The sequence below is a fragment of the Nothobranchius furzeri genome, chromosome 5 (genome assembly GCF_043380555.1).
Source record: "Nothobranchius furzeri strain GRZ-AD chromosome 5, NfurGRZ-RIMD1, whole genome shotgun sequence".
NCBI lineage: Eukaryota > Metazoa > Chordata > Actinopteri > Cyprinodontiformes > Nothobranchiidae > Nothobranchius > Nothobranchius furzeri.
The window spans coordinates 45,904,804-45,976,892 of NC_091745.1; the positions used below are offsets into that span (position 1 = coordinate 45,904,804).

Consider the following 72,089-nt stretch of genomic DNA (forward strand, 5'->3'; position numbering starts at 1 on the left):
CAGAGCTTTGTTTGATGTACAAGACATTCATTCCTAATGGAGACCATTGAAAATATATTCAAAATATGAGTAAATGATTACTTTTAGAAAATGTCACAGTGACCAAACAGATTTGGATCTTCCCATAGAGGAAGCCCTGGATGACATCAGAGGTCCAGGCTCTAATCAGAGCCTGCAATGTTGCTTTCAAGTCAGGTGACAGTAACCTGCACGCACAGCCAGAACTAGTCAGAGGAGGGGCATTCACCAGGCAAACAGAGTCTACAGGAGGAAAATAGAAGACCTCTTTCACAACTATCCCCAGCAGATGTAGAAGGGGTTCCAGACTCTGATCAACTACAGAGGCCTCACTACATTCAATATTATTCAGATTAATTAAAAAGTTTCAGTTCTATGTACTTAAAACAAGGAAAGTCTTAACTAACTCAACACATTTGAGTTCAAAAACTATTTTAAAATTATGAGTTACCTACTCAAAATATCTGATTATTTTCAACAATTTAGGTTTACAGTGTGTGTCCCCTCCATCAGGTTCCTTGGCACCACCATCTCTGCTGACCTGTCCTGGATTATTGTCAGCACCCTGTCATCCCTTGAGGCCATCTCCAGAACCCTCTGCCTGAAGAGAACCACTGCCATCCTCTGTCACCCCACCCTGCCCACCGCCTGTTTGGCCTGTTGCCTTCAGGGTGCCGCTACAGGTTAATCACATACCACCAGATTTTTCTACAGCTTCTTCCCTTGGGCCATTAGAACATTCAATACAATAGCAACATTCAACCCCCGTCATCCCCATCACTAATGTGTTCTTAGCAGATCTGAATCATTGGTTTGCACTGCACTTTCTTGGTGTTCTGCTAAAATGTTGTCAATTGTTTTTAGCCCTCGATGTTTTTGATATTCGTTGTTAGTCTTGTGCACTGTTGATGGCGGACCATCCGAAATTCAATTGCCATGAGCAATTACAAATAAAGTCTATTCTATTCTATTCTATTCTATTCTACTTTTAGTATAAGTAAATGATTGCACAGGTAAAACTATTATTCTTGCTAGAAACTAGATATTTTGCACGTAACTAAGATCTGTTAAATTAAAAAACACAAAGTTATGCAGTAAATGATCATTTACATTCTTAGAAAAATTGTGACAGAGTTAAAAAAAACTATGATCAACAGAGTTTACTGGAGCATGTAGTGGTTCAAATGTTTGTAAAAGAGGAAAATGTAACAAATGAATCCTAAAACTGTCTTTGTAAATCTTTTAGACATTCAGTGTAAAACCCACAAAGGGTCGGAGTGAAAACAAGATGTTATGCTCCCACAGACACTAAAGAGTAAGCAGGATGTGAAGACAGCATGGAAGCTCGCAGGTCTGAACATTCTCACAAGCTTTCAGACTTCGAGCAGCTATTGAGTAAACAGGCTCAGATCAAAACAGATTCAGGGATGCAGGCGTGCCTCGAGGTAACTTGGGGGTGGAATGCTGTAATGTAAATGCATCTTATGCGATCAGAAGATGTACAAACAAACATTAGGAAATTCCAGCGTATATTCATATTGGTCATTACAGAAATAATCACAACTTTTCAACAAGGTTTCAACAACAAGGTTTTTTTTTAAGATTTTTTCTGAAAGTTTGATTTCCTTCTGTCTTCTGTCTAGAAGCGTCTTGTCTTCATAGCTTTCACCCCACTAAACACTGAGCTTCAAACTATTTATTAAAGTCTTTCCAGGGACAGTGCAGCATCGCAATGCCCAGCTGCAATCAGAGAAACAGAGAACCTAGCCCCAGGGAAAGTTAGTTCACCGTGGAAAATAACATCATATGTGTGTGTGTGCGCGCGTGTGCGCGCGTGCATGCGTGTGTGTGCATGTGCGTGCGTGTGTGTCTGTGTGTACGTGCGTGTGTGTGTGTGTCTGTGTTGTGTGTGTGCATGTGTGTGTCTGTGTGTGTGCGTGCATGCATGCGTGCATGTGTGTAGAGATACAAGCAACAAAGCTGGAGCTGGCCTTGATTATGGTCACAAATAGCAAACATGCTCCAACACTAATGTGCCTGGGGCATGTAGTTAAATAGAATCAGTGTAAATCAGCCTAAATGTCACGTGTAGCCACAGTGGTTTTGGATGCAGTAAGACACGACTGCCATCAATACTTCTTAGCTAATCAAAAGAAAACTGATATGGGGACAAAGAGGACAGAAATCAGACTAAATTACACCATGACGTATAACTCTAGTATTCTTTATTCTGTACTTGCAGTCCAATCTCACAGGTGGCATAAAGGAAGGGTACCAAAAAAAAAAGAAGCACAATGCAGCATGCCAAAAAATTAGAGACGGATTATTAACGAGAAGAAAACCACTAAAAAGGCAGTTCAGATATGTTGCAATACAGTTCTGTTGCAGGGCTAAGCAAACTCACTTCTAGCTTGTGTCTCTCCAGCAGTCATTGAGCAAGAGGCGGGGGGACCCTGGACACGTCCGTCACAGGGACACACTGATTAAAACAATTAGTTACACACTCATTTACACCTAGGAACAATTCAGAGCTGTCGATCAACTTAACATGCATGTCTCTGGCCAGCGTGAGAAAGCCAGAGCACCTGCAGAAAACACACGCATGTGTGGAGAAAACATGCTAAAACAGCCACAGCAGGGTTTTACATCAAGGACCATCTTGCTGTGAGGCAACAGTGCAACAAACTGCCCCACCATGTTGCACTTAATTAAAAAATATATATTAATAATACATTTCATATTGTGCCTGTTTTAGACAGCTGATTTCATTTTGGCCCAGCAAACCGGTCTGATCAGACTGAAGCTAGTAGATTCAAAGCCAAAGTAAACTTTTTTTTCTTTTGTATTTATGTAAAAATGTTGTGTGTGACATGGTTTGTCAGAAAAAGACTGCAGCGTGTAACAGGAGAGTTGCAGATCGCTCCTTATATTGGGCAAAATGTAGCACAAACTCTTTTTTGCACAAGTCACCTGAAAAGTTATACTTTTAGAGTTGTTGTAAAAATGTTGTAAGATAGCAGAAAACTCCTTTTTCATTCTCAGTCTGTTTCATTTAGCTCATCGATTCAGTTAGAGCCCATCTTCTTTATGGGGTCAATCAAACATTTACCTACCGGTAAAGTAGTTCATTTGTCTAAACATTTAAACAACAGTAGCTGAAACTCTGTGAAAATAAAACTTTAATGAAGAAAAAAATTAAAAGCTAGTTATGCAGCAAGTGCTAACTTACACAAACAAATATTACAGGAGCTCCCAAGTGATCAGGAAACCAGGGAGCAAGAAAGAGGAGGGATGATTACTGGTTAGGTAGACCTAGTAAAGCAGCCAGTGGACATATGATCTGTGACATTGAGAGTTTGAAGAGCAGCGGGAGACATATAATGCTGTGTCATTGTGATAATCTTGGATGTGTTGGGAAGCATCAGATGTCCTAACCGGTAATTCCACCAACACAAAACACAAAGGTCAGGGAAATTCCACTGAAATGTCTTCCACACTTATAAAAAACTTTTTAGTTTGTGCTGATGTGACCCTCATGGGTTTCCCCTCCCTGCAGTGATAATGGCCTCTTTTGTTATCAAAGGTTATTTGTGATCAAGTCTGTCAAGGTCACTCGTCTGTTGTCATAATCTTTCTCCACACATCCTTTTATTCTACTGGATCCACAGATCTCACTTTTCCTGTTTTTATCACACAACTGCTTAGATAACATATCAATAAACTACCAATAACACTTCACTTACCCTGGCTGTCTTTAGAAGAAGAAGACGATCTTTAATATAGCGCCTCTCAAGATAAAAATTACGAGGCGCTTCTCAAAAAAAAAATTAAAGAATAAAAAGATTTCAAAAATGATTAAAACCATTTTTAAAGGAGGAAAGTGTAAGGAAAAGGAGAGAGAATGTGAATAGGAAAGAGGGAAATCAATGGATCTCGGGAAAGGCTGAAAAAGAGCAGAATAAGGACAGGGTGTTTACAAGGTCCTGCAAAAGCTTGAACAGGTGAGTCTTCAGCTGCTTTTTAAAGGAGACCACTGAGTCCACTAATCTCAGGATCAGGGGGAGAGAGGTCCAGAGTCTGGGGGCCACAGCAGCAAATAATCTGTCACCTTTGGTCTTTAGCCTGGTGCGCTGCACAACCAGTAGACTTTGATCACTGGACCTCAGGGACCTGCTGGAGGTGTAGGGATTAAGAAGATCACCAATGTAAGATGGTGCTTGTCCATGTAAGGCCCTATAGACCAGAACCAGGATCTTGAAATGAGCCCTGAAGTTGACTGGCAACCAATGAAGCTGGAGGAGAAGCGGGGTGATGTGGGTGTGTTTGGAGGACTTGGTCAGAAGCTGAGCACAGGCATTCTGAACCACCTGTAGATGGTTCAGGGAGGTTCTGCTCAGACACGTGAAAAGAGAGTTACAGTAGTCTAAGCGTGAGGAGATGAAGGTGTGGATAACTGTCTCAAGTTCAGAGCGGGACAGAATGGGACTCAGCTTAGCAATGTTCCTGAGATGGAAGAAGGAAGAGCGAACAAGAGAACTGACATGAGAATCCAGGGTGAGAGCTGGGTCAAAGGTCACGCCAAGATTCCTGACAGAGGGTTTGAATTAATGAATGAATAACTTTTATTTGATGTAGAGGGACAGTGTGCATTAATAAACATTTTACAATTTAAATGTACCCAATTATAGCCAAAAGGCAAATTTCCATTGGTAGTCCCCCTGCCGATTGGCACAAAGTATAAAACAACATTTAAAGTTATAAGCATTTTAAAAGCAATACAAGTAAAACAACATTACATAGCGGGATGCTGAGGGCCGGCTCGGACACAGGAATGAGCTCCTCTGCCCCGGTTTGTGCTCCCCTGTCCCGCTGGGGATCAAAGACGCACAGCCATCCCCTGCTGGAGCTGGGAGCTGGGAGCTGGGTGCTGCGGGCCTGTTCCCACCCAGGTCTCAGCTCCTTCGCCCCGCAGAAAATAAACAACAGACAGCCATCACCTTCTGGAGACTGGTGCGCCCTGCTGCGGCATGGATCCGGCCCAGGTTTTAGCTCCTCCACCCCGCAGGGAATAAAAGACACACAGCCATCACATGCTGGAGCCTGGTGCGCCCTGGTGCGGGCCTGCTCCGACCCAGGTCTCAGCTCCTCTGACCCACAGGGAGTGACAAACACACAGCCAAGTGAGGGGAAAATGGAGCGAGAGATCAATAGGCAGATTGGTGCTGCGTCTGTAGTGATGCAGGTGCTGTATCGATCTGTCGAGTGAAGAGAGAGAGGAGCCTGAAGGCAAAAATCTCGATTTACCGGTCGATCTACATTCCTACCCTCACCTATGGTAGCGAGCTTTGGGTAGTGACCAAAGTAGTAGTTGGAGTAGACCCACTGCTCCTCCACATTGAGAGGAGCCAGTTGAGGTGGCTCGGGCATCTAGCTCGGAAGCCTCCTGGACGCCTTCCTGGTGAAGTTTTCTGGGCACGTCCAACCAGGAGAAGACCTAAACGAAGACCCAGCTGGAGGGATTTTGTCTCTCAGCTGGCCAGGGAACTCCTTAGGACTCCCCTGGAGGCGCTGGCCCAAGTGGCTGGGGAAAGGGAAGTCTGGGCCTCTGCTTAGTCTGCTGCCCCTGCGACTCAACCCCGAATAAGTGGCTGAAGATGGCTGGTTGGAAACAAAAACTGCAGCTATTTTGTAAAATAAGTAAAGTAAAGCAGATGAGTTGAGACTCAGCCAGGAATGAAGAAAACTGATTTGCCTGAGGTATTTGTGTGTGAATTTATAACACAGGACTCTTGGATTGCTGTGAGATTTGTTATTTTTTTCTTGTTGAATGGAAGAAAAGGTAACCAAAGTTGTTTTATCAAAATTTGCAATCACACAGATTTATTTATTGGCAGATTAAATTGATCATTGATCAAATCCGTTGTACACCCGTGCAATGACAATACATTATCCTGACTGTAGAACAATGCATTTTAGGTGGTTTTTACTCTGATACCAACTCTTTCAAAAAGTGATAGTTCAAAGGTTTTTAGGCTGGACTCTGTGGAAGGTTATTAATACATGATATCTTACCTGCTGTTGACAGCTCTTCCCTCAGTTTTGAGGAACAGAACTTCCTTTTGAAATAAATGAATTATCTAATAAATACCCACAAGTGGCTGATTTAAGTTCTGTCCGATTTTTTCCAAAAGAAACAAGATTTTTTAATACACATAAAATGCAAATTAAGTCAAAAATTTTAACAGCAAAGGTCACATTTTAGTAATGAAAAGTGTGTGAAACAAAAAAGCACACAAAATTAAAATCAAGACAAAAAATCTTGAGAAAGCAAAACCATTTTCAGCTGGCTTTTAGAAATGTCTACAGAGTCCAGAAAGCTGCTAGCGTATAGAGAATATTATATAATCCATACTAAACACAACAAATATACTGATAAATGACCAGACTGACACCCACACCTGCACACAGAAATCAGAGGTGGCATGACAGACATCTCACTCCTGCTGACATCACCACACAAGACTGAGGACGTCTCCGCGGCGCTATCACACCGTCAAACTGTCAGGAAGAGACTGAGCAAGACCGACAGGCAGAAGAAGAGAGATCAAGGGTGTTCTTAAGACAGCGAGAGAAAAGCCATGACTTCTTCCTGAGATAAAAATGGCAACAGTGTGTGATCTTCAGAGGGAACTCAAGTTAGGCTCGCTGTTTGATGTTTTTTAATGCTGAACAGGGATGCCCTGACTCGTTAGCTGGCGTCATGTGACCCACAAAAGCTGTAGTGGGTCAAATAGTGAATCCTACAGCTTTGAAACGCATCACCCAGTTAGCCTCCGAAGTCCATAATTCAGTTTGTGTTAGACTTTGTTTGGAGAAAGTTCCCGCTAAGTTTTTATTGACAGCTTCAGCATGGGGGAACAATAAGCGTTACTCATAGCAGCCACAAATAAATTACCCAAAGTCATTTACCATATTAAGTCTTCTGCTCAGTGTTCTGCCTGAGGGTGAAATGTTCATGTACTGGATGGGTGGGATTCGTTTTGCTCTGGTTCTGCACCCTGCTGGAGTATACGTCCTCTAGAGAAGGTAATTTGAGCAGATCTCACCACTTTTGCCCTTGTTGTCAGCCTCCGAGGAGTTTCTATACCAAACCATTAGGAGAAACGTCAGGATGCTCTCCACCACTCATTAGTAAAATAAGTCAACTTAACAGCACTGAGAAAGTCAGAGTGTTCAGAGTTGGTGAGCTTTTTCAATTATGCTGGCTATGATCAAAGGTCACATGCAGGTGCAAGTATTCATTTGTTTCTATGGTTACACTCTTAATAATCAGATGAGAGGTGAGTAAACTCTTCTAAACTCTTCAAATTTGTGCCACCTACAGTGGTGTGAAAAACTATTTGCCCCCTTCCTGATTTCTTATTATTTTGCATGTTTGTCACACAAATTGTTTCTGATCATCAAACACATTTAACCATTAGTCAAAGATCACACAAGTAAACACAAAATGCAGTTTTGAAATGATGGTTTTTATTATTTAGGGAGAGAACACAATCCAAACCTACATTGCCCTGTGTGAAAAAGTAATTGCCCCCTGAACCTAATAACTGGTTGGGCCTCCCTTAGCAGCAACAACTGCAATTAAGCGTTTGCGATAACTTGCTACGAGTCTTTTACAGCGCTCTGGAGGAATTTTGGCCCACTCATCTTTGCAGAATTGTTGTAATTCAGCTTTATTTGAGGGTTTTCTAGCATGAACCGCCTTTTTAAGGTCATGCCATAGCATCTCAATAGGATTCAGGTCAGGACATTGACTAGGCCACTCCAAAGTCTTCATTTTGTTGTTCTTCAGCCATTCAGAGGTGGATTTGCTGGTGTGTTTTGGGTCATTGTCCTGCTGCAGCACCCAAGATCGCTTCAGCTTTAGTTGACGAACAGATAGCCGGACATTCTCCTTCAGGATGTTTTGGTAGACAGTAGAAATCATGGTTCCATTTATCACAGCAAGCCTTCCCGTTCCTGAAGCAGCAAACCAACCCCAGACCATCACACTACCACCACCATATTTTACTGTTGGTATGATGTTCTTTGTCTGAAATGCTGTGTTACTTCTACGCCAGATGTAACGGGACTTTTGCCTTCCAGAAAGTTCAACTTTTGTCTCATCAGTCCACAAGGTATTTTCCCAAAAGTCTTGGCAATCACTGAGATGTTTCTTGGCAAAATTGAGACGAGCCCTAATGTCCTTTTTGCTTAACAATGGTTTGCGTCTTGGAAATCTGCCATGCAGGCCATTTTTGCCCAGTCTCTTTCTTCTGGTGGAGTCGTGAACACTGACCTTAACTGAGGCAAGTGAGGCCTGCAGTTCTTTAGAAGTTGTCCTGGGGTCTTCTGTGACCTCTCGGATGAGTTGTCTCTGCGCTCTTGGGGTAATTTTGGTCGACCGCCAACTCCTGGGAAGGTTCACCATGTTCGATGTTGCCATTTGTGGATAATGGCTCCCACTGTGGTTCGCTGGAGTCCCAAAGCTTTAGAAATGGCTTTATAACCTTTACCAGACTGATAGATCTCAATTACGTTTGTTCTCATTTGTTCTTGAATTTCTTTGGATCTTGGCATGATGTCTAGCTTTTGAGGTGCTTTTGGTCGACTTCTCTGTGTCAGGCAACTCATATTTAAGTGATTTCTTGATTGAAACAGGTGTGGCAGTAATCAGGCTTGGGGGTGGCTACAGAAATTGAACTCAGGTGTGAAACACCACAGTTGGGTTATTTTTTAACAAAGGGGGGCAATTACTTTTTCACACAGGGCAATGTAGGTTTGGATTTTGTTCTCTCCTTAAATAACAAAAACCATCATTTCATAACTGCATTTTGTGTCTACTTGTGTTATCTTTGACTAATGGTTAAATGTGTTTGATGATCAGAAACATTTTGTGTGATAAACATGCAAAAGAATAAGAAATCAGGAAGGGGGCAAATAGTTTTTCACACCACTGTATAGGGATTTACAGAAACCAGATATTTTCAAACCGAGTACAAGCACAAATACTTACTTTAGAGTACTTGCTAATACCCTAAAAGGCACTAAATCCTATAAATTCTATTTACTTTGTAAATGGCGTCACGCGACTCATGTGAACACCTCTTTTACCATGATGAACATTAAAGGAACTGTGTACTTCAATTAAAAGTCCAAAATAAGCTAGTTTGTTGTTTGGTTGGCTTCACTAACAGGCAAGGATGTAAACCCAACTTGTCTTTATATGGAATAACTTTGATGGAGACAGAAGACGGGGGTGGACAGCAGCGGTCAATCAAACAAACAAACAGCCCTCAGAGTATTTGTGGATTTGCAGCAAACACTTCTACTGGGTGAGTTTACTGAGTGAAAATGACAGTAACACTTTAGTTTAGGGAACACAAATTAACCATCAATTAGCTGTCAATTAATATGCATATTAGTGGACTACTAAATCTGAATTAATCATCATTAAGCTATTATTAGGTGCTTATTACCAATGCTGTAATTCTAATATTAGCAGACCATAAATTAAGAGTTTTATCAAAATAAGCCATTCATGATGACTTGTTAACTGAAAGTAAATGGTTTGTTGCTGATCAACACACATACTACTTCGCTCTTATCATTATGTGGTGATCACGTGTTGCACCCCACAACAAAGCAACGATTTGCCATAGTTACCGTAGTAATATCACCAATCAAATGAATAATAGTTTCATTTAAGCCACAAGAACAAGACTGAGTGTGCTGTTGTCACTAGTAACGAGCCACAAATACGGACTCGTAGGCCGCCAACGGGGCGGCCTCGTCGTCACAATCACAAGCCCTATACTCCCGTAATGTCCACCATGGTGGACGCACGTGATCAGTTGTGTAATATCGGGGCCGTTTTTAGTACAGTACAAAGAAACATGCACTGAATCGGGAAACGGATACTGGTTTACTGTTATTGGTATCAAGCGCATCCCTGGTGCCACCATCTCTTGTCTTTGCTGTTCACCAACCAACGACCTCCTTCTTACATTCATTTTTGGTGGAGATCAAACCAGCAGCAGTGGTGTCATCTGCAAATGTCACAACACAATATGGATGTCAGTGAGTTCTGTGCAGGAGGAGACACATGAGATATCCAGAGGTGGAGGATGAAATGGACAATCAGTTGGACATTCCCCTACGCCAATTTTACTTTGTGTTCTGTGAGCCCGTCTTCTTGGTTGAGTCACAGTTTATGAACCTGAGCTGTAAAGAAAGCTGCCTTCACCTCCAGCCCAGAGTTTTTCATCAGAGGCAGCTGTCTAATGGGTCAGTCTAATGTGCTCATCATAAATCCTGGTCTATATCTCTACTCAAGGTCCTTCAATTCCTCTGTGTTTATATTTCATCAGAGGTTCTCCTGTACTGTTCACAGCTTTTGAGACTGCTGTAATAAAATGATTCTGTCGAAGACAACCACTTTAGTGGTTAGAGTGCAAATCCAGACAAAACAGAGTCAGGATCAGCTGGTTGTGTGCATGCACACCACTCCCTACCTCTGTGTGATTAGATCAAATGGGAAAGCATGTATGACTTTTTTCTGATTTTTTTCACACACTATCTAATTTATTCACTTTGTTCATCTCTTCCCTTAAGTCACTGTTGATTAAAGTGTTACTTCATGTGGTATGTTCAACAGGAACATATCTTAAATTACACGTCTAACAAGCATTTGCCTTCCTAAAATGTTTAACAATGTTACAATGACGGAAGACCGGGCGTCTCGGCTTAGGCTGCTACCTTCGCGACCCGACTCTGGATAAGCGGCTGAAATAAGTGGATGGATTTTGTATGACCTATTAATAACTTAATTTCATTTATTAAGAGATGTATTTAGCTTCACCCTGTGACCGCTAGAGGGCGGAAAATCCTTAATATCGAAAACCAAATTGAGTTATGGTGTTTATATCTAGTTGATCTAAATAAAACATATAAATCACTTATAGTTCATAGACCAACAAATACCCAACTGCAAGGTCAAGGCCAACTAGCACCTTTACTGTTGCTCATGCAACTCAAAGTCCTGAACAGAACATTGTCATGAAATCAAACATGCTCCAGTAAAGCACATTAATTATTGTGTTAAAAATAAAGCATATGATAAAAACTATAAATGATAGGATGAGAGTAAACAGTAAGAAACCAGTTTAAAATAAGACAAGATGCAAACAATAAAAATTACAACAAACCAGATTAAAGTTTGGATTTTTATTTTTATTTTTTTAGAAGTATAATACCTTCTTTGTGAAATACACACAAATGTATGCTTTTCCTGATAAAAACAAAATAAGGACATTTTCAAAAAATTCTGTGTCATCCATGTCTGGGTGTGTTTATTATGTGCAGTTGGGTTATTGGTTTATGAACTAACAACTAATCCTTTATTTTGACATGTTTGATCATAAACTATAAACTTACGCTGGTAAAATGTTGTTAAGTAGTATATTTATTTTACATTACCTATTAGTAACTTCATTTATTTATTAAAGATGGATTTAATTTAGCCATGTGGCCGCTAGAGGGCGAGTGATCTGATCGGTTTCTAGTGCTGTCAGCTAGCTGCTAATGCTTCCTGCTTTAGCTCACTGATTTTATCTTGTTCAATACAGATAATGAACATAGATTTGTTGAGTTTTGGTTGTTAAGTAGTTTGTATAAGCGAAGACATTCTTGCTTTTCCGTTTTTAATCTAACTATGCTGTGAACTCTCATGTAAAAGCCGTAGAATTTTTTAACGTGGCGTGTTTTATTTTGAAGGACAATACAGGAAGTGTGTATGAGTTATGTCTTGTTTAGCTTTATAAACTTCGCTTGCATTATCAACTTTTGTCCGCTAGAGGGCGAAAAAATCCTTAATCTCGAAAACCAAGATTTAGTAATGGTGTTTTTATCTAGTTGATCTAAATAAAACATATAAATCACTTATAGACAGAGTTTGTGGGCATCAATCAAATCAAATGTCAGATTACAAGTAAATCAATTAAACATGTATTTAGCCAAAAAAAATGCAACAAAGAATTGCATTTATATTTTGTTACTGGTTATTTTTATGGCGTTTGGTTACGGTTTTTATTTTGTTTATTTTTAGAATTATAATACATTCTTTGTGAAATACACGTAAATGTATGCTTTTCCTGATAAAAACAAAATAAGGACATTTTCAAAAAATTCTGTGTCATCCATGTCTGGGTGTGTTTATTAGGTGCAGTTGGGTTATTGGTCTATGAACTAACAACTAATCCTTTATTTTTGACATGTTTGATCATAAACTATAAACTTACGCTGGTTAAATGTTGTTAAGTAGTATATTTATTTAACATTACCTATTAGTAACTTCATTTATTTATTAAAGATGGGTTTAATTTCGCCATGTGGCCGCTAGAGGGCGTATGATCTGATCAGTTTCCAGTGCTGTTCGCTAGCTGCTAATAATAAAGGTTTTGGGGGAAAAATAGCTAGCTGCTAATACTTCCTGCTTTAGCTCCCTGATTTTATCTTGTTCAACACAGATAATTAACATAGATTTGTTGAATTTTGTTTGTTAAGTAGTTTGTATAAGTGAAGAAGTTCTTGCTTTTCCGTTTTTAATCTAACTATGCTGTTAACTCTCATGTAAAAGCCGTAGTAATTTTTACGTGGCGTGTTTTATTTTGAAGGACAATACAAGAAGTGTCTATGAGTTATGTCTTGTTTAGCTTTATAAACTTCGCTTGTATTATCAGCTTTTGTCCGCTAGAGGGCGGAAAAATCCTCAATCTCGAAAACCAAGATTGAGTGATGGTGTTTTTATCTAGTTGATCTAAATAAAACATAATCACTTATAGACAGAGTTTGTGGGCATCAATCAAATCAAATGTCAGATTTCAAATAAATCAATTAAACATGTATTTAGACAAAGAAAAAATGCAACAAAGAACTGCATTTGTATTCTGTTACTGGTTTATTTTATGGCGTTTGGTTAGGATTTTTATTTTATTTTTATTTTTTTAGAATTATAATACATTCTTTGTGAAATACACGTCAATGTATGCTTTTCCTGACAAAAACAAAATAGGGACATTTTCAAAAAATTCTGTGTCATCCATGCCTGGGTGTGTGTATTAGGTGCAGTTGGGTTATTGGTCTATGAACTAGAACTAATCCTTTATTTTTGACATGTTTGATAATAAACTATAAACTTACGCTGGTAAAATGTTGTTAAGTAGTATATTTATTTTACGTTACCTATTTGTAACTTCATTTATTTATTAAAGATGGATTTAATTTAGCCATGTGGCCGCTAGAGGGCGTATGATCTGTTCAGTTTCTAGTGCTGTCAGCTAGCTGCTAATACTTCCTGCTTTAGCTCACTGATTTTTTCTTGTTCATATAATTAACATAGATTTGTTGAGTTTTGGTCGTTAAGTAGTTTGTATAAGTGAAGACGTTCTTGCTTTTCCGTTTTTAATCTAACTATGCTGTTAACGCTCATGTAAAAGCCGTAGAATTTTTACGTGGCGTGTTTTATTTTGAAGGACAATACAGAAAGTGTGTATGAGTTATGTCTTGTTTAGCTTTATAACCTTTGCTTGCATTATCAGCTTTTGTCCGCTAGAGGGCGAAAAAATCCTCAATCTCGAAAACCAAGATTGAGCAATGGTGTTTTTATCTAGTTGATCTAAATAAAACACACAAATCACTTATAGACAGAGTTTGTGGGCATCAATCAAATCAAATGTCAGATTACAAGTAATTAAATTAAACATGTAATTAGACAAAGAACAAACTGCAAAAAACAATTGCATTTATATTATGTTACTGTAGTGTAGTTTATTTAGTTTGGATCAAATTGTAACTAGTATAATACGTTTATTGTGAAATCCATGCATATCTATGTTTTTCCTGGTAACAATAAAATATGGACCTTTACAAAAAATGCTGCGTCATAAAAATCTGTGTGTGTTTATTAAGCGCAGTTGGGTATTTATTGGTCTATCCTAATTAATCCTTTTATATTTGATATGTTTTATTCAAAACTATAAACTTATGCTGTAAAATGTTAAGTAATATAATTATTTTACATATTAACTTTATTTAATTTATTAAGAGATGGATATAATTTTGCCATCTGGCGGCTAGAGGGCATATGATCTGATCGGTTTCTTGTGCTGTTAGCTTGCTGCTAATACTTCCTGCTTTAGCTCACTGATTTTATCTTGTTCCATACAGATGATTAATAGATGTATTGAGTTTTAGTCATTAAGTAGTTTGTGTAAGTGAAGTCGTTCTTGCTTTTCCGCTATTTAGTTTAACTATGCTGTTAACTCTCATTTAAAAGCCATAGTAACGTTTTACATGGCATGTTTTACTTTGAAGGATTTTACAGGAAGTTTTTATGAGTTATGCCTTCTTTACACTTATAACCTCCGCCTGTTTTAACAGTAAATCAAGTACCGTAAATCCTCTAATACAGGCCCTGGCCTGTATTTGACTCAAGCTCATCAAGCTCCAGGCCTTTATTGGAAGGAGGACCAGATTTAGAGGCAGGCCTCAATTTCTATTTGAGCAAAATGTACTAATGGTTCGCTGGAGTTTTTGACAATTAAAATTGCGCCCACATTTTCAAAGTTAAACACATTTCTTTTAACAACGGTAGTTTCTGCTTCAACCCCCCCCCCCCCCCCCCCCCGCGCAGTGGCCGCAAACTCACTGATGCGCCTGCAGCCTCTCTGAGTTCCTGCTGCTCTAAACATTAAAATAATTATTTCATTTTCTGTTCCTCACTTCTGATTACCTTCAATGGTGTCTGTTTGTTGCAACCACCAGGTACAAAAACTAACTTGTTTTTATTTTACTATTTTTCTGTCCTGTCTGTTTATTATCTTCCTGCATCTCCTCTCACTAAAGAAAAACTGCTACCTGGGTTCATATATATTCAACTTACGAGTTACCTTTGAACTGCAGTTCTAAAAGATCTACCGACCGCAGAAACAGCGGAGTGCTTGCCGGCCACATCAGTTAGGTGCGTCACCGAGGACAAAACAGGTGATGCGCCCCGATCCACAGCAGCGAAACGCATCAGGCACAAATAAAAGAATAAAAAAACAAAAAACATAAAAGGAAATGAGCCGATATGAACGATCGCAAGTTAAATTAGTTTTTGAGGTGGTGACACCTGATTTGATAATGTTACTGTGGCCGTGCTCAGGACGCAGATGTCTGGAGCACGTCAACAATCAGAGCTTTGCATGCGCAAGCTGGTTAAGGTTAGGATGGGGGTGAGGGGAATGTTAAATTGCAAGACGGTAAACGTCACAATTTGGTTAAATGTCCGTTTTATGGCGGGTGTCAGTACAGACGCTCTGGCACAGCTCGTTGCCTCCCGACCTATATTAATGTCGATGCTCCCGACGCGCCGGAGCTTGTCACCTGCTGACAGCAGGCTGCTGTCCTTTCCGAGGACTGCATCTTGCCGGTCATTATCACGTGACAGCGACAAGTCGATGACAGGCATAAACAGTCACTATAGAGCCGTGAAGTTGACTAGTGACTAGTTCATACAACCCCTGCTACTGCTCCCCAGAGTGTTCTGCAGCATAATCAGCACGTTCTCTTTGAACTTGATATCAAATTTTCGCCTTCTCTTCGTCTCCACACGGTTAAAGTTACCCTCGCGGTCTATCACTGGCAAATCAAAAGTGAGACGGATGACACAACTGCCCCCGTACTTGCTTGTTACCACATTCCACCCGACCACAATAAAAAAATGGCCATTATTCACCTCCGCCGACTCCGACACCGGCCAAAATATGATACCCGGCAGTTAATTAAATACAGGCTAATATTAGAGGATTTACGGTAAACATGTATTTAGACAAATGTCAAACGCAACAAGGAACTGCCTTTATATTCTGTTACTGGTTACTTTGATAGTATTTGGTTTGGATTTTATTTTTTGAGTAGTATGAAACAGGGTTGGGGTTAGAAACTATAAGCCGTTGCTGGTAAAATGAACATATTTATTTTATATTACCTATTAATACCATAATTAAAAATTTTAAGAGTAAATTCCATCTAAATTCTGTATCTAGATGTGCAGAATTAATGTACAGTTTCTCCTTAAACTATATTTAAAAAATAAATAATCAATTTTTTATTTTGCCGGGCACAGCACTGGGTTAATGTTTACATCTACCAGCCACTAGAGGACACCATTGCGCTAAAATGTCCGCTCAGCAAGGCCAGGCTGGTTCGGTGTAAAATGGTGGCCTTGAAAAGTCAAGCAGCTGATTCTAAGCTCACAAGATGTTCTAACAATAAAAGCTGTTGTTAAATAAACATTAGTAGAAATGAGTCCTTAACCTGTACGATTTGCCTCTGACCATGGTGCACTTTAAAGATTTTTTACGGGAATGATGGGAGGAAATTCCTCCAATCAAGAACTGAAACCCTCCTGAAAATTACATTATCGCTCTAAATGTTTTATTTACACTTGAAATTACAAAGGGCAGAAATTAAAAAGTACATTATTTGTTTTCTTATACCCGAAACCTCAGTGTTCTAGTTTACTTGCTTTTACCAGCTGAGTGGAAAGAGCATCAACATTTCCTTCTGACATCTAAGATAAAACAATATTGTCTATTATCATATTATCATTTCACACCCAAAACGAAAGTGGACTGCAATAAGTTCTTCAACACTTTCAGAGGAGAGGTTAGGCCCCCCAGCTGCGTCTCTGCAACCTGCAAGGGCAGGCTTAATGAATAGCGAGATACATGATAAATGTGACCATATGGTGAAGCCGGCTGGCCAAGACAGGGGTGCTAGCTAGCTCAGTGAAACACACACACACACACACACACACACACACGCGCACACACACACACACACACACACACACACACACACACACACACCATGCGTTTCACTCCTGTTAGGGAAGCAGAGTCATCAAACTCTGCATAACTCAAGGCAGCAGCAGGTAGGGGTTAATGACCTCCAGGTCCTTTAGATGGAGTGTGATGGCAAACTGGGAAATTGGAAAAACACTTTCTGTCAAAATGTTACCCTGAACTTTAAACAAGGACTGAAACTGATTTTGCAGGAGCCACAGTGTCACTAAAGAGGATTTTTTATTAATGTTTTTATTTCAAGCTCATTTATTGGACTATCTGGATATGTCAAGGTGTGTGCGTGCGTGCGTGTCCTCGTGTGTGCGTTTGTGTGTGTGTGTGTGTGTGTGTGTGTGTGTGTGTGTGAGAGAGAGAGAGAGAGAGAGAGAGAGAGACTTGACTTTATCACAAGAGATGAAGCCATATGTTGTCTGTCATCCCCTCGTCTCCTCTCCTCCCCTGTATCCAACACTCCTAGCTATTATTGCTCTCTCCCTCTCTCTCTCTCTCTCTCTCTCTCTCTCTCTCTCTCTCTCTCTCTCTCTCCACATGCTCACATTCTGCAGTGACAGAGACACACAATATCACTAACTAGCCTAGAATCACACCCACACAAACTTTGTGCATATTTACACCGTTAGATGTGACTAAAGCACACACAGTGAAGAAGTCATTGTTCTCCTTTCACAGCAGATGCTAGCTTTCTCTAATTGGCTCAGCAAAAACAAAGGAGAGGCCTTGGATGCTCTGCTGCATCTGCATTCTTACGGTCTACAGGGAAGCCCTCCGCTGCACGGAGACACATAAAGGGTCCTTGGACATAGCTGACCTTTATGCTGTACACAGACAGCCAATTCCTGATTACATGGCACAGTTTCAGGGTCTGTAAGCAGCAAGCAGACTTATTATATACCTTATGGCCTCCTGAACTCTACACGCAAATATCATTTTGATGCAAGAAGCTAAAATAGGCATAAAAATACTAGAGATGTTCAATATCTGTGTTTTTACTGATATTAAATATACTGAAAGTTGTATAAGTAGTTGTGGAAGGTATTGTGATATTTTTGGTAGCATTTAATCAGGATTATTCCGACAGTTTATGTTAAAGTTTCAAACAAAAATCTGGTGTAATGTATAGCACTTGGGATTATTAGACCAGACTGATCTTAGCTACCACCCCCAAAGTTGATGCCTTGTCTCTAAAACTGAATCAGGTAAACAGGTATTTGGGCTGACTTCGAAGGCTGTGGATGTGACTCCCGTGAACACGCTCTGAGACGTTCATTCAAATCCATCCAATGGCCCGTGGCATGTTTTGCTCACACTAGAGCCGACTAATGAACAAGCAAGCACGTCACATCGTTAGTCAGTTTTTCACTCTTTGTAGGTGGGTAACGATAGAACATAGTGGTTTGCAATGCTTAGTCAATCCATTTGACTCATTAATACATTATTTAATAAAACCCACCACCTGCTCCATTCAACAAAGGTTTGGACACCATTGCTCCTAGTGCACCGTAAGGTCTCACTCCCTGCGACTTACAGCTGTCAAACATCACCGTCGCTTACAAACCCTGAGTGACAAATACAACCGTAGATGCAATTGGTGCTGGTGCAGTTTAGTTCAGCAGTGTGAAACAACTCTGAGACAGCACAATGATATATGATCTCACCACTGGCATCATTGATCTTAACTTTAGCTGCAGCAGTGCAGTGCTACTTGATGGGGTGTTATATTGCAGAAAGAGGTACTACAGAGGGGGTGCTGTGACCTGAGCATCCATACATGTCTGACAGGTGATGAATTACAGGTGAATCTGTTCCACTTTACCCAGAGACGAAGTTGAGTGAATCCCGTTTGTCTGTTTTCAGGTAATTTCATAGTTTTTATGAGCAGTAAGTGTGACCTTTAGTGATATTATCTCAGTGGGAAGAGACTTTTGTCTCTAATGTCTCTTTGTCATCCTTTCTTGGATGCCTCATGTAGTAACACCAAAGAAAGCATGAGATGAAACAAAACAGCACCCTCTTCTGGCAGAAAATGATCAGAACAGGAGGCGTTTGATAGTTTAATCTGAGTTTCATCACCCCTGGTTTATTGGCAGCAGATGCTAATATGAGAACTAAACACAAGCTGATACAAGACCAACAACCTTAAAGGGCTATCATAAAAGAATCTGTGATGTGATGATTTAAAATCAGCAAGCCCAATAACGTGATCCGGTTCATGTGACTGATTCAAGTTTCTCTCATCCAGTATTTTTCCACCACTATGTCATTGCATGGGCTCAAACATAAATAATTCATGTGACTCTTTAGCACAAAAACATGACAATCAACAGTCAATCAGCTACTTCAGTCATCTTTAATTCAGCATCGACTGATTGCTTTGCTGCCACTTCCTTTTGCCATTCGGTCTGATTACTCGAGGCTCGTCAGGCGCCTACAAAGCCTGCGTCTGCACACTGTGTGACCAAACAATCAATTATTAAATATGTCCCCTTATTTAAATAAATACGAAGGAATATTTGCACTGCAGTTACTGCTTCAACTTGTAGCCTAAGGTAGAAATAATTAGATTTTTAAAGCGACCATAATTTCTGTGACATATTACCATCGAGCTCGCATTTGAAAACATATCCCAAATGCTCCAAACGAGCACTTCATTTAGCTGCTGAGGCGCGTGCATCGTTTTATATTTATTTGCATTCTTCATATTCAACTGTTTACGGTGATAATTCTTAGTAGCTTCTGGATTGAATTGTTTGTTAGTTGTTTTTACAGGGTTGTTTCTATGATGAAGTGGGTGGTAAACCACTTGTTAAATTTACCGGTAAATTCCAGTTTCACGTATAAATGCAGATTTTCTTCTATAATATAGACAACTGGACTTTTTAATCAAAAATAGATTGTATGTAAATTTTACTCTAAAAACCGATGGTGCAGGAAGTAGAAATCCCTTTAAAACATTTTCGTAAATAGTAATAATTGAACAAGTCGGACATTTCATGTTTTTATTTCACCGACACAAAAAGCGGTAAAAGGTTTTATTGCAACATTAATTTTTACATATTAGTTACAATCAAAAAGACAGAGTCAGAATATTTAAATGTGACATTATAAACTATAACAGAACTGCTACTTTGCAAATTAATGTTGACATTAAGTTAAATGCCAAGTTCATCACTGAAATATGTCCAAAAAGAAAAGACTGACTAGAATCAAATAATCAGATATTTTATGCTGTCTCGGAGAATACTGAAATCTTTACTTAGACCATAGGTCTGTAACCCCAGCAGAAGGTCAAAGGTTATCCCACTCAGTCCTACAGACTCAGCCTCCTCAGCTGCTCCTCATTAGCTGTACTGTAGAACTGTATGCCATCTACGTCCAGCATGTCTTCATCATCTTCACCATCTTCAGTGATGGCCTGACGCTCCTGAAGAATGTGTCACAAAACAACAAGCAAGCCAAACCAGAATGTAAAAATACTACAATGTCATCTGCATATACAGACCTGTACAGCATACACAAGTGGTTGGAGATCGTATGAGTGTATTTGATTTAATGCTTGGAGTTTCAAGACTAAATACTGATGGATGGGACCATATCGTAGAAAATCCACTGTTTACAGCTTTTTACCGTGTAATATTGTTTTTTCCTCATGAAAAAAATAAAAACACAAACCTGTTTTGGCTGTATTCATGCATTTTTCTGTTTCAGCAGCAAATTTGGAGTTCTACTTTGAAAATCCTGTAAAGCCTTAATGGATAGCCTTTTTGTCAGGCCCTGCTCCTTTCCTGGAAGCTGTCTCTGGTCTGAAACCTGTCCCATCTGGCCAGCACAGGATATTTAGCTTAGGTGACTGGTGTTACTAGACTTGGTAGTCCAGACGTTAGAGTGCTGAGGTGGACACGTTACCCAATGGACTACCATAGCCAACACAACAGCTGACTTGCCTAAGAAGCTGTTGTAGGCACATTTTGTCGTAGCAGGCGTGGGCGGAGTTTCACAGAAACTTTTTTGGATTCTCAATCATTACCTTAGTAGAAGGAAACAGGATCCAATAACACACATCTTCAAATGTTGTGAATCTACCTTCTGTATTAACCCTCTCAGGCTCAAAATAAGTTTTGATAAACGGATGACCAAGTAAGTCCTTCAGGGGTACTTCTCAGTTAAAAAATGCTCATGAAATACGTATGTAGAGTAACCAGGTAGGTAGGTTTTAATGTTGCAAATCTGCAACTCCAGCCTCCAGAGTGTTAACAACTCCTCTATTGGTTTACAAAAAAAAAAAAAAAAAACGCAGGCATGGCCAGAGGTTTGGTAAAGGTTTACTGCTTCTGTCCTTTAGATACTTCTATAGTGTACTGAAGTATAATTGCATACATTACATATGTTTTAAAGGACTTTATTGACAAGTGCATTAAGTTTATGAGTCTATATTTGTAGCATCGGCCCTTATTCCATCAGATGTCTGTCAACTTCTGGGCCAATCCTACCTCAGAGAAGTCCGTAAATGACTTAAAGTCTGGCCAACTTGGGTAACGTGTCTACCTCAGCACTCCAAACCGTTGGCCTATGTGTACATACACGTACCTTTGTTATTATTTTTCCTTCAAATTACTCTCTTAAGTGTTGGTGCTGCTGTAACAAGTGAATTTCCCCACTGTGGGATCAATACATTCTATTCTATTCTATCTTTCCACACTGTCATTTCCCCATTCACTGGCTCGGAACATCTTCTTGAATAGTACAAAGAATCATGGATTTTAATATTAAATAGTAAAACAAAAAATTTACAGTCACTTTTTTTCATCAATTATTTCAATACTTAATTAATCAAAATTGATTAAAAAAAAGTTTTAATATGCATTTAATGATAATGATTTATTTTGAATACAACTGGTGGTTCTGTTTTCAAGAGTGCAAAATAAAATTGGCTTAAAGCACATTTGCACACACCACCGGGGCTAATTTATACATTACCTGCAGCTCCCTGGTGGCTTATGTCCACATCATAATCGCAGATTAAGCTAAATGCATGGTGAGGTAGTTTAGAGAAGAAATAGCCACAATTTTTAAATTAGAATTTTTTTTCATTAATTTTGCTGAATCTTTTATTTATTCTTTCTTCCTGTTTTTTTCATTTATTGTTGTTGTTTAAGTTTTGAACTAAATTGCTGTAAAGTGTGGGTGTTTTTAGCCTCCTCATTAAAAAAAGTGTGTGTTAAAACATCACATCCCACATGCCGGTCCGGTCAGTTGTCACACACACAGAGAGAGAGTTTACCTTTTTAAACGCCTGAACAGCAGCGAGTGGAAACCGGAGGATGGAGAGAGAGGCAGCGGACAGACGTAGGATAGAGCAGGGAGGAGGGGGGTGGGGGTGTTACGCTATTGGCTAGGCACAATGGTTTTTCTCCGCTTTTCTACGATGATTGGCTAAATGATTATGACGTTTGCTGAACTTACAGCCATTTCCCCTCTTGTTTTTCTCCATGCCTGGTTCGATGACATCACTTTTGTGATTCGCATTTGTAGTCCTGGACTTATTTTCACACAAAACCTATAATATGCCGCCCCCCCCCCCCCCCCCCCCCCCCCCCTTATCCGTCCGTCCCCCTCCCCCATTCAAAAATAAGCGCGTTCTTGGTATCAAAATTTGTCTTTAAAATTCACGGACATCATAAGTGAAATCCATGGCACAAAACAAACAGAATTAGAAAATAGCGTTTTTTAGCCCCATTGACTTGCATTCATTTTTTCCTTCATGCGGGGACCCATGGTTCAGAAGTAGAGGGCTGTTAGGCTCCCTATGCTGCTGTTGTGTCCTAGGGCAAGACACGTAACCCACATTGCCTGCTGGTGGTGGTCGGAGAGACTGGTGGCGCCTGTACTCAGAAACCTTGCCTCTGTCAGGGCGCCCGGGGGCAGCTGTGGCTACACTGTACCTCACCAGCATGTGAATGATGTACTGTAGTGTACAGCGCTTTAGAGTCCTCTGACTCTGAACAACACTATACAAGTGGGGGTCATTTATCATTATCATTTCATTAAATTCTGGAAGGTATGCAAACTGCCATTATAAAACCAGAAACAGCACATTTTGCAATAAATATTTGCATCATTCTCAAAACTTTTAGCTACTGCTGTAATGTCTTAGGCAGATTGTTGGTCTCTCTTCCGTTAGACCAAGCACGGGTACGGAGTAGATGGAGTTAAACACCTTTTAAGTTGACAGAACGAGGAGACAAATGATCAGAAGTCCATTCACTGTTTCGCCGCTCATGAGGGGGAGAGTCTCTGCAGCAAGTCCCGCGACCTGCTCTTGCCAGATGCTTCGGACAGACTCTCGCCGTTCTGCTGAAAACGGCTGATTTTTATTGAAGATTACAGGAATGTTACATACGTAGTTTGCCATACACACACGTAATTCTGCCATCTGCACCTGCAGACGCACGTCAGCTAATAGCCTTGTTAATGAAAGACCAATTCATCCCAAGGACATGCAACCTTGAGATGATCAGGACACATCCTGCAACATCCTTTGCTAACAAAGACAGTTGTTCTTGTATTGAGGAACTGAAGGAAGGAACGCTTTCACTCCCTTATGCAGCTGTTCAGCTTGAGCAGAAAAGGCACAGAGAGGTCTTTGATATTATAACAAGATTCCATGAAAAGGCATATAATAATGTATTTATGATAATATATAAGGGGCAAAAGTGAGAGATACATATTTAATCATATAAAAGAGCTTATAATAATATATGAAAGAGCTTATATGAGAGATATATATTTTCAATCCCCCTTTTGAACTCTTTTAAGAGTTCAATAAAGATATAAGAAATCAAAACAATAACACCAAATTCCATCAAAAAGAATCCAATAAGCAAAGTTTTTTTAAAATACCAATACAAACAACCAATCAGATTACATTTACTCATCTTTCTAGCAGTAAACCAATACAAAAAACATGATCATACTTTCAACTGAACATGTTACAACATGTATGGATCGCATGCAACTCCATATGAGGGCGAAAAACCCTAATTATCATATGTTTATAGGGAAAATTCCCCCATGTCCCCCCATTTGTCATATCTCAATTTTGGGGCGAACGCCTGTTGGCATAGAGTGTGCATGCCTAGGACATCAATGATCAACAAAAAAATAAAAACAAAACAATCAAAAAATGCATAGAAATGAACTAGTGAAAGGGTCGTTACATTAATCACTGAACATTCTCACACTCTAACAACATCTTCTTCATCATGAGAGTCATCACTATCATCAGAGGGTTCCCCTCCCAAATAGATTTTAGGATTGGCTAGTAACAAGGGCATCTGGATAATTGGGTCAGCAGGTGGAGGGTGTAAAATATTACCCTTGTAAAATAAATGAGGGTGTTAAATACAACCCTTGTAGAATGTTCATAGGGTGGTTACTTCTTCCCCCTGTTGAGGACCCTTCACTGGCTCCAGGCAGCTGCAGGGGGTGATGATGTCATGATTCTCGTCCTGCAGGATGTGGTGGCAGCTTGGCATGCTACTGTAGTCAGCTACTTCTCTTCCTGGTTTTTGGATCCTTTTTCTGGTTAGGCAGATGTCAGCTGCTTCTCGTCCTGGTCCTTGGGTACTTTTTCTGGTCAGGCAGATGTCGGCTGCTTCTCTTCCAGGTTAGGCTCCTCCCGTCCAGCCGGACAGCGTGTGATGTCCTCTCCGTGATCCTGTATGGCCCGGTCCACCTCGGTTCCGTCCACTTCCTTTTGGTGACTTTTAGCAGGACCCAGACGCCTGGCACCGAAGACGAAGCCTCTTCGTGTGTGTAGTTTTGGTCCAATGAAGGCTTTCTCGACTTGTGCAGTCCAATTGAGCTTTGGCAGATAGTTGGTAGGAAGATTCACACTCCGGCCGGACCAGAAGTTCCCCGGACCGATCGCCTAGGGATTAGAGGTTATGCACAAAAATGTCCTAGCTCTTACTGACCCTAGCCTCTGATACCTTCAACATCAGATACATACAGTTACGAACAGCAAGCGCAATTAAAGGTACAGTGACATCACGACATGGACACACAGACACACAAACACATACACATGCACATACACAGAGAGAGAGGGAGAGAGTAAGAATGTGTGTGGGAGAAAGAAATGTGTGGGATCCATTTTGCCACCAGCATCTCCACCTGTGTCACAGAGAAAAAATTGCAAAGAAATTAAAACATAAAGCAAACAACAATAATTCAATGAGTATAAATGATCAAACTAAAATATACAACCATGCATGGGTTTTATAACAGTTCCAGCAACACTGGAGATGATGCCTTGTACAATGAATTCTTAAGATGTCCTTCATTAATTAGAGGTTATAACCAAATTGTTTCAGGATCCTGAATTTGAATTTGAATTGGTTAATTTACTCAGAATAGTCCAATGTCTTTGTTGATGTTTCTCAAGGCTCGGCCATGCCCATATAGATAAATAAACAAACAAACAAGACAAACACAGTCAAACACACGGTCCATACACGTCTCTGTGCCCTCACACACCAAGCAAATGTCAGACTGAAGCGAAAGTGTGAAATACTTAACCTAACGCTAAATCAGTGGAAAGAAAAAATAAGACCTAAGGCGTGTAATCAAATTAATCCAACAAAACTTCCCATAACTGCCGTTCTAAACTCATGTTGCGGTGTGATCTCTCCAATTAAAAATTAGGACAACCACTTTTACTATCAATTCAACCAAATAGTTTCAGGTTGTCCCTTACCTAAACTACCTGTCTTTCTTACCTTCTTTCTTTCTTTCTTTCTTTCTTTTTTAGGAACACTACTCGCACAAGAAATCCTAAGAATTAATTCACTACTTAAGGTTAATTCATAAATAACGAAACTGCAGTTACAGGTTTGTTTGTGCATAGTATTGGTAATCAGCAGTTTTTTTTTCCTTATCTCCTCATCTAGAAGTGTTTCTGTGCTACTCCTCCATCTATAACACAAGTTAGTATCATCCTTAAAGCATCTGAAATTAAGCTGCATTGCTAAATCAATAACGTGATTTGTGCTAAGAAATACTCCCCTATCCTCTTCCTTTTTCCAGTGGCGCTGAATGACAGATTTTAGATCACTTTAACTTTTTATCACTATTACGTTTCATTTAATTAATTTTGCTTTTTCTCTCTTATTTTTGTCTATTTATTTATTTATGTTATTTACTTATTTATCATGCCATCCTGTGATGATAATCTTAAAGACTTTTTAGCCAATTGTCGTCAAAAAGGCCAATTAAAAATATTATGTTAAAGATTTCACAAGATAAAAATGTGAACATAATTTTTATCGAATGAGGGGTACAATTATTCAATATTTTTGTGACATTATTTTCTACGTTAGAACTTACAGCTGATAGAAAAATATAGGATCAGCTAGGTTTGGCTAGATCTGTTGGGAAACTCAACGGAGCTGAAACAACACTGTTGTCTCGGATGAGATGTTCCATGAATCATTTAGTCAGCTGGATGCCAAATTATTCATTTAATGTTTATTTTTATGCAATGAATGGAATGGGATGGAACGTTACTATAAACTATCCGGAAATTTGCGCATGTTTGCTCGAAGGAGAAAACTGTTGAAGCCTAAAGCGTTCTCCTAGACTTATAAATAGACACCGTTTCCTTAACCAATGAAAATAAGTGATGACGCTGATGTATTCCGTTTTGAAAAGAAAATAAGGCTTTACTGCATGTCCGCTGCAGCTGAGAATCCTAGGACAATAAAGATTATATTGACGTCCAATGGTGAGTTGGGCTGAAATCCAGGTTACTAATACTATTATTTATTTATTTATTGATATTATTATTATCTTTTTTTTAGGCTAACTTTCTCAGTTAACTATGTTCTACAGTAGTTTAGTAAATTTTCCACAGTTCTGACATTTCATCAATTCAACTGGTTGTTGCCAAAAAGCCTTGTTCATTACCTGACTGCAGCAAGCACTCTTTTACTGGGTGTAACCATAGGAAACAGTCTCTTTTGAGCCTCTCTTTGTAAGTCCAGGATGACCACCGTCATTGATTAAAGTTCACATGTTAGCACACATGCTCCCCCTTTTGTACTTTGTTTCATCAGCAGCAGGGCAAATAAGTTTCTGCCTCTTTGTCCATCTTGTAGTGCTCCCCGTCTTGATGTTATAAGTCACAGTTTTTGGTGAGGGCTTCCAGGTTCTCTTTGTATAGAAGTCAGACCCAAACATTCTTTGCAGCTGGTTGTGACAGGCCCACCCAGTAAAGTTCATGCCTCCACAATGCACAGCAAACGTTTTCCTTAAATATGTTGATTGAGTTGAAAGGACAGAACTTTCTCTTTTACAAATCAAAATCAACGAAGGTTTCTAATATTTAGTCAACTTTATTGACTCAAAGGTAAATCTAGACTATTTCCTATGCACAATTTTTCTGACTCGTCAAATCGGTTCTACACAGGTTTTAAACTTTAGGCACAATCTATCCCAAATGCAAGATCCCTCCTTTCATTTTTTATTTATCTATTTAATTTTGGGAAAATAACTACCAGTTTTTAACTCAAAACAGCCTAGTACAGTTTCTAGCCAGGTTACAGGAAATAATACTTAGTTTATCTATTTTTTCATTATTCAGCATCTCAAAATCCAGCCATTAACGTTAATGGTTCTTAAAGTTGAGGCAAGACAATTATTGGATTTTGTTTTATAGCAAGATTTAACAAATATTTTATTTCCTGACTGATTATTTGTTAATTTTATGGTTTTCATAAAGATGATCCTGAGAGGTTCAGAGCTGCTTTTCGCAGCACCCTGTGCTATTTTTAGACTGCGGAACTCCTGTGTGTAAAAGTGGGTGGAGTCAGGTCCCCAGGCTGAAACTCCAGTCATTCTCACTAGATCTGTCCGAGAGGAAGGATCTCCTGAATACCCTAACCAGAAGCCTTAAGGTACGTCCAAAACACCGAAAAATATCCTTTCTAAAGTCACAAATTGCTTAAAACTGCATGTTACACAGAAAAACTGTGAGAGCGAGGGAGTCCAGCTGACTCCACGGCCCATAATCAGACAAAATACTTCCTTTATAACCACGACCATACAACTTTTGTATTTTAAAGGATTTTCTTGTCCTCACACTAACGATAAATTCTTTTTCTATTGTTTCCACAGTCTCTCGAACTAAATAACCGTCTAGTAAAAACATGGACCGCACCCTGTTTCTCAAGCAGCTGCTCCCTCTATTAAAAACTGAGTCATTCAGAAGATCCAGCGAAAGCAGCTCATGCAAGAAGACACGCATCCACTCATTCACATGGCACAGACGACATTCTTTGTTTGTCACAGTCTTTTTTTTTTAAAGTAAGTCAGTTCGTCACTTATTTATTCTCTCTCTCTCTATATATATATAATATTTTAAGCACAGAATTTATTTAACACTGCACTGGTTATTTTCAGAATTTATTGCTCACTATGCTTTTAAGCAGGACTTATGTAACATTAGAGCAAATCCAATTGCAATTTTTTGAGAGCACTCTGAGGAATAGTTTATATATTTATTTTCTGCAGATCTGTTTTGATTTTACTGTTTAGCAGCTTATCTGACTTTATATATATGTATATCCATATATTTCTGAAATAAAGCTGTCATATACAACCTTACTTGCATTTCTTATTGTTTTTTTTTTTTTTCCTTTTTTCATCTCCAGGTCACTTAACCCCCAGATCGGGGTCACTCACATGCTGCCCCACACACAAATGATTATCACGCTTCTACACTACATATGTATATATATGTATACACATATACATACATACACACATACATATGCATATGTTACTTTAAAAACCTTTTATTTATTAACTTATGGTGTTCTGTTCAAAGACTGATCAGAACAGGGTTGCAGAATTTGAATTTTGCGTAGCTCCAAACATTAATTTTAGCACTGCAGTGTAATTTACATATACGAGTTGCAACTTTTTAAAGCTCTTATTTATCTTATTTATTTATTTTCTGGTACCGCATCAGGCCTTCACACACACACCCAGCGCTGTACACTCACACACACACACACACGGAGCTCCCAAAACTCTGCTCTGCATTCTGCACTCTCCTAGTGCTGCACTTTCAATCCAGAGCCGTAAGCAGCCTCTTGCTGCGCCTCACACACACAGGCTGAACTCAGCTTACACACACAGTGAAGCTTGTCTACAGCTGTGCCTTTTTTCTCTCGATTCTGCAGCCTTCACTTCCCAAATCTTTCTCCAGTTACCTCTACTGTTAACATCTACCCCTTTTTTCTTCATCGCCTCTTCCGCTGACTTTCTCAATAAAACCTTATTTCTCGTGGCTTCAACTGGGCTGCTTGTCATATTTAAACATTGCTCATTTTATGCAAAAACAGCCAAAAGCACGCAGAAATAGCCAAAAGCACTGCTCTCTTCACACAGAAGCAGTCAAAACATTTATCATCTTATGCAAAAACAGTTACCTCAGAACATTTTTCTCATCTCATGCAAAAGGTCCTTGACCTTAAAAATCCAGGGAGCTCTCTTTAGCCTCCCCTTCCCTTAACATAAAAACCAGGTCCTTGACCTTTAAATCCAGGGAGCTCTCTTTAGCCTCCCCTTCCCTTAACACAAAAACCAGGTCCTCGACCTGTGGACTTTTAGGGTTCCCACACCTATGGATCCAGCCAAGCTTTATATAACCTCGTTATATATTCTATCCGCTCGTCAGCAAATAGTGTGGTCAGCCACGACCTGGAAATGGAACTTTAGGGCTCCTCAGCCCTGGGTCACCATCCCTTCATCTGTACTATTTCCTTTTCTCATTTACTCATTAAACCATTACAAAAAATCCTCATTTCATTTCACCACTAAACCATTACAAAAAAAATCTCTTATTCTCCTGCACTTGTCTCCACTTTCTTCTCCAACTATTATTTTAGGACCTCAGCTACTATGATTCTGGACACAAAGGCTTTGGATAAATCCAATGAGCAGATTTTAGATAATAGGCTCTGCTCACCTTGTTTTCCACCGCGGTGTTCTGTGCCAAGATCGTTCGCTGGGTCAGTGGGTCGAATCGTCCTCCAAAAACTCCTTTTTCTTCAAAAAGAAAAAATCCTGTTCGTGACGCCAAATTTGTTGGTCTCTCTTCCGTTAGACCAAGCACGGGTACGGAGTAGATGGAGTTAAACACCTTTTAAGTTGACAGAACGAGGAGACAAATGATCAGAAGTCCATTCACTGTTTCGCCGCTCATGAGGGGGAGAGTCTCTGCAGCAAGTCCCGCGACCTGCTCTTGCCAGATGCTTCGGACAGACTCTCGCCGTTCTGCTGAAAACGGCTGATTTTTATTGAAGATTACAGGAATGTTACATACGTAGTTTGCCATACACACACGTAATTCTGCCATCTGCACCTGCAGACGCACGTCAGCTAATAGCCTTGTTAATGAAAGACCAATTCATCCCAAGGACATGCAACCTTGAGATGATCAGGACACATCCTGCAACATCCTTTGCTAACAAAGACAGTTGTTCTTGTATTGAGGAACTGAAGGAAGGAACGCTTTCACTCCCTTATGCAGCTGTTCAGCTTGAGCAGAAAAGGCACAGAGAGGTCTTTGATATTATAACAAGATTCCATGAAAAGGCATATAATAATGTATTTATGATAATATATAAGGGGCAAAAGTGAGAGATACATATTTAATCATATAAAAGAGCTTATAATAATATATGAAAGAGCTTATATGAGAGATATATATTTTCAAGATATAATAATGTTATAATAACCATACCCATACCATATGTGCCATGACAACAACAAAGAAAATGAGGGGAGATCACTGGGTGGCACTACAATCCTTGCTGGAGTGTGTGATCAACTCCAGTCTCAGAAGGGAGTGTTGTAAAGAAAAAACAAAAACACTTGACTGGAAAGCATAATTTGCATCATAGTAATGTGATGCAGCAACACACATACCGTGCTTCTGTGGCTGGAGGGGCCAGAGGCAATCCAGTCAAGCATCTCTTTTATGCTTTTCATGAGCGACTGAGCCTCCGACAACACTGCAATGACAGAGAAATGTTTTAAAATTAGCCATCACTATTGCATTATTGAGTATTTACATGATAATACTAGCAGATTAGTATGAAAACAAAGGTATCAATTAGATGTGGTTAAAGGTCTGCACTTAGAAAAGAAAAATTATAAATGGAGAACAGACCCAAGTATGTGAGTGATGGGAAAGTGAAAAATACATCTGGTTAGACCAAAGGTTGACCTTACACTGATCAGACTTTAAGATCTCAGGTTGCTCCTCACACATCGTGTCACTGAACTCTACAGCTTCTTTCAAGGAGAAAAACATTAATACAAGCAAATGTTTGTTAAGATTAACTTGAGTACTGACAAATGTCCCACAACACACTGGAATCTGACATCTTTACGAGCAAAGAAATGGAGCTGTAATCAAAATAAAGGGTTTGCTGTCGTTTTGATTTTTACTCATTTAAATTTAGATTAGTGTTTCAGATTAAACTAACACTGTTTTGTACATATTTGAATGGTCATTTTCTATAACCCCTGTCTACTCATTAATGCCACCCCCACACCATGAAATCCTGCTTTAACTGGATGTTATATGTGTCATATATGTTCTATATGGTTTTAATAGTGTAAACTTTGTCTTGTATATTTATACGATGTTTGCTGCAGGACTCCCTTGAAAAAGAGGTTTTGAATCTCATTGGACTTTTTTCCTGGGTAAGTAAAGGTTCAATTAAATAAATAAAAATAAGTTCTGCACATAAGACTTAGATAAAATATAGCAACAAAATTAAATAAGACTATTTATTTTCTATTTAACCAAATTGCATTTTACTACAACGTTTCTGTGTTTTATTTGACCCTGGAAACAGCTTTACAATACAAAATTATTATTTGGTAATGTGTTCAGCCAGTAAATGAATAATAATCAGAAAATATTAATACTTGAATCATGGATAATTTAAACTTGGGTCTAAAATGTAATGAGCTCTTAAAAATGTTTCACAGACTTTTTGGGGACAATTATTTAGTTACACCATGTCTAAGAAAATAAAAAGTGTCAGAGTTAAATTCAGAGCAAGGGTTTATTTACTTAGTCCACTTATAGGTTTTACCGCTTTGAATACCAAATATACTAATTTTGAATAAAATTATAAGCAAACTTTCATGAAAGCTTTTATTTTGTGTTAAGGGTCAATGTTGCTAACAGCTAGCTAGCTACTGTAACCATTAAAGCTCCTCCAGAGAATACATACTTCATGTTTTTCACTGTAATTAAAATAATTACTGATAGTTTGCTGTTCAATAAATTACCATCGGCCATAAGTACGCATTTAAACTGGATAATAGCAATGACATTTACAAATACACTCTTTAAAACACAGTGGCTGGCTGCCTGCATTAATAGTTACAAAGAACACTAAATACTTCCATCGATTTACGAACATGTCAAAGTGGAAATATTTTGTTACTAAATTATTTTATCAAGGTTTAAACTAAGAATGTCAAACATTAATAGTGTAAATTACCGCGGGCCATCTAGCGCTTCAATTTCCCTCGTGCTTTTACTTTGAAAATTTTATAGTCAAGTGACTCCCGGAAGTTTTTGTTTTCTCACCTGTCAGTCTGGAGCAGGCACAGTGCGAGTGTCAATCCTCGTCTGTTTGTCTCCCTCAAAGAAAACAGCTTGTCTTTTTGAGTATGAATAGCAATCTTACGTGGGTAGTTGGTTTCTAATTGAGGAAAACATCTAACACGGTTAGTGAGAGACGTGAGTGAAACATTTGGACTTAATTCTTCAGTCACCTAGCCAAGCTTAGCTAGCTGTTATCACCACAACGTATCGATCATTTTGATCTCGTTGACTGGTGATAGATACATTTGCTTACATGAAGCATTATCTTGCGGTTATGTTACTTATTGCGTCGTTTATCACGGATCCTGTATTAGAACTGTCTTTTAATGTTTTTTGTCGGTAGTCGGTGTTTACCAATGCTAACATTTAACGTTAGCATCGTACACAAACGAGATTCGTTAATTGTTTTCATCACGGTTAGATCTGTATTTTTGTTGTCTTTGTTGAATTCAAGATCGGTTTTAACTAATTCCCGTGTTATTGGACCTGTTTCATTGAAGGAAGTCCGACAAAATGACGTCTCACTTCTCGTCATGTTCCATTCACTCTTACTTTCGTTTTTAGTTATAGCTGAGGTCAGTTTCATGTATTTGCAGTCAGCAGATTAGCGTTTTTCTTTTGCTTAAAATGTTGCTTTGGCATCTTCTTGGTCATGTGTCCTATTGTATGTTATTTCTTAAAATATAGGATTTTTACTTTTACACCTTGCCTTGTGTGCTGTATCACTGTCTGCTGACACCACGAACCAGCAGATTCGCTGCAGTTTAGTTTCTTAAGATCTGTAAAAGTCCTGCAGAGTATGGGGTTCAGTCTGTGTAAGGATGTCACTTAGGCTGTTCTTATTCTTCTTGGTGAGATCTCAGCATTCAGGTCCATCTAAGATCATTGTGGTAACTTCTGCATGGAAATAGTTAAGGTTTAAAGGTAGGTAACAATAATCAGTTTTAGATCAAATGAAACAGTAAATACAAAATGCTAATTTCAAATGAGGAATTCTTTCAGTTATTTTTCTACACATTAAGTTGGGTTGGTTTAGTTTTCTCGTTCACCCATATCAATGAAATCATTATTTGAAAACCGTTTTTTTAGTTTCTCATTTGATTTTTGTCTGATGTTGAAGTTTGTTTGCTGATCTGAAACTTTTGAGTGGGACAGATAAGAAGAAAAGGGGAATCTGTAAGGAGGGGAATGCTTTTTAACAGCACGTTAGAATTTATTATCTTTTTTAATATGGCACAATTTCAGATTACTTGTCACACAAATATGATGCCTTTCTGACTTTTTTTTTACATTTTCTTAAATACTTAGTGTACTTTCAACATTATTTTTCAACTGCCTGAAGTCAGTATATTCTGTGCTAAAGCAGCAATAAATGTATTTGCTTCATAGCCAAGGTTTTTTTAAATCTATAATTCAGTGTTTTTGATCATTTGACTGCATGGTGATGACAATTTAAGCTTTTCATGTCATAAAAAATGTATTTATTTTGCGTACAAACGTAGATTCATCACTACAAAAAATAACCAAAACTCTTTGTGTGATTCTTAGGTCTTCTCTGCTACAGACTAGACCTGAGCAGACATGGATCCTCTGGCAGTGGACGATGACATTTGCATCCTCAAACACGAGACGGCGTACACAGCCGCTGGTGAGAGCCCTGTGTCGGTGTGTGCTGGCGATGAATCTGTCGCGTCTCACTTTGCCTTGGTGACGGCGTATGAGGACATCAAGAAGAGACTAAGGGACACAGAGCGAGATAATACTTTGCTGAGGAAAAGGGTTAAGCAGCTAGAGGACAAGGTATAGATTTCTGTTGACACATCTGAGATTGTTGTCAAATAAAGGGGTAGATGAGAACTGGTTAGAATAAAGTAGAGTTTACAAAAAGGAGATAAAAACATACGTTTTTAAATGTTCTTTTATACAGTTTGTTTAGTTGTAATCTCTTCTTTTACTGCTTGCTACTTTTTTAAGGTAGTTTTTTAAGGGGCTCTTCATGTGTTTCCAAATTGCATTAATCCTGCAAAAAATGACATTATCAGAAATTGTTATTAAAACATTATCTATCTTTAACCTTCTCAATGGCCTTGTGGTAGAGTGTCCTGCCTGGGACTGGGAGATCGGGGTTCAGATCCCAGTCGGGTCATACCAAAGACCTTAACAATGGACCCCAATGCCTTCCTGTTTGACACTCAGCTTTATTGGGGGTTTAACCACCAAATAGTTCTTAAGTGCGGCCACAGCTGCAGCTTACCACTTCCCACAGAAATGGGTCAAATGCGGAGATGAATTTCACCAGTGTGTGACGAATTTATGGGACTTTAACTTAAAAAAAACTGATGCTATGAAAACGAGTGCATCAGTGCTTTAAGGCTGTTGATTTTTGATCAAAACGTATCACAGAGGTTTTATGATCTTGACTACAAATTGTTTAGATTAACTGAAAACATGACTCTGATTTGTATCTGCTGCTAGATATTTGGTGGAAAAATGTTATTATAACAACAGAACTTAACACTGATCATGTCTTTTTTTTTTCTTTCTCTTGCATCATGTTTCATTTACTGTAGCTCTTCAGACCAGAAGCGCCTCCATCAGAGGGCCCCCACTACGTGAACAAGGCCTTCAGTGCCTACCGCGGCATCTATATAGAGAAGGAGGACCTGCAGATGGAGCTGAACAAGCTGGTGCTTTTTCCCTTATTGATTTGATCATTCCACAAACTGAAAAGTGCAAAAACACAGACAGTGGAGAAATACATTTTTGTCTCACAGCCTTTTTTGCTTTAAGATTCATTCAGAACAGTGAGATCATATTATTACCAACTTTCTGGTACTCACCTACTTCTTCTGTTTATCATCCTCTTTACTTGTGCCAGAAAAAGGAAAAGAGTGAGAGTGAGAGGATGCTGACGGAGCAGCTCCAGGCTAAAGAGTTGGAGCTGCTGCAGCTGAGGACAGAACTGGAGACCACCCAAGGTACAGGTAGAGCACACAGGCCTGATTTTTTTTTAATTTTACACATCATTTACTTTTGAAAGAGCTTTAGATGTGCAAAAGGGACAAGGTCATCAGTATGGCTCAAAGGTATGATTTGCGCTGTAACACTAAATCTTCATCATATTTAAAATAAATCTGAGTGCTGTACAGTTTGTTTACACATTTTCAGTTTCAGAACAATGAAGTATTCTGACTCAGTGGTGATAGCACTTCCCTAAAGGCTGCACCATCACCTTTTACTTTTGCACTCTACATTTAAATGCACAAAATATCTACTAAAATCAAAAAATGCTACAAAAATACATTTTGAAGAGCGGTTTTTGAGAATTAAAGCAGAAATGTGGAGTTTCGTCTCGATGACGTCTGCGGCTGCAGGGTCATCGATGCCTGTTGTGGTGGCAACCCCAATACCCACTAGTGGACACTGGCGAAAAGGGATGCTGTCCAGCTGAAGAAAGAGTCCTATCAGGTCTTGGCCTGTGGGACTCCAGAGGCAGCTGATGGGCATCGGCAGTCCAAGCAGAATGTGGCACAAAAGCAAAAACCCAGGCATGGGAGGAGTTCGGTGAGACCATGGAGCAAGACTTCCGCACGGCTTCGAGGAGATTCTTGTCCACCATCCGGGGCCTCAGGAGGGGAAAGCAGTGCGCCACCAACACTGTTTATAGTGGAGAAGGTGTGCTGCTGACCTAGACTGGGGACGTTGTGGATTGGTGGGAGTATTTCGAAAACCTCAATCCCACCAGCACTTCTTCCAGTGAGGAAGCAGAGTCTTGGGACTTTGGGTTGCACTTTCCAATCTCTTGGGCTGAGGTTGTAAAAAGCTGCTCGGTAGCAAGGCTCCGGGGGTGGATGAGATCCTCTCGGAGTTCCTTAAGACTCTGGATGTTGTGGGGCTGTGTTTGGTGACGTGGCTCTGCGTGTGCATTGGGGGCAGATTCACTGGACTGGCAGACCGGGGTGGTGGTCCCCTTATTTAAAAAGGGGGACCGCAGGGTGTGTTCCAACTACAGGGGGATCATACTCCTGAGCCTCCCTGGTAAGGTCTATTCAGGGGTTCTGGAGAGGAGGGTCTGTTTGATTGTCGAACCTCTGAGATTCAGGAGGAGCAATGTGGTTTTCATCCTGGCCGTGGAACACTGGACCAGCTCTATACCCTTAGGGGGATCCTGGAGGGTGCGTGGGAGTTTGCCCAACCAGTCTATATGTGTTTTGTGGATTTGGAGAAAGCGTTTGACGTGTCCCTCGGGGGTCCTGTGGGGGGTACTCCAGGAGTATGGGGCACCAGGCCCTCTGATACGGGCTGTTGGGTCCCTGTAAGACTGGTGTCAGAGCTTGGTCCCATTGCCGGCAGTAAGTCGAGCTCATTTCTGGTCAGAATTGGACTCCGGCAAGGCTGCCTCTTGTCACTGATTCTGTTCATAACTTTTATGGACAGGATTTCTAGGACCAACCAAGGTGTTGAGGATCGGATCTCTGCTTTTTGCAGATGATGTGATCCTGTTGGTTTCATCAGAACGTGATCTCCAGGTTTCGCTGGAGCGGTTCGCAGCCGAGTGAAGAGGCTGGAATGAGAATTAGCTCCTCCAAATCTGAGACCATGGTCTTGAATTGGAAAAGGGTAGAATGTCTTCAGAGACAAGGTCCTGCTTCAAGTGGGAACTACAATCTTGTTCTTTCGGTCACTAGCCAAAGCTCGTGACCATAGGTGAGGGTAGGAACGTATATCGAACTGTAAATCGAGAGCTTTGCCTTCCGGCTCAGCTCTCTCTTCACCACAACAGACCGGTACAACACCCGCAGTACTGTTGATGCAGCACCAATCTGCTCGTTGATCTCACGCGCCACCTTTCCCACACTCATGAACAAGACCCCTGAGATACTTAAACTCCTCCACTTGAGACAGGACCTCGTCCCTGACCTGGAGAATACACACACACACACACACACACACACACACACACACACACACACACACACAGACACACAGACACACACACACACACACACACACAGACAGACAGACAGACAGACAGACAGACAGACAGACAGACAGACAGGAAAAGGGTGGCTTGCCAACTCCGGGTCGGGGGAGAGGTCCTACCTCAAGTGGAGGAGTTTAAGTATCTCGAGGTCTTGTTCACGAGTGAGGGTAGGAGGGATTGGGAGATCAACAGGCGGATTGGTTCAGCGTCTGCAGTGATGCGGACGCTGAGCTGATCTGTCGTGGTGAAGAGGGAGCTGAGCCAGAAAGCCAGGCTCTCGATTTACCGGTTGATCTATGTCCCAATCCTCACCTATGGTCATGAGCTTTGGGTAATGACCGAAAGAACGAGATCGCGGATACAAGCGGCCGAAATGAGTTTCCTCCGTAGGGTGGCCGGGCTCAGCCTTAGAGATAGGGTGAGGAGCTCGGACATTCGGGAGGGACTCGGAGTAGAACCGCTGCTCCTCCGGATCGAAAGGATCCAGTTGAGGTGGTTTGGGCATCTGGTCATGATGCCTCCTTGACGCCTCCCCGGGGAGGTGTTTCAGGCATGTCCTGCTGGCAGGAGGCCCCCGGGTCGACCCAGGACACGTTGGAGAAGTTACATCTCCAATCTGGTCCGGGAACGCCTTGGGGTCCTGCCGGAGGAGCTGGTGGAGAAAGCTGGGGAGAGGACGGTCTGGAGCTCCCTAGTTGGGATGCTGCCCCCGCGACCCAGACCCGGACCCAGATAAGCGGAGGAAGACCATGACGACGATATCTATATATATGTATATGTATATATATATATATATATATACACACACACACACACACATATATATATATATATACACACACACACACACACACATATATATATATATACACACACACACACACACACACACATATATATATATATATATATGTGTGTGTGTGTGTGTGTGTATATATATATATGTATGTATATATATATATATAATATACACACACACACACACACACACACACACAATTTATATACATACGATTTTTAAAGACTTAATCTTCCATTAGAAAGGTTGTCAACTCTGCATTTATATATTAGCAAATGCACCTGCTCTCTGTGACTGACATCTGTATGTAAGGGATGTCTAATGCTATTGGCTAATGCTGAGCAACACTCAATTAAAATTGCATTGGGCTCTACATGATGGAGGGTGGTCTTTGCAAAAAAATAAATAAAAGGGCGTACTGCTTTCATTATATCATAGTTCGGGGTAAGACTGCCACTTTTATAGGAAAATAAAACATACATAATTTGTTATGCTTTTTCTTTCTGTTGTTGTAGTAATGAAGAGCCTGAACAGCCCTCTGGACTCGTGGCAGATGGAGAGGGCTAGCACCAAGCTGCAGATCCGCAACTTACAGGACGAGCTCGAGAGGGTTACGCTCGAGAACAGTCGACTTCTGGAGACAAGCAAAGTGAGTAAAAAGGATAGGCAAGGGCAACGGAGGCCAGACCAAATAAGGGGAAGTTAAATAATCAGTGCGTTTACATGCAGCCAGTAACCCTTTTAAAACCCGAATATTCACCATAACCCGGTTCCGCACGGCCATGTAAACACCGCCAAAAACCCGGATATGCTCATAACCGGGTTTTTAAAAACCCGGTTACTACACCTGGGGTAACCCTTTTCTAACCTGAATGTTTGGTCGTGTAAACGCATACCAGGATATCCCCATCAAAGCGTGTGTTCTGCGCATGCTCTGTTCGCAAGGAATCTTGGTCTTTTGAGTAGCGAGATGTCTTGTATGCGCCAGAACACTGGAAGTAAACAAGTTGGGAGCAACATGGCGAGTCGCGGCACAGCACCACACTTTTTTAGTGACGAAGAAACTAAAGCGCAAACAAACGCGGTCGCTATCTCTTCCGAACTGGGAAACATGTTGTTGTTTTCACGGATACCGGAACAAGAAGAACCGGAAATGACGCATATTGCGTCTGGACGTAGTCCATACGTCCTGACGCTACCCCAACGTCCGCATTTAAATTGGGTTATGCAAGTTTGATGTAACTCTTTCTATTTATGCTTGTAAACGGGTTATTCTGATCAACTCAGAAACCCGAATACCGACCTTAACCAGATCATAACCCGGATATTGGCTGCATGTAAACGTAGTCAGTGAAACACAAAGTAGATTCTGGGAAAGTTGTCGCTTAAGGTATAGTGGAAGCAAACTGCTAAAAGAAAGCATTAAAAAGCATCATCTAGATTATTTACATCATATTCCCCAGAGTTGGATAAGTGGGGAAAACAATTGTGTTACCAGCCCAGTCAGTTTTCTGTTAGCATTTAGCTTAGCATAAACAATGTAAATGAATGGTAACAGCTAGCATTTTGTGTGGAATAAGTTATGGAAATGACTCAATAACAATCCTAATTTTTCTTTGTGACCTCAATAATCATATCGACTTTAAATGACAACAATGAGCAATAGAGGTGCTGAAAAAAATCGATTCAAGTCTGAATCGGGATTCTTTTTTATAAAGATTCAGAATCGATTCACAAAGGTTCCGAATCAATTCCAAGAACTCAAATATTCGGCATGTTACAGGTTTGAGATGCACTTTTTTGATCTTTGTTAGGAGAGTCAGTACTCCGTTTACTTTTGTGGTCCCATAAATTGAGATGATTTATGTTTGAATCTGCTGATAAGAGGGCACTTGAATGTAATTTTTTCCATTCTCAGAAATTTGAGATATTCTCATATTTATTTTCTAAGTTGATTAATGAGTACTCAGGATTACTCATGTAACTTGTTTCCACACATACTTGAAAAGTATTTGACCGTATTACTTTCAAAGCTACTGTTAGGTAACTACAGATTTGTTATATTTTACAAGGTAAGCAAAAATAAATGTTGCCTTTTGGTCAAAAGATTGTTTCTGCTCACAGTTTTAGAATCACTTTAATTTACATTGTAAATTTGCTTTTTTGGAGCATGACCAGTTTAAAGTCAAATAAAAATGTCCCATAGCTTTAACTAACTTGTACAACAAAGTAGTTCATCCTGGAGCTGACACCCTTTATTAATACTGATTGTGAATCGATTTAAATTGAGAATCGATTCTGAATGGAATCGGCATGAGAATTCGCCAAAGAATCGGAATCGAATCAAATCGTGAGTTGCTCTAAGTTTCACATCCCTAATGAGCAACATGAAGGAGTTACAGGAGCCAATATAGACTTGGGACTACATTAACAAAGCACCCCGTAAGCTCTCGCTGCAAAGTGCAAGTACATGACCCAGTGTCCCTAAATGACACCTTCTTCCTGTATTTTGCCTTTTTTAATGTAACTTACTGTTCATTCAAAAAAACTGTACCGGGTATAAGCCACACATTGTGTTTGAATTTAAGTGATTGAAATTCTGTTGTTACCGTTCACTTACAGTTTATGCCAAGCTAAAGCTAACAGAATACTGCCAGATTAGAAGGACCGGGCTGGTTACAAAATGCCTTTTTTCACGTATCTAATACTGGTGATTATGTCAACAGACTAAATTTCATGTAGGGTGGAATATCCCTTTAAGAAAGGATGACCACTTCCTATTTTCATAACTTTCATTCAGGAGGAGTCTTGCAGCCTTAATGGACCAGTGTTGGACCAGACGTCTGATGCAAAGCACAGCGCAAGGTATAATGTTTTATTAAGATTAGAATCGACTGATGTTGGTTTTTCTGTTGACGATGCTGATGCCGTTATGTAGAGGTCATGGTCAGCCAATGGCTGATATGTGCTGACGATTTTCACGGCCGTTATCTAGAGATGTTTGCCTTATTTAAAAAGTCACCAGTAACAACAGTGGATGCACAAAACTTCTGAACCAGAGTTTTTGAAAACTGAATTTAACTGTTTAGACTTAATTTTGTGCTCAGTATTAAAATCAAACATTTAATCAAAATTAATCAAACACATCGATAAACAGATCCAAGTATTAAATATAAAACGGGTAAATAAAAAGAAATGTCAGGTAAAATTATGTTTTAGAGCATTTTTAAACAGATGTTTATCAAGACTGTAAATATACATTTAAATGCATTTGGCAGCAGCACTGAGCTGCCCACAGATGTACCTGACCTCAAATTGGGTTTACTAAAGAGGTATATCTGCCAATGCTGATATATTGGTCGTATCTATTTCTATGAAAGATTACTGAAGAACTAGTTTCTGTCCTATTTCTAAACATCCTTTATGTTTTTTATGGCCATTTTCATACAGCCGTCAAAATAATTTAATAAAAAACAAAAGAAGTTCCTGGTTAAGCTACTGCGTTTCCCTTTTAATTGTTTGTCAGACCAGAGCTGATATCAGATTCAAATATATTTCTGCCATCGCAAAAAAGCTGGGAGACAACTGGTCCATGCACTCAGTCATGCTCCCGCTGCTGTTGGATCAGATGCTCCTCAACTTTGATCTGCCATCCTGTCCGAACCTCACAAACACCAGGACAGGGTGTCGCAAAGGTGCGTCGGTCGAGCTTGGAAGAGGAAGTGTGATGAGGACTGGTGGTGGGGGGCTGTTCGGGCTCAAACACCAGATAAGAACTTTTAACAGTAGCTATAAGTGGTTTTGGGAGACTGTAGCGTTTTCCAGCATCCCCCAGATTCACAGCAGATTGTACTTTCCTCCTTTGGCCACTAGAGGGGGACACAGCTTAGCCATCAGATCAAACATTTAAAGTTGTAGTTTTGTGTTCAGTAGTCATTTATGCCTTCTGGACTTCCCTCTACCTTCTTCTGTAAATGTGCATATTTTATTTGGTGAATTAAACCTTTTCTTTAATTGGTGTTAAGCAGAAAATAAACTTGGTTTGAGGCAGGTGACAAAAGTAATTTTTGATCAAATTAAATTGATTAGTTTGTTTTTGGTCTTTGTGGAGCACAGTAACCTTGTAAGTTCATTTAACCATGTCTTTGTGCTGTTTATAATATGTGCCATGATGGATAATTGATTGAACTGGATAGAGTGTTACATGCATCAGAAAGAAATGAAGTGATTTAGTACAAACACAGCTAACACAAAGAAACAGCTGAGCATTATTTAAAAAGTATAAATTCATACTGAAACAGCAGACCATCACACAACCACCACCATGTCTGACTATTGTTTTTCCTGAAATGCAGTTAGTTTTGTTCGACTGTGACTTTTTTCCCCAAAGTCTCCTTCAGGTTATCTTCTGTTTGATATTATAATGTGTTTGCTGGTATGAAATATTTAAGTGTGACCTAAAGCAGAAGAAATGTATGAAAGTTTTTTTTTTTTTTTTGAGAAAATTTGTATAGATTTTTTCCTTTCAGGATGCCAGCAATAACACATCGTGTTAGATTTCTGGATGTTTCCGTACGGTTTAAGCAAAATGTCCTGTTCGTCTGTAGGGATCAGAACATCCAACAAATATATAAGGCTTTGTGCTGCGAGGTGACTCGTCTCCATTCAGAGCTGAAGCACCAGACGGACCTGATTACGAAACTCAGACCGCTGATCGGAGAAACGAGACCAGGTGAGAAACAGGAACACACAAATGCTCAGGATTGGACCGCCTGTTTTCATCCAGACCATTCCATGCTTAAGTTCTAATAACCTGCAGCTAGTGTCCTGGGTTTCATCTTATGTCTACAGAACACTTCACAAACAATTCAATTCAGTTTTATTTATAAAGCACCAAATCACGACAAGAGTCGTCTCAAGGCACTTTACATAATAAACATTCCATTACAGGTCAGTAAACATGAGGTTTGAATGAAAAATGCTAATTTTGTTATTTTTCTGGTGACCAAATAAGTAAAAACAAGTCATTAAACACAGAAGTATTACAAATACAGATACACACCTCTTCATCTCAGAAACAACTTTAAAATAATAACAAATCTAAATATTAAATGAAAATGTTCAACACTCGGATAAACTTATTTTCAAATTTCAGCTTAAATACTTGAAACAATTTGATAAAAATTTAAATAATTGCCAAAAAATCTGGAATGCGAATTTCATGTTTTCTCACAGAAAGTAAATAAATCGAAGGAGGCTGCTGCTGCTTCTGATTACTATTGTGTTAAAAACACAGCTATATCCCCAAAACCCTTCGTTCCTTGGCTAGTTGTGTTCACCTCTGCTGTCGAAACAGCAAAATAAAACCTTGTCTGGTTATTCCACTGAATCGCAGCGTAATCCTGTGGCTCAGATGAGGCAAATGGACACAAGGAGTGGTAAAAGGAAAAGGGGAGGGCTAGAGAAAAAAGGGGGAGTGTGCTATCTATTTATTCACTCATTCTCTGCATCTGTATTCTAACGCTCCTCCATTGGAATCACTTTTATTCAAATCCCAGACTCGGGAGACCATCTCATGGAAGCATAGCGGGGAGGGATGGATGGATAGATGATGTGTGGATGAAGAGAGGTATGGTAAATTTCTCTTTCCCCCAAAAAATAAATAAATGAACAGAATAAAACAAGCAGTGGAGGAGGTTCTCATTTAAACTTCAATATTCCCCAGAGGCAGTGATTTGATAGCAAAAAGCAGTGGTGTGGGTTTGAGGTGAGGACATCTGATTGGCTTGTTTATGCAGAGGTTAGCAGGTTAGCGTTTCTGAATTTATTCAAAACTAACTGAGAAACTGCACAGAAAGTAATGCAAAACTACATGCAGCTCTTTTTATTACAACTTTGTTTTCACCTTAAATATTTTGTATTATTCTGTAGATCAAAAGGCTTAAAAGCTTAAAGTAGCAAAAAACAGATTTTCTAGCAATCAACGCCCAGCAAAAGTAATTTATCCTCACCAATAGACCTGACTCGTGTCTTGTATAAATGGTTAAAGAACATAGTGCGTTCATGCTTAGCTGAAACAAAAAGTAAGTTGGGGTTAATGTGTGTTGGATAAGAGCTCCTATAAGTTCATTTTAATTTTACTTTTGCATTTTTTCATGAGACCATCACCATCCTCTGATGTGTCTCCACCCGTCTGTCCTTTATTTAGTCCGTGACACTTGTCTGTTTTCTCTAGCTGCTTCAACCGTTCCAGTCCAGTGTTTGGATGACGTGGAAAAAAACAACAACCTTCCAGTTGTTCGGGCACCAGTGCCCCGCCCCCCAACCGTCCCTTCCTGCTCTGGACGCCCCTGCCCCCCTGTTGGTGGCCTTTCGGGACTCCCTCTCCCTGACTCTCTGAGGGAGGACTGCTGGTATAATGGGCCCTGGCCCCCTCAGAGCTGTCTAGTGGAGGCCCTGGTTGGGAGTGACACCTGCTCCGTGGTTCTCCCCCCACCTCCTCTGAACCAGGCATCTCTGGATGACAGTTCGCGCTCCTTTCCCAGCCCCCCTAAGCCCAGTGACGCTATGTTCTGGGAGGGACACGCTGCTGCGTCCAGTTCTTCATCCTCACTAGGAAACTTCACTCCCATGAGCCCCCCCAACACAGAGTGGACCAAACCGTATTGAGGTCAACTGCAACGAGACAAATGATTAAGCAATTGGTGGAAAACAAGTGAATGAAAGACTGGATGAACTGTGACTCTGCCACACGGTGACCACCTAACCTGCCTTAAGTTGATGAAACCACACCTCAGTGGTTTTCTACACTGGACCTACTTTGCGTGGGAACTAATCCAGGCCAGATGAGGCCTTTTGGAGGTGAGGAATCACTCATTGACCATCTCCGCATCAGTGAAAATATCCCGACTTCGCAGAGGAAAAAGTTGCTGAGAAAACCTCAAAGAATAAATATCTCCAAGTGTATTCTTCTTTGCACGCACATGCACAAGTGTGTGCAAGCATGCATACAAGCAGTCTGATCTGTGTGTATGTGCAAATATATGCACATCAAGGTGTGCCTGTGTGTCTACGTCATAATAACCCTAATAAGGCTCAAAGGAGCCTCCTTTCCATACATACTGGTCACGGATCACTAGAGCCACAACATAGTAGGTTTTGTACAACTGGTCCTCCTCACTGCAGCTCTTATTTTAAAATGTTGGATCACTGTAAAGCGTACAGGGTATGTAGCCCCGTTTGTCTCCTGGTCACTGGTATGAAGACACGGATGGTGTGGCTGTTTTGTGCTGTGGTCGACTTGAATGAGCTTTATGAAAACAGACTTCTGGTCAAGATTTAACATTCATTTTAATTAAGCCTTTGGATTTTTGTGGGAAGTGAATCACTAAACCAACTCTGCCTCCTTAAAGCTGTCTTTTTCAGGGCCTTATGGTGGTAGTTGATTTCCTCAGACATACTGTTGTCGGTTATTATTTTAACCAGATAATCAAGACTCACAAAAATGCAATCCATGCTCTCCACTGTATTCATAAGGTTTATGGATGTTTAGAAAGTAGATGTACCTAATCCCAAATGATGCTAAGGTTCCAGTAACAGAAGATGGATGTTTTTTTGATTTTACAGTCTTAAAATGATGTACATGAGAAATGACAAGATTCACAGACCGTGCACATCTGTATAAATGTAAAGGGTGGGCTTCAGTACTTTGCCAAATGTGATTATGCACTCCATTCTGTGTTTTGGTTTTCCTCCTTTGACACAGAGACCTCTGACGAGCATAAAAGCGATCTACGATGGTGACTAGGGCATGTGCGCCGTGGGTTCACAACGTTCTGTGGTTCTCTAAAGATCGTTTTCTTTGGCTTTCTTCGTTAATCTGATTTTACAACTTTGATCCTGTTTTTTTACAGCAGTGCTTTCATAATTCTGTAAAGGATTTGCAAACCAAAATGCAATGTACAGTAGATAATGGATTATATTTTAGATTTACTGCACTTCAGACTGTTTGTAAATATGATTAAATAAATGAATGAAAACCATCTGCTGCAACCATATGGAACTCCTTTAAAATTACAAATGCAAAATCATCCTGATGATGTCATGCTTCTCTCTGAACAATTCTGAATGTTTTTTTTTTTTCCAGATTTGGACAAAACGTGCAGATCTTTTCATTACACACAAACACTGAAATAAATACAAAGCTGACCAAGTCATAACTACATTAGCTGCTTTACATCAAAGTTTATATGCATAAAAAAGCAATGATTTCATAAGGATGACATCATTTAGTCACCTATGGGTGGGTATTAAATATGAATAACGAGAAAAGCAAACCGGCACAAGGAGGGACGACACTGGCTCGTGGTGGAGGCTGATATGATGGTGGGTAATAAAACACAGACACGCGCAATTCCCTAACCCAGTTCATAAAGTGTCATCATAAAGCCTGAATATAAAAAGTCTGTTTATTTTCTCAGTCACCGGATAACATCTTTTGTTACCATCGCAGGTTTTGGGCGATGGCAAACCCCTCTGGAGAAGGTTTGATCAGATTGTGGAGCAATGCTAAATCAACTACACAGCTCTGAAGTTCTACTGCTTTTATCTTGCTCACTTGAATATTTTCAAAGCGTGTAAAACCAAAGTCTCCTGCCAGTCAATCAGGGAAATATGCAGACATGGGAAATCAGTTCAAACGTTTAAAAATGAGCTGGTTATCACAACTTGTCAAGATTCAGCACTGCTCTAAAAGTCCAAAGTCAAATTTCTTGTTTTGTTTGTGAATGCATGTTTGCCAGCAGTGCCAATGTATCCTCCATGTGGAGTTTTTTTGCTTCCAGAATCACAATTTTCAAATATGTATAGATTTCTAGGAGCTAGATTGAAACAGGAAAAATTGGTATTGGCAAGTCAAAGCTGTACAAAAAATGTGAAAACAGTATCAGCCCTAAAAATCAGAGTCAATGCATTTCTAATTTAAATACATCATTTAAATAACATCTTCATTTACATTGTTGCACAGCATCCTGTCCAACAAAACCATATATATCGATCTATAGATCGATATATATATATCGATCAATAGATATATGTAGAGAGAGAGAGAGAGTGTGTACATTCACAATCCTGCTGACATGCATGATTTTCTTTTAAAATTAACACACACTTCACCTTTATTGTACATACATTACATTTCATTTATTGTTATTTTAAAAAATCACAATGGGTTGTTTTAGGGTAGTAGTCACTCTGATGTTTGAAATACTCCTCAAGAGTTTAACACAGAACTTCTGATGATTATTTTTATCTGAGACTCCGGCAAAAACACAAATCAGACTCTCCGTAACCACTTGAGCTCTCACTACTTTTTTAACCACAAAAGTTTGGCCTGAAATTGAAGCCGTAGCATCAAAACCAATGAGCTGCAATCAGCTGTCTTATTATGACTCGATTGCTTTTTCTAAGAAAATGTGAAAAGAAAGTTATTACGCAGCTCTTGCAGTTCATCTTGCACATGCACTGAACATTACATCATGATTTTTTTATTATTAGTGTCAATTATCACATGCTAGTTGGAAGTTTTTGAGTTCTGTTCTTGGTTGGGATGCCCGTCCTCTCGAACTCCAGTTTCTCTTTAATGTACTGTTGCTTACACTCCTCAAAAAAAGTAGGATCTTGGTAGCTGGTGGGAGACAGAAGGCAGAGCATCATCACAGAGGTGTTTGTGTGCTGAACAGGGAGCACATTAGTGTGTCAGAAAATGTTGAAGAAAGTACGATGACCTGAATAAAAGCTATCGGTGGTGTACTGGTGTGTAAAAACACCTCATGGTGCCGAGTGTTGCAAGAGAAAAACAAGTGTCAAATACTCACTGTTGAGTCAGGCATTCCTTCAGGGAGGAATTCTCCTTTCGACACTTAAACACCATGAAGAAACCCGTTTCTTTGCAGCATTGGTTGAAGGCTGGATGGAGAAGGAGGAGATATTAATCAAAACAATGGAATGGGCTCAACATGTGAAATAGACTGAAACATTTCATAAACACGAGCTGCTTAAGTAGCAGATGTCTAGAATGATTGACCCAAAGCACAGGTACAGATTATAAGAAGTGAGTGACCTGTAACTACTATTCAATCCATTCTTAAACACCGTACCAGCTGGTTCCTCTGCAGGGAGGGTGCCCCAGAGATAAATGGAAAACAGCCCAACTCAGCTTAACTCACATCTTTTTGTTCCGGGTGGACAGCCTTTCAGTCGGTAACGTGTCTTTGTTTCCCGCTGACTTTTCAGTACCTGCTCTGACACGGTTCTCAGCGTACCAAGCCAGACCAAAAGCACAACATCAGCGATTGTCAGCCACTGATTGGCTAGGCACAATCACTGATGGAGACTTTCTACTTATGGGCTTCTCCATCACCTCAGCAATGGTGCAAAGCAATTCCCTGCCACAACAATAGAGGGTAATAGAGCTACTCTGCAGTATCCTGCCACCATTACCGTCACATATCCAGTCAAGATGTTTACACTGTTTTTACATTGTTTAAATGTATTTCAGAGACTTTTTTTAACACATACAAATTTGTCCCTCTTTCACCTCCACCTCTTCAAACCTAAAACCACTTTTCTCATCATTTCCATCCATGAATAAAAACACTTGCAGAGTAGATTTGTACTCCTTCAGTCAAGGGTGAATAAACGTTCATATTCTCAGGCTTTTCCCATGAGGCATTAAATCTGTTCCATGACTGCCGCTAAATATATTTTAATTTTTAGAGGGGGCAATGGTGGTGCTGTTAACCAATTTAAGGGAAGTGGCTTCCTGACCAATCACAAGCTTGCTGTCTCCATCACTTTTGAAGGACAGTTAAAAAGTTGGGCATGTCTCCGTCGCCGTCTGTGAACCTGTCGGAGAGCCCCTGGCATTGTGTCTCTGTACCCATAGACAGAGTTAAACTTTAGGTTTTACATAAACACTCTGCATGAACAGGATTTAACCGTTTTGGCAACATTAATTTTCCCTCTATTTATATCTAATAAAGAACTAGTAAAAAATTAATTTCTTCAGAGATTACAAAAATAGACATTTGCCATTTGTCAGGGATACATCCGAGGCACTGTCACTATCAGAGATGCACACCATGTTACATATGCAGAAGCCTCACTGAAAGGTGTGGAAAACTAAGTCATCACCTTGTTAGCAAGCTCTTTCTCAAGGCTTTAGTTAAGAGCACTGTGTCTCACATCTAGCAGCAGCATCAGTATGGTTATCACACACACACACTTTCATCAGGATGCAGATGTAAGGGGAAAATAACAGGGAAACCAATTTAGAGAAGCAGAAATGAGAACTAATCTAAACAAGCGACGCTTCATCCCTGTCCTGCGGTACTAAAATGGAGCCTAAGTCTCCTCCTTTTCCGGTTGGCTCACGAGTCCCCAGAAGAACAGAAAAATCAATGCAAGTCAACGAAGCTAAAAGAGCTATTTTCTAATTCGCTTTGCCTTACGCCCTGGATCGCACATATGTTGTACTGCAATTTAAATGATAAGTAATAATGTGTTTCAACTATGCCTGTCACATACTTTGAGATTAATCAGCTTGTAAAAGAACTTTGTCTACAAATCTACATGCCGATGTCTACAAATGAGACGTCTGCACAAGGCATATATGACATCACCATCGATATATAAATATTGGACAACGGGTTTCCATAGTCTCCAATAACACGTTTTTGAGGCCAAATGGGAGGTGGCCACCACCGCCATTTTGACCGTGTCACAGGTTCCGTCAAGCCCAGACAATTCCACAAAAGGGAAGAGAGGTGGAGCTGAGGGTGGGGCTGTAAGGCTGGGATCAACTGACGACACCCGGTCGAACTAGCTACAAGCTAACCTGAAGCTAACCCAAAGCTAATGCGGAGGTGGGAGCTAAGCTAACGGAGGTAGCAACCTAGCTACAACCGGAGTTAACTGTGCACAACACCAGAGCTTCTGAGTCAGAGATACGCCGGGCTGACCGCTGGGTAAAACCGGGTGGAACACAGAGGTCTCCGAGACCTCCACAAGCCGGCAGCCGCACAGCAGACAAGCGCCGCTGAGATCTGAGATGCGCAGAGCTGCCGCTGGGGAGAACCGGGTGGAAAGGTTTCCATCCCAGAGCTCCACAAGCCAGCAGCCCGCGCAGCAGAAAGAAGCCGCGATCAGACAGAGATGCGCCGAGATGCGGGGACGGGAGAACGGGTGGAAAACATCAGTCTCCCGAGAGCTCCACAAGCCGATAGTCAGAACCCAGCTCCACCAACATGTTATATTTCAACCCATTTTCTAAAGTGCAGCATTATGTTAAATGCACTGGGTTTTACCCTATTACATTTAAATTTCATGGTTAAACAGTACATGTTAAAATCTAAGCTCAGCAGTGACCTAAAATACATAAATATAATTTTACTGACCGAAAAAAATGAAGTGGAAACTCCTTGGACGCTCTATTAGTGCAATTAATGCCACAGTAAGTCATTTTGTCCAACAATTGCACAAAAATATCCAAAACAGAATACACAAACACATAGACTCAAAATCCCGGAGCAGTTTCCAAGCCAGACCGAGGCTCAGACTGAGGCCTTAACACGGATCTAGCTCTGCGGTCACGTGGGTCGGATGCTCATTAATTATACAGAATTTTAGGCTTTTAATACACTTAAAACAGAAGAGTGAGAAAAAAATTCACCCCCCTCAGAGTTGTCATGAGTGTAAACTAGATCATTTAAACCAAAAACATGTTTTGGTACCAGGCTGTAAACATGTTTATTTCTGCTGTGAAATTGATATTTTTAACATGGGAGTCAATGAGGATTTGCTCGCCTCTGACACCAGCCCCCAGCAGATAAGGGTGGAACTGCAATTTTTGGTACTTCCGGGTTGGCCTCAATTTTTGAGCTGCATTGTGGGGGCTTGGACATCACCACAGAATCTCCTCTCCCCTAGCGTAGCTGCTACTTACCACATGGCCAGAGTCATGGTGGTTCTTTCATGCTGAAGGAAGGATTTGAAGTTTGTTGAACTTACAGCCATTTTCCCGCTGTGTTTCTCCATGTCTGGTTCAATGACGTCACTTTGGTGATGCGCATTTGACTTATTTGCACACAACACCTAAAATTGTGTGTGTCCCCGATCAAAAATAAGCACTTTCTTGGTATCAAAATGTGTCTTTAAAATTCACGATCATAAGTGAACTCCATGGCACTTAATTAACGGAATTAGAAAATAGAGTTTTTAGCCCCGTTGACTTGCATTCAATTTTTCCTTCTTCCGGGGACCCATGGTCCGGAAGTAGATGGGCGTGGCTTAGGCTGAGTTTCCTCTCTGACCACACAGCCGCAGCTCCATCATCACACTTCTGTAAGGTTAGTTAAATATAGGAGGAAGTTCCTCTAAAGAAAAGTGTGATGACACCTTTGCTTTAGGTTGTTAACTTTGACATTCATAGAAGTTTAAGAAAAAAGTATGACAGTTATTGAAAAGTGGAAGTAAAGCATGTAATTTAAAGCCCTTAGGAAACAAACACGGTGTGTGTACGTGCATGTGTGTGTGTAAACGTTAAATGCCAGAATATAATTTGCCCTTTTGACATTTTCCCATCATTTCAGAGTGAAAACCACAAAATGGTAAAAGAAAAAATGGTAAAAGAATTAACAGCAAAATGGGAAAGAAATCATGCCAAGTAAAAGCAGAAGTAGAAAGATGGAGTCTCTAGGTCAGAAGAAGCTCTGTGAACACAGAGAAGTGATATGTACAGAGGCCTAAAGGCGACACATAACACAGGAAAACATGTTTGTAGATTGTGTTTTTCACCTTTTTCTTTGAATTTCTCAAACAGAGGTCTCAGAGCACACACAAACACACAGCATGAGAGGGCGGAGGAAGGAGGTGTGAAAACCGAGTGGGACAAAAGCTTGTGATGAGATGGGGGTTTCCACTACGCACACAGCCACAGTCTGTCCCATCACCTCAGCCTGCATGTGCACGGACTCCCCATGTGAGCAGACACCTACAGGCTGTCATCAAATCTGTACAAACCACATTACTTAAGTTACTTGCTGATGCGTTGCTGCAGATGAGAAAGCACCAAGAAAGAGCAAATCTGTGGCCCCTACTTCCATGTTGTGTTAGGTATGGTCTGATCTTTCGTATGTTATACAGTGCAAAGCGGCATGAACAAGCAACAGAGGCAACATGATCTTTAAAGGTCAGGTGTTCATCAATCACAACACCCAGATTTCGAACTGCCTTTGAAGGAGCCAGAGATAGGAAGTCATTTTGGATTGAGATATTGTGCTGTACGGATGGTTTTGCTGGGATGACAAGTAATTCAGTTTTAGAGAGGTTGAGTTGGAGATGGTGGGATTTCATCCATTTTGATATGTCAGAGAAAGTTTGATATTCGTGCAGAGACAGTGGGGTCGTCCTGTGGAAATGACAGATAGAGCTGGGTGTCGTCTGCATAGCAGTGGTAGGAGAAGCCATGTGATTGAATGATCTCACCCAGTGAGGTGGTGTATATGGCAAAGAGAAGAGGTCCTAGTACAGAGCCCTGGGGGACTCCTGTGGCGGACTCCTGTGGCAAGATGGTGCACGGTAGAGGATTGTCCAAGCCAAGATACACTGAATGATCGTCCTGTGAGGTACGATTCAAACCAGGCGTGTGCTTTCTCTGTGATGCCCATGCTAGAGAGTGTGGACAAAAGGAAGCCATGGTTGACCGTGTCAAATGCAGCTGATAAGTCGAGCAGGAAAAGCACTGAGGATTAGCCTGTCGCTCTAGCTTCTTTTAAGGATTCCGTAACTGCTAACAGAGCAGTTTCAGTGGAGTGGCCCTTTTTGAACCCAGACTGGTAAGGGTCAAGCAGACAGTTTTGTGAGAGGTATTCTGTGATCTGCTTGAAAGCTACCCTTTCAATGATTTTGGACAGAAAAGAGGAGAGAGATAGGTCTGTAGTTCTCCACATGATTTGGAGGAAGAGATGTTTTTTTAGCAGCGGTTTAACCTCAGCATGCTTGAGAGAGGTGGGAAATGTACCGGATGTCAGTGAAGTGTCGATCACATGTGTGACTGCTGCGGCTACTGTAGGAGCAATAGCTTGGAGCAGCTGAGTCGGAATGGGGTTGAATGGGCATGTAGTAGGGCGGCTGCACGTGAGAAGCTTGGACACACAGTTCTCAGTGAGAGGGGAAAAAGAGGAAAATGAAGCAGTAGGGCTTGAGATGGTTGGGCTAGAAGGAGTTTGTGGTAGCGAATGTTCAGGAGTGGCCAGTTGAGTAAACTGTTTGCTTATAGCTGCGACTTTGTAAGGGAAGAACGAGGCAAAGGTGTCAGCTGATAGATTGTTGGTTGGAGGTGGAGAAGGAGGGTTGAGCAGAGTTTTGAATGTTGAAAATAGTTTCTGAGAGTCAGTAGAGCTGAGAATTTTGTCAGTGTAGAAAGCTTTCTTTGCATCAGTGATGCTGGCAGAGAATGAGGACAGTAATTCGTGAAATTTCAGTTGATCACCAGGATCTTTTGTTTCGCGCCATTTCCGTTCCGCAGCTCTAAGATTGATGCGTAGAGACTGGAGGGTATCATTTAGCCAAAGGTGCGACTGAGAGGATCTAGCAGGTCTAGTGGCTAAAGGGCACAAGTTGTTAAGACAAGAGCAGAGTGGGGAGCAGAGTGACTCGGTGGCATCATTCACTTCATAAGCAGAGAATGTGCTGGGAGATGGAAGAGTGGAGGCAACAAGAGAGGAGAAGTGGATAGGTGCCAGATTGCGGAGGTTGCGGCGGAATGAGTCCATTGGGGAGGAAGCAGTGGACTTTCAATGTAGAGTCATGCTGAAATGGATAAAGTAATGATTGGAAAGATGCAGCGGTGTGACAGAGATTGTGTCTATGACACAGTTTCTGGTGAAAATGAGGTCAAGTGCTTTTCCAGCTTTGTGAGTTGGAGGACTTTGTACTAGTTTTAGATCAAATGATGATATTAGTGACAGGAAGCCTGATGAGCTAGGATTGTCCAGGTGAATATTCATGTCTCCAAGGACCATTGTGGGACAGTCGTGCTCAGGAATGGAGGACAGCAGGGTGTCGAGTTAATCAAGAAAGTCTACGAGTTGACCTGGTTGGCGATATATGACAACCAAAAAGAATTTTTTCAGTACAGTTACCTGGATGGCATGGTATTCAAAGGAGTTGTATTTAGTGATGGGTAGCAACTGACTGTATATCCATTTGTTGGAAATTAACATGCCCGTTCCACCACCTCGGCCAGATGCACGAGAAGTGTGGGAGAAAGTGTGGTTAACTGAGAGAGCAGATGGGGTAGCATTGTCACATGGTTTGATCCAAGTCTCAGTGAGAGCCAGTGCATCAAGTGACAGGTGGTTTGCATATGCGGTAATGAAGTCTGCTTTGTTTACAGCTGATTGGCAGTTCCACAGTCCCATAGACAGGTGGATGTCTTCGGGGGGAGTTGGTTTTAGCGAGCGGAGGTTCTGAAGTTTGCAAAAGCGGTTTGCTGTGTGTGACCTCCTCTGAAGCCAGTGATCACAGGTTTAGGATAATGGCACATTTTGCAAGGTGTCAATGGAGCAGCGTCTTGGTCGAGTTTGTTTGCTCTGTGTACCTGCTCTGTGGACACACGCAGGTAGACACGTATGTCTTTACCCCGGAGTGTCTTACACCGGAGGGGCTGAGACACAAGGGCTGACGCTTCCGCTGACGCCACCAAACTTATGCTGTGCTACTAGTTGGAAACAGGTGTTCATGCAGCAGCTGATTGAAATGATTGAGACCTAGATCACCTGATGAGTGTATTCAGGGAGGGGAGAAACAGCTCATTCACAGCCCCTGATTTCACTTATTGTTTTCAGTTGGCCCAAACCGGAGCTACTAAACAGGATTATTCACAATGAGTTTCCTTCTCTTTCCCAATGGAAGATAGTGCAAAGCAAAAGTTTAAGAAGATAAAAACAAGCACTAACAGACACTCAAGGCCCTTCGGTGCAGATTCAAGTCTGTTTGAAAGTGCTTGCAGTTGCTTTTTAAGCTTTGCTTCAGGTGAGAGGACAGCCCACCTAGATCACCTGATGAGTGTATTCAGGGAGTGGAGAAACAGCTCGTTCACAGCCCCTGATTGCAATTGGTGTTTTCCGTTGGCCCAAACCGGAGCAACTAGACAATGTGTTATACTAGCTTTTCTCAGAACGAACCATTTCTCCGTGGCCATTGCAACTAGGGCTGCCACGAATAGTCGACTCATCACAACAACGTCGACAAATAAAACAGTCGACTATTAATTCAATAGTCATTTATTTTATAAACTTTTTTTTAATCTCGCCTGCTGCGGCGCGTTTGGCGGTTGCTTTCTGCCTCTCTGCTCAGCCGCCGCTTTACCTCCATGGCGCATGCGTAGTAGTGGTCCTCCAGATCAGCCTTCGTCACCGGAAAAAGAAAACATGGCGAGTCGGCAAAGTAGCTCAAAAGTTTGGGAGCATTATACAAAGACAAAAGAAAGGCACGCAAAGTGTATATTCTGCAAAGTGAAACTCCTTTCACTGGAGCACATCGGCGATACATGAGCAATCTTAAAAGGAAGCACGTCACGGCGAAGAACAAAGACTCGCCTCGGTAAGTTTGCCTCTTGTTAGCTGCTAACATAAGAGTAGCAACACCAGTAGCGGTGGCGAATCCCTTTAGATACCTTTAGAACACGTTTGTATGTCACGTATTTTTGCTCTAATTACAAACACTAATGATTCATTTTATCCCGCTACGTTACAGTGTTAATAAAAGTGCTCCTCTTCAACGGACGAGTTTGTTACGTGCACACCTCAGCAAGCCAACGTCCTGACTGATGCCGTTGTGAGCATGATGGTCACGAGACTCCTGTCCATGGTTGCTGATCAATGTTTCAGATGATCAAGCAGCTCAACCTAGGATACCACGACTACTACCTGACTGATCCCATTTCACCACCATGATGGAAAAGAAATATGAAACAACCTTTAAGGTGTGTGTGTGTGTGTGTGTGTGTGTGTGTGTGTGTGTGTGTGTGTGTGTGTGTGTGTGTGTGTGTGTGTGTGTGTGTGTGTGTGTGTGTGTGTGTGTGTGTGCACGACGCGTGATGCATCTTTGCCTCTGTTTCGCTCTGGACACAAATAAAATAAACATTAGAATAATGCATTTTATGATAAAAGGAAAAAGGTTGCTGACTGAACAATCAAGAAACTAATATTTTTTAAAGCATAAAACATTTTCTTTGTGTTAAATGTTAACCTACGTTATTTGATATAACAGAATTATTAATTTGGTAAATAAACTAACTTTAATATCTTATCTTTACGGTAAAGCAGACTATCAGAGCTGTCGACGGTCCCTGACTGCTGACATGTGGACCAGCCATGCTACAGAGGCGTACCTTGGTGTTTCCTGTCTTTTCCTGAGTTAAGATTGGAAGATGAAGCGCTTCAACCTTGCCACCATGCCTCTTGTGAACACAAGTCTTTTTGTGTACAATTAATTTTTGGTTTAGGTGCCTACCTCCATCTGACTGTGGCATTTGTTTAAACACGTTACAAAGTTAATTAAGCTGATCACACTTCACACTAGAAGCTAATGATGGGATATATTAGAGCTTCCTGGTGCAATGAACTGAACTTTTATGAATGACACGATTAGTCTACTAATTGTCAACAAAACTTGCGACTAGTCGACTACTAAAATAGTCCTTTGTGGCAGCCCTAATTGCAACATTACTAATTTTCATAGGAAAGCAGGCCGGTGATGGCACAGACTTCCTGGTAAGCTACAATAGACACTTCAAGTGGTTTTAAAGTCTATAACACCTTTAAAGCAAAGAAATAAAGAGCATGCATGTACACAGGATTAAAGGGATATTCAATAAATGAGCATAAACCCATTTTACAAGAAAGATAATGACCTGATTAATAAAAAACTAATACACAGATCAGCTAATACAAAATCAACCCTGTGCATCACATTTAGACTTTAAATGTTGTCATTTTAGTCACCAGATTTACCCAATAAGACATTCATTATTCAGGGAAATCCTCTGAATTTATTCTATTTAAAGACTGCTGGATTTTAGCCCCAAAAAGTATTTTATTTTTCTGGAACAATTGTTGGGTCAATAATTGCTTCCATCTAAACAAAGAAAACTATAAATACACTTAAAAACTTCAACATGATCTACTCTGAGCGATTCAAAAACAGTAGGAACAATAGTAAATCTAAAAAAGTATGTGTGGATTGTGTAGATTTTAGACTTTTAGAACATCAGAACTATAAATTCATTTGATAACATACAATGTGTTGTGTATGATGCAGTATTGTGTATGTAGTTACAGAAAACTGTTATTTTATTGATGTTAGTTCTAACAGTTAGTCTCTTGGCATATCTGTCTCACGCATTAGCAAGAACTTGGGATGTTCGATGGCACATTTATTAGGGCTGTGTCCAAACAACATGTCAGCAAACCCAGTTTAAGACTTCACAAAAATAATGGAGAAGCACAAATTATATTTTTGTCCATGAAAACCTACAAAGAACCATGTGCACCATATGTAGTCTGCAAGTGAGTTTTAAAACACACTTGTGAACAAAATTACTGTGGTCCAACATTTTGGAAAAATAACTGATGCAGATTAAGCCAATGGACACATGAATATGAACAGGACACTAACCTAATGGCAGCTAGCATGTGCTGCAGGAGTTCTCAAGTACTGCCTTGCCTTGTAAAATAGTTTGTTCATTTTGCAGCATTCCCTTTGCCCTGAGAGTAAAAAGGTGAGAAAATACATTTTTTGGGCCTACAAATTCCAACTTTCTACAGACTGTTGCGGTTCGACATGATGATGTTATCAGTTCATTTTTCATAGCCTACTCCTAAACACAGACCTTCAACCTTGTCCGCACAGCGCTCCTTAGCTTTCTCCCTCATCATCTTGGGAATCAGCACGTCCTTCTCCACATGCCTTAGATGGATTTCCTCTAAGGAGAAAAGACCCAAAGTTACCGTTTCTCTTTATTATCAGCTGCACTGATGTATCCATACGGTTATTATCAGTGACTATTAAATATGTAGATTCATAAGCAGCAGCGAACGACTAAACAACTTAATGCACATAAGTGGACAGAGTTGTCATGTACTACAGCATGGATGGACTACTTCACCACTTAGAGCCAGTTTCACCTATTTCTGCTTACAATTACGCACGAGCTAACGTAACTACCTAGCAACCATTACGATTATAAAACACCCGCAGCATCAAAGGTGAGTCTAACGCCCATTACCTGTGTTCGTAGCCTCCATTATTCGGTGGAGTTTCTCAAAACATTACAAAACCGAACCAATGTGACCTAGTGCACATACGCTCAAATCACTTCCGCTGACGTAAGAGGCAGCTTTAAAAACTACAAGTCCCATCAAGACACACCGACCCAACCAAAGTGATTCTGCTAGCATTGACCTCATAATAGCCATGGCTGTAGTTTACATGTCGTTTTTATTTATTCAGTTAAATTTTATTTATTCAGTTTATTTATTCAGTTATTCAGTTTATTATTCAGTTAATTATTGTTTCATATATATATATATATATATATATTTTTTTTTTTTTTTTTTTCAGTTGCGGGCGGTGCGTTCCACCCCTGGGCCTTCAGTGATTTCCTATTCAGTCCAATCTAATTTAATACACCTAAAATACCATCAATAGGACATCACAGCTGGAGAAACCTCACACACACACACACACACACACACACACACACACACACACACACACACACACACACACACACACACACACACACACACACACACACACACACACACACCAGTGGCTGGTCAAGACACATAATTTCCAGAGTCTTTAAAATCAAACTCGCATTCCCAGTTGAGAGTAGGAAGCTGACCACGGATACCGTCAAATCTCAGAAATGAAAGACGGGTTTAAGAGATGAGACAATAAAATAAATAAGTAAAGCAAACACATTATTTGCATTTGTTTTGGAGAAAATGGCACCGCGAAACAATTGAACATGTTGGCGCAGCTGCACACACCACGTCATTCACAATATAAATTGCATAGAAACAGAACACAGAATAATTTCATTTTGCCATTTTATTTCGTTACCATTTATTGATTATTAACAAAATAAAATGACAAAACAGTAAAAAATACTAATAAAATGTTTCTACTCACCAACATAAATGTCCAGCATGGTTCTCCTCCTCTCCTGCTCATTAGAAAATAAAATCCATCCTTTCTTTCCTCAGGGAAACCTCAATGGCTCTGTACAGTTTATCTGTGCGCTTCAGGTCCATGAGTGGATCCTTTTCTATGGACATGGAGGCTAATGCTGAAAGACATGTCTGCCCGGTCGTGTTTCTGGCGTACGCGTTTTAACGCGCTTTAATGCTACCAAATCCATCTGATGCGAGCAACGGGCATTCCCAGCAGAATAACCTGCAGCGGTTCTCTGAAGCTGTTTGCCATGGGTACCGTTCATAGTTGCTTGCCTGAAAATGACGAACAAATCCTTTCCCCTGCTGGGACAAGCCAGCTAGCGTTGGAGTCGGACGACCTGTTCTCACAAGATCCACTTTTTCTTGAAAGGTCCGTCTTGAAAATGGTGTGGCAAATTAATCTGCAACCAAGTCTGTCTCTTCTCCTCTTTCAGCCATCATGTGTTCAAAAATACACCGATAGCTGCCTATAGATACAAATCTCTGTGTTTAGTTTTGATATTTTGCTTCATGCCGCTAGAAAAGTTCTAACTACTGCTTATCCAATCACAGGATGCGTTCATGTCAACTTTTGCGTGAGGCCAGCTAGCTGGCCCGGGTCAAGCTGACTCGTGAGCTGATTGGCTATCGCAACTAGATCATCTCTGTTCACTTACAGCGGACAGTGGGCTTCTCGATTGATTCTGAAGGCCTAGGGCAGACTTAATCTGCCTGAAAACACAAGCTAGCTTAAATCTGATTGGATAACACCCAGCTTTGGTATTTTAACACTGGAAGCAGCACAGCCAAGTGGGTATAATAGGATATAAAAAAATAGACCAGTAAACATTTTTTTTAATTTAAAAATAGTTACCAAAGGAAAAAAAATACATTTACGCTTTTGAGTATGTTTAGGCCAGCAGAGAAGGCTTTGCTGGCCCTGACTGCCCACCACTGATATATATATATATATATATATATATATATATATAGATAGATAGATAGATAGATAGATAGATAGTTCAAAATTGACAAAATTCTCAGCTCTGACTCTCAGAAACTACTTTCAACATTCGAAACGCTGCTCAACCCTCCATCTCCACCTCCTACCAACAATCTATCAGCTGACACCTTTGCCTCATTTTTCACTGACAAAGCGGCAGCTATATGCAAGGCCGGATTAACCATATGGACATCTGGAAAATTGCCCAGGGCCCACGAACTCTAAAGGGCCCAGGGCAGCAAGGGCACGAGCGAAATACTGTATCTGTAATCTCCCGCTTTATATTAAACTAGGGTGACCGTACGTCCTGTTTTCCCCGTACATGTCTACTTTTCACTCTCTGTCCGGGGCGTCTGGGGGGGGGGGGGGGGGGGGGGGGTTCTTGTATTAATGAAAATGTCCGGCTTTTCATCCAGGAGCAGGGATCGAATTATGGTGGAGCTGTATATCCTACACACCCAGGGGAGCCGGAAAAACGATCGTCCATGTCCGCACATGTTCTCTACTTTCTGTCTGCGCCTGAAGTGCTCTGCTACTGCGGAGCTCATCACCTGTGCTGCGTGATTTCACCTCACCTCACGCAGCATCGAAACGCGCACTCCGCTACGGTCAGGAGATCCCTTTGATCTACTCAGAAGTTTAGGTGAAAAAGTAAAAATCCAGGCAGCAGCTTTGCTGGAGAGTTTAGAGGAGATGCAGGAAGCTGAGAGACAGACAGGATAGGAAAATAGTTCAATAAAAACAAGAAAACAAAACAAAGTGTTGAAAAGTAAAAAGTAGGTAGATTTATCTCCATTACACGTTCTTACCTGTATAAAACAACAAGTTATACACATGTAATATTTATACATCTGATACAATTCAGATCACCTTCAACACTCAGTCACACACCCAGGGCCGTTTCAGGACATTTTGGGGGCCAAGGCAAAATGACCCCCCCCCCCCCCCCCCCCTCATAACTGGGCTCCCCAGAAGCCTCTGTGTAATTCATACCCTCTCCAGGAGTATTAGTTAAATGGTGTTTATAAAAACCACTCAGACGTCGCTGACATGTTCTAATATTATCAGATGAAAAACAAAATTATCAGACATGCTGTCTCATCTGCTTCTTTTCTAAACTTGCAAAAAGTAGCAAAACTATTTGAAAGCCACTATTTGTGGATTCTCTGAAAGTTTCCATGGAGTGTGTGACAACTTATTTTTTCATTGATCCTACCATCTAATCTCACAGCTGAAACAAGCATCCTTAATAATCTGTGCACAGGAAGCTTACCGATGCTGTAGTAAAACAAAAGGTATAATAATTTCTTATTAATAAAACCTTGTTGCAGCACTAAAGCGGAAAAATCAGATTTTGCAATAAAATGCAAAATATTTACATATGAATTGTTTTAGAGCCCTTTTATTGGCAGAATCTGATATTACTTTAGTTCTTACCAAAAAATGGGTCCCAATGTGGTTTGTGTGGCGTTGCCATAGTGTGACGTCATAGGCACAGATCCCCTGTCCTCTTTTTTGGAAATGGAAATATGGTCACCCTATGATCAACAAACTGTCTACCTGGGCTTTTGCGCTGCACAGAGACGCTTCGCTGCCTATGACTTTGAACGTCAGTCAAGAGCGGCTGAGAGTCAGTCTCATGCAGACTGACCAATGAAGAGAGGGCCTCAAGTTAAGACCCTCTCCTCATTGGTCAGTCCACACAAGGTGGGTCAAAGGTTACCCTGAGCGGATTACGGGATGTCAGGCATTCAAGTATTGAGTATATTTACTGCATATTACAGTAAAATATTCTGTATGTGACCATATTATGGTGATCCTTGGGTTGTGATGATGGGGCCCTTGAATATTGTTGCCCAGGGTACAACAAAGTGTTAATCTGGCCCTGGCTATTTGCAAACAGTTTACTCAACTGGCCACACCTGAAAATTTGCTACCTCAAACTCCTTCTAGCCCAACCATCTCAGGCCCTACTGCTTCATTTTCCTCTTTTTCCTCTCTCACTGAGAACTGTGTGTCTAAGCTTCTCATGTGCAGCTGCCCTACTACATGTCCACTTGACCCCATTCCGACTAAGCTGCTCCAAGCTATTGCTCCTACAGTAGCCGCAGCAGTCACACATGTGATCAACGCTTCACTGACATCCGGTACATTTCCCACCTCTCTCAAGCATGCTCAGGTTAAACCGCTGCTAAAAAAAACATCTCTTCCTCCAAATCATGTGGAGAACTACAGACCTATCTCTCTCCTCCATTTTCTGTCCAAAATCATTGAAAGTGTGGCTTTCAATCAGATCACAGCATACCTCTCACAAAACTGTCTGCTTGACCCTTACCAATCTGGGTTCACAACGGGGCCACTCCACTGAAACTGCTCTGTTAGCAGTGACTGAAACCTTAAAAGAAGCTAGAGCGACAGGCAAATCCTCAGTGCTTATCCTTCTTGACTTATCGGCAGCATTTGACACGGTCAACCATGGCTTCCTTTTGTCCACACTCTCTAGCATGGGCATCACAGAGAAAGCACACGCCTGGTTTGAATCGTTCCTGACAGGACGATCATTCAGTGTATCTTGGCTTGGACAATCCTCTGCCATGCACCATCTTGCTGCAGGAGTCCCCCAGGGCTCTGCACTAGGACCTCTTCTCTTTGCCATACACACCACCTCACTGGGTGAGATCATTCGATCACATGGCTTCTCCTACCACTGCTATGCAGACGACACCCAGCTCTATCTGTCATTTCCACCGAACGACCACACTGTCTCTGCACAAATATCAAACTGTCTCTCTGACATATCAAAATGGATGAAATCCCACCATCTCCAACTCAACCTCTCTAAAACTGAACTACTTGTCATCCAAGCAGAACCATCCATACAGCACAATATCTCAATCCAAAATGACTTCCTATCTCTGGCTTCTTCAAAGGCAGTTCGTAATCTGGGTGTTGTGATTGATGAACACCTGACCTTTAAAGATCATGTTGCCTCTGTTGCTCGTTCATGCCGCTTTGCACTGTATAACATACGAAAGATCAGACCATACCTAACACAACATGCCACCCAGCTGTGTCAACTATGAGGGAGATCTGGCTGTCCGGTTGGGGTCTGGGGTGGTGGGTTGCTGTGCTCAGCGTTGGGCGGGGGAGCCTGCTCATCAGCACCCCAGCAGAAAGGGTTGAACTCTGGGAACCGGTAATGGTTGTACCCCATGTGCAGCAGTACCGGGACCAGAGTGAATAGGGTGTGTATGGGGAGCATGAGTGGGTGTCCGGCATGCATTTTTGTAAGTCTTTGGTTGTATGTGCATGTGTGAGCATGAGGAAGGGAGTGTATGACTGTATATGTCAGGTGGGGCCTTTGACTCTTCTCTTCTCCTCTGACTTCTTTTTATGATATAGATCTTCGTCTCCCCTCCCCCTGCCACACCTGGTGTGGGGTGTGGTGCCTTGGTCTGCCTGAGTGTTCGTGGCTCCCGGGTCAGGGAGTTTAAGATCTTTGGCACCTGCCTGGTCAATCCCGGTGGCTGCCTGGTGGGGTCTGGGTCCCTGGGCTCTGCTGGGTCCCCGGCGGGGGTGGTCGCCCCTGGGTCCCGGGTCGCTGGGTCCCGGGCTCGGCCGGCTAGGGGGTGGGAGGCTGCAGGCGGGCCTGTGGGCTTGCCGCTGAGATCTCCAGGGGCTCTGCCGGCTGCTGGTTGTGGCCCCCCGGGGCGACCCTCTGTGCCTCTCGAGGGGGGCGGGGGCCTTTCTGGGTGCAGTCTCCTTGGGGTTTCTGTGTTCTGGGTCAGCGCCTGGATCTCTGGGACTTGGCGCTCCCCCCGTCTCCTGCGCATCTTTGGGGGGCGGATCTCTGGTCCCTCACACTCTCTATTGGATGCTCCTATAGAGAAACCTTACATAAACAAGCGCGTGTACACACACAGGTGCTCACATGGTGCTCTCAAAAGTATGGGCTTGGGCACATTCAACACATGTCTTAAGGCTGTCGTTGCCACTACATGCACTATGATTTATTATCGTGTGATTGTTCAGTTAAACAATGTTGATTTCATATTTCACCATCAGGTCGATGCGGTGATAGCTTGCTCCTGATGTATTGTTGTGTGTCCCATTTTTTTCTTCTTCTATTCTTTCTCTTTCTGCAGGTCTAGAAGCAGACTCTTGTTAATTATTGTTTATTTTTGTGGACCCCCCCCCCCCCCCCCCTTTCCCCTTCCCCCCTTCTCCCCACCATTTGTCTTTTCCTTTCTCTTTCACCTCTGACTCCGTGTCTGGTCGGAATTACAAAGCATTCAAAAACAACAACAATAAAGTTTTAAGTATCAGGCGTGACATTAAAAGCAGACGCTTTGATGCTCCACCTGAGAGTAAATCTGTAAGGCTTGTTACCAGCATTCAGACATCAATTCTGTTTGCTTCACAGCCAGAAAGGACATGGTAAAAAAAATAAAATAAAAAAAATTCAAATTGCTAACACTAGCATACAAAGTCCGAGATGGTACGGCTCCCATCTACCTGAATCCTCTTGCAAAGGCTTATGTCTCGGCCCGGCCGCTCCGGTCATCACAGGATCGTCGGCTAGCAGTGCCTACACCACGCTCAGGACAATCCAGACTCTTTTCATGCATTGTTCCACAAATGTGGAATGACCTTCCAAGCACTACGAGAACAGGACCTTCCTTTTCAATTTTCTAGAAACTCCTGAAGACCCTGCTCTTCAGAGAGCACCTTCTTAACTAGCACCCTCCCTGCACCCGTCCCCCCTCTCTACTGTCCACTCCTTTGTTCCCTACTCTCCATGACTGATGTCAAGTTGTTGTTGTAATTGTTGTTGTTAGCCTCAAGGGCAATTTGCCGATTATCACTTGTAAGTCACTTTGGACAAAAGCATCTGCTACATAAACATAAACAAAACAAACATAGCTCATGGCCATTTGTAGCCACAACATTTGTCCATCCATATTTTCCATCATAACCTTTAGAATTTAAGTGTGAAATTCATATTAAACCTTAATTGTGTTTAATGGTATATCTGGAAAAGATACTAAATTTGGTAGTAGCCACAGAAACGAATTCATATAGAGTGCAAAGCTTTAAGGATCCATAACAAATTAATAGTGAAATATAGTGTAGACTGGGCGAAAGAAGAATCTGCATCTACAGATCCATTCCTCATGTGAATTTTGACAACCAAATAGATGTAACGGAATTTAAGTGATGTAACTATCTAAAGTTGTATTTTAATACACTGTTAGTAGTTCACTTTTTATAAACAGAAGAATAGGCTGTTTTTATCATCAGGGAGTTTAATTAAACACTCTGTATTGACTTTGAGACAAGACAAGAGAGAGAGATGGGATCGTTTGAGAATCTTTAATTTCTGAATTATAAATTCTAAACAATCTACCAGGACTAACTCTGTGATGAATGAAAATGGATTCGGATGTTGTGTTGGTGCGTGTGTGTGTGTGTGTGTGTGTGTGTGTGTGTGTGTGTGTGTGTGTGTGTGTGTGTGTGTGTGTGTGTGTGTGTGTGTCTGGTTCAGATTCTCTAGGCTGACGTCAAAGAATCTGGTCGTCTTTGTTATGACTAGATATCACGAGGCTTATAAAGTGATGACATGAGCCGCTATTTTGCCGTGTACGTACCCAGTGGGGGTCTCCCAGGTAGATCAGGAAATGCCAGGTCTGGAGACCTCGGATGTACGATGGAGCTGTCGGTGCAGCGATCACAACGTTTCAAAGCCCGTCTGGAGGGTCGACCCCGGTACCGTTCGGCGGCGTCAGCAGGTGCTCTTATTTTGAAAGGACGTCGTCTGGTTGTTAAACGACGAAAATCTCCCGCTTCACAGTTCTTAGTTTAAAGAAGAAAACACATCTGGCCAGGCTGCGTTTTTCTTTAGGATGATGGTGAATAGAGCTGAAGTCAAAATGGAACTGACTTAAAAATGGCATTGCCTTGTTTTATATCTCTGAATTGTTGATAAGTTGGAGTAAAGTGGATTGGACACTTGAAGTCAACACCAGATTCTCCTGCGGCAGCCGAAAGCTCTGATTGGTTGGAACAATGTGTCATGCGTTTCTATGGAGATGAGGATCAGTATGTCTGTGCCGTAGTCCTGTTTTCATTAAACATAATTCATGACATATTTATTTCACAGATCATTCACTTGATTATTGTTGATCAACATCTGTTGTGTTTAATAATTTTAATCACAAATAAAGTACTTTGATTAAGTAAAGTTTCTTCTTCTCCTTCGGACTCTTCTCCTGGAATGTAAACAGTCTGAGGAACACCCGACCTTGGTTTTTCTACACGGTGTTATTGTGCACAGGGGGCAGCTGTATGGAGTTGAAAACCATGAACTTCATAACCTTACATATCCCCCCTTTTCAAGGTCAATGTGGTCCTTCAAGAGACCACTTGGTCGTTGAACAAACCCAAGTTATGAAGAATCTTGACAACCGAACCGGATGCGATCCCAAGGGAACAGCCGTCTGTGGTGAGGCACGAACCCCACGCCGGAGAACAGTCTCGCATACTCCTCAGGAAGAACACAAGTCAGCAGGTTATTAATCATTCCCCATGGGAGCCATAAACGAAGCAACAGCAAAGTCATATCCCCACGGGCAATAAAGCAAAGCATGACCAAATCTTGAACGTATCCACGAACAGGATAGTATTCCAATTAAAAATCGATTGTTGTATCCGCAGGCAGGGTAATATTCCAAATAAAAATTGAACTTTGAAAGAGTACTTATCGTAATCCACAAAAAGGGAAGAGCAGTTGACAGTAATCCCAACGAATGAGGTGTCCCAGCAGCCATGCCGGAACCACAGTCGTCCAAGGCCAACGAGCCGGAGCACCACCCAGGAGTAGTCGATGCAGATGACGAGTCACGGATCCACCCCCAGGACGCAGGATCCTCACAAGCTCAGCAGAGGAGAGAGAGCACAGTGTAGGCACTTCAATGCAGACACGACAAAAGTGCATTTCATGTCATCAAAGAAATAAAAATAATAAAAACCTAACTCTATGAGTGCCTTTTGTACTATGTGTTAGTTTTAAGTGTAATTACCCATTAAGTGAAGAAATGGATGCAGCCCTGACTGTGTAAGATGCAAAAAGGGATGATGCGAGAAGCAGAAAAATGAAAGAAACCCTAACTGGTATCAGTGAATCCTCACTGTAAATACACGCTGTCAGGACAGGGGCAAAATTGGTTATAGCCCAGTAGGATAAATCAAAGAATTGATAATCACAAACATACTTTTCACTGTAAAAATCAACTGGTCAAAGGCACTATAAAAAAACAGAAATGTAAATCAGTACTAAAGTGTAAATCAGTGGTTAGTAATCATGTTCATGTTAATGTACCCCTAAGGAATCGTGATTAGTAAAGATTAAAAAAAAACAAAATTTTGGACAACAGTACTATGTGGCCTAACCCACTCACTGTTACCTGGCCTTTTACCTGACTCCAGGAGCCCACAGCACGTCCATCTCAACACACCTTAAGTCTGCACGTGACGTATAACAGGAAAGACAACCATGTACACTCACAAACAAACAAAGTTGTGTAATCAGAGATAGAAATCTGTGGAACCAACGGGACGTATATATCACGCCCCTTTTGAAGTCGGTGGATTGTTGTTGTTGGTATCGGCCAAATCTGTGGGACCCTTGTGCAGTTTGATATGGTCCCTGTGTACCCATTTGTAGACGGGCGCCTTGTTTTTGTCGGCGATCTTGATCTGATACACGACCGGAGAGATCTTATCTGTAATCAGGTATGGACCCGACCATCTGGGCAAAAGTTTCTTAGCCAGCTTCCCCGAGGTCGCATTGTTGTTACCCGTTTTGGGAGCGAAAATGTAGTACCAGGCCTGGTCACCTACATCGAGTTCGGAATGTGAGGCTTTCTTATCGTAATAAGTTTTTCTGCCTTCAGCTGACTTTTCCAGAGACGCCTGTGCGAACGAGAATGCTGCAAGCAGGTGATTTCTCAGGTCCTGCAAGTATTGGCCGCTCGTACACGCCGGGGCTGTGTCGGACTGAACCTGTCGTTGATACAGCAGGTGAAGCGGTAGGGTCATCTGTCTACCTGTCATCATTTCAAACGGGGAGACACCTGTAGACTCGTGAGGGGTAGCGCGTATGGCCATAAGGACCAACGGAAGTTTCACATCCCAATCTCGGTGGTTAGCTTTCACGTACTTTTTTAACATGCTGATAACCGTGCGGTTCACCCTTTCGACCTGGCCAGAGGACTGGGGCCGGTGGCTAATGTGGAACTTAGCCTTGACACCCAACAGTTCCCAAAGATGTTTCATCACGTCAGAGGTGAAATGGGTACCCCTGTCCGAGTCGACCCTCGTGGGCAAACCGAAGCGGGCAAAAACGTGATTCAGCAAGAGGATCGCTGTAGTCTTAGCCGTGTCATCAGGTGCTGGCAAACATTCAACCCATTTGGTGAATGCGCAGGTGACAGTCAGTATGTACTTACTCCCTCTGGTGGATTTGGTCAGAGGCCCCACCCAATCGAATTGCAAGTCCGACCATGGAGTGGTCGGCCCTTTTTCTTGTAGGGGAGCTCTGTGCGTAGGGTTGGACGGCTGAAACTGACAACAAACCAAGCAACGCTCGACGTGGTCCGAGATATCACGACGCATCCCCGGCCAATAAGCAACCTGGCACAGGGCACCAAACGTGGCCTTGACGCCTTTGTGACCGGCGGATGGAGAGTCATGAGCCTGCGAGATCATGCCCCTCCTCAGCGGGTTTGGAGTAACAAGGACAGGCGGCGAAGGAGGCTTGGCGGCGTGCATCAGCAGCCCTTCGACGACCCTCAGCGTGGACCGCACACGAAAGAGAGAGCGAAGCTCTGGAACGGAATCAAGCTCGACGGAAGTCGGTAGCTGGGTTTTAGGATCAGAAATGTACTTGATCATCCTGCTGATAGCAGGGTCCCGGGATTGAAGACTGACAAGATCGGTATCCGAGTAGCCAGGTTGAACGGCCACCGCACCTTTGGGTTGTTCCGAGTCGGACGCTTTAGCAGCCCGAGCTCGAGTAACTACACACACCTGGTTTTCATCAGGGAAAGACCACACATGTCCCTCAAGCCACCCGGGTTCGAAAACCCACAGGGGACCATCGGTCGCGCCCTGTTTGGCCAAAGAGTCTGCAAGATCGTTCAACTCCTTTTCAGGACCGGGTGCGCGGGAGTGACCTTTGACTTTACGCCAGTAAATGTGCATGTCAAGTGCAGTCACCAGAATGTCACACGCCCTGAAGAGGGCCTCATTTTTGACGGGCTTCCGGCTAGCGGTCTGGAACCCGTTACTCTTCCATGTTGGTAGATGACACAAGAAACTGAGACGCGCGTAGTCCGAGTCAGTGCAAACCACCAGTTCACGGAAGCCACGGTCCCTAGCGCTACGCAGCGCTATCACGATCCCCGCCACTTCAGCATACTGTGAGGTCTTACCACCCAGAGAGTAACATCGGGACTCCCTGCGGTCACCGTCTTCCCAGACGACACCCACGCCCGCACTAGGCGCAGAACCGTGCCGAAAAGCACTGCCATCCACGTATACAGTCGGTAAACCCGCACAGTATGACTGGTCGTAGTAGTGGTGGTTGCGGTTTAGAAGAGCCTGAGGGGGCCTGGCTGGCGGGACTGACGCAATGGCGTCGTCCGAGCAATGTTGGCACGCAGCCAAACCCATGCCAAGAGGGCTACGTCGGTTCTGGGCGTAGCGCACCTCGATATCAAAGCTTTGAAGAGCCAGCAGCCACGAAGCGATTCGCGAATTGGTCACCACACCATCTCTGATGCGCTGACTGTTAAGGAAGGTCACCGGCTGGTGCTGTGTCTCAATGATGATTTTCTGTCCGCCAATGTAGTTTGCAAAGTACTTAACTGCCCACATGGTGGAAAGCAAAGCCTTTTCACAGTCCGAGTATTTCAACTCAGGTCCAGTCAAGAGCTTACTAGCATAGGCCACGACACGCCTGTCGCAGTCATGAATCTGGTAGAGACCAGTACTCAAACAGTGAGCTGAGAAACCAACCTCAAGATGGAACTCCTTGTCACAGACGGGGAGCGCCAAGCACGGAGCCGAGCACATGGCGGCCTTCAGGTCATCCATGGCCTGCTGGTGCTGCTCCGCCCACTCGAACGCCACATCCTTCTTCAACAGATTAGTCAGAGGTCGTGCCAACTCAGCGTAATGTTCCACGAACTGACGCGAGTAGTTGCAGACCCCCAAGAAGCTGCGAAGTTCGGAGACGTTCGTCGGAGGTGTGATGGTGGCAACACCCTGAATCCTGCCAAGCTGAGGCTGCACTCCCTGTGGTCCCACAAGGAGGCCAACATACTGAACTTGCGACCTGCACCACTGTCCCTTGGCGAGAGAGATCTTAGCACCCGCCGCCGCGAGCTGACCCATGACATGGTCCAGCTCGGCCAGGTGGTCATCCAACGTACGCCGACGAATAAGAATGTCGTCGACATAGATGAGTGTCCCACGCTCTCGAGCATCGGGGCAGGCCTTGTTCAAGAAGATGTTGAACTCAGCTGGCGAGTTGGAATAACCAAAAGGACACCGGGTGAAGGTGTACTGCCGGTTGGCAAAGGAGAAAGCAAGTTTGTGTTGGTCCGATTCGTGGACGGGAATCGTCCAGAATCCAGACGCAAGGGTGGAAAAGTACTTAGCATCTTTCACTTTTGGAAGCTCCTGCTCCAGGTGTGCCATAGGCCACCTAGACAAGGGGACCTGTTTGTTGAGTTGCCGGTAGTCAATGGTAAGTCGCCACTTACCATTAGGCTTCAGTACCGGCCACAACAGAGCCAAGTAGGTGCTGTTGCAGGGTCGAATGACCCCGTTAGCCAAGAGGCTGTCAATGATTCCCTGGACCGGTTCTATGGACGCCAGGGGAACCTTGTATTGCCGCACAAAGGACGGCGGTGCATCTGGCCTGGTAGGAATCCGGACTTCATGGATAGTGGTCAGACCACAGTCCAAGGAGTCAAGTGAAAGAAAATCCTGGTACTTTAGCAAAAGTTGTCTTAGCTGGTCTCGCTCGACATTGTTGGTGAGAGCATCCGCTTGGTCTATGACCTTCTCAATCTGTAACAGAAGTTCCGGGGGTCTACCCGGTGGCTTCGAGAGTGGTGGTGAGGTCGAAATCGCGTCCCCCCGCGAAAGACATGCCACCGAAGGGCGTCCACCTGTGTCAGGCCACGGTTTGTACGGCTTTGGCTTCCGCACACGTGCAAACAGTTGTCCGGACGCACCGCTGATTCTAGCGTCAAGGCGTTGGAGACAGTCCAACCCTAAGAGCATGGGCAT

The 72,089-nt window shown here is 41.6% G+C and overlaps 2 protein-coding genes across 8 annotated transcripts; one reads left to right on the forward strand and one right to left on the reverse strand.

Annotated features, from left to right (window-relative positions):
* The first annotated feature begins 32,635 nt into the window (after positions 1–32,635).
* On the forward strand, positions 32,636–46,486 carry azi2 (5-azacytidine induced 2). Of its 7 annotated transcripts, none has more exons than XM_054740389.2 (8): positions 32,636–32,783; positions 34,210–34,309; positions 35,232–35,348; positions 35,540–35,645; positions 38,960–39,093; positions 41,245–41,309; positions 43,052–43,176; positions 44,680–46,486. In XM_054740389.2, exons 2-8 carry the CDS (start codon positions 34,265–34,267, stop codon positions 45,111–45,113), a joined length of 1,026 nt encoding a protein of 341 aa, XP_054596364.2. In that variant the 5' UTR covers positions 32,636–32,783; positions 34,210–34,264; the 3' UTR covers positions 45,114–46,486. The 7 variants fall into 7 exon arrangements, with proteins under 7 accessions (XP_054596364.2, XP_054596360.2, XP_054596363.2 ...); XM_054740385.2 differs by having other exon boundaries at positions 32,637–32,783; positions 34,210–34,461; XM_054740388.2 differs by having other exon boundaries at positions 32,644–32,796.
* Positions 46,487–47,619: 1,133 nt separating this feature from the next.
* Positions 47,620–58,944, reverse strand: cmc1 (C-x(9)-C motif containing 1). The gene is made up of 4 exons (XM_015949161.3): positions 58,795–58,944; positions 58,399–58,491; positions 48,320–48,410; positions 47,620–48,129 (listed from the first exon to the last, which is right to left on the reverse strand). The coding sequence occupies exons 1-4, from the start codon at positions 58,811–58,813 to the stop codon at positions 48,009–48,011; spliced, it is 324 nt and encodes a 107-aa protein (XP_015804647.1). The 5' UTR covers positions 58,814–58,944; the 3' UTR covers positions 47,620–48,008.
* Between the last annotated feature and the right edge of the window lie 13,145 nt (positions 58,945–72,089).

Coding starts and splice junctions, on each gene's coding strand:
- cmc1 (XM_015949161.3), bottom strand. Junction 48,411..58,398: donor CTGTGCGGACAAGGTTGAAG/GTCTGTGTTTAG, acceptor TTCTCCATCCAG/CCTTCAACCAATGCTGCAAA. Junction 48,130..48,319: donor AAGGAATGCCTGACTCAACA/GTGAGTATTTGA, acceptor GTCTCCCACCAG/CTACCAAGATCCTACTTTTT.
- azi2 (XM_054740385.2), top strand. CDS start 34,243: ATGGATCCTCTGGCAGTGGACGATGACATTTGCATCCTCAAACACGAG. Junction 34,462..35,231: donor TTAAGCAGCTAGAGGACAAG/GTATAGATTTCT, acceptor CATTTACTGTAG/CTCTTCAGACCAGAAGCGCC. Junction 35,646..38,959: donor GGAGACCACCCAAGGTACAG/GTAGAGCACACA, acceptor CTGTTGTTGTAG/TAATGAAGAGCCTGAACAGC.